General features: G+C 43.9%; 1 protein-coding gene across 1 annotated transcript; it reads right to left on the minus strand.

The window, feature by feature from the left end:
- Positions 1 to 8,228: 8,228 nt before the first annotated feature.
- On the minus strand, positions 8,229 to 44,560 carry LOC136620082 (calpain-8-like). Its single transcript, XM_066594810.1, has 20 exons — positions 44,324 to 44,560; positions 41,793 to 41,862; positions 39,840 to 39,958; positions 37,016 to 37,149; positions 36,385 to 36,553; positions 30,062 to 30,142; positions 28,652 to 28,737; positions 27,770 to 27,844; positions 22,253 to 22,413; positions 19,948 to 20,117; positions 19,490 to 19,501; positions 17,711 to 17,919; positions 16,178 to 16,214; positions 15,730 to 15,795; positions 15,429 to 15,486; positions 15,234 to 15,298; positions 11,534 to 11,602; positions 10,188 to 10,266; positions 9,746 to 9,862; positions 8,229 to 8,320 (listed from the first exon to the last, which is right to left on the minus strand). The coding sequence occupies exons 1-20, from the start codon at positions 44,558 to 44,560 to the stop codon at positions 8,229 to 8,231; spliced, it is 2,106 nt and encodes a 701-aa protein (XP_066450907.1).
- Between the last annotated feature and the right edge of the window lie 14,330 nt (positions 44,561 to 58,890).

Genomic DNA, 58,890 nt, shown 5'->3' on the forward strand with positions numbered 1-58,890 from the left:
TGTCCAGCTTTCCCACAATAGAGGCAGAGGCGATGAGTCATCCGGAATCGTCGCTGTTCCTCGGGACTTAGGTGATCCACTTCCATAGGCTCGGCACCAGAAGTTGGCATTGCAGAAGTGGGGGGGACCCCAGCATGTCTGGGGGGGACCCCAAATTAGGACATAATCAATCTCACTTTGTGGGATTCTGAGCCGGAGGAACGGGGCTGCATCCGAAAAAACAATCAACATGCCTGCTGAAAAACAAAAAACTTGCTCCTCTCCCCTGAAAATGCCTCAGGATGCGGTCACTTTGGCTCAGGAATAGAAGGGGTGGTTGAAACATGCACATACTCCCGCTGCTCCTGGGCCACCATACGACCGGATAGGTCTTGGATCACAACCACTAAATCCTGCAACTGACTTGCAAGGGTACTCATGGCCTCCATTGGAGACCAATTTTAAGGGCCATTTATTATGTTGCAGTATACTACCCTTGATATGCCAGCCCAGGGCCCTGGCAGATAATAGCAAGTTAAAGCAGACAAGATAACAGAAGCAGGAGACCAACCGAGGCAGACTAGCTAACACACTGAGGGAAACCAATAACTGGCAGTGAATGCCAGTCTCTGCCCGACCTTTAAACAAAAGCCTCCGCCTAGGGGCGGAGAGAGGGAGGCAGCCAACTCCCAACAGAACATACTAAAAGGGAGCTTGTGCAAGGCAGCTGCACTCACAGGTGTGCGCGCGTACAGCGCCGTGCGCCACCAGCATCGCCGCATGGTAACAGCATGTGAACAGCGAGAATCAAAGGGGTGGAGCTAGATGATGTAATAGTACATAATGGGTCATTCCTCTCTTGTTCACAAAGGAGGGGGGTTAAGAATCTTGGGCAGTAAGGAAAAGTTTCCTTTTTTTCTAAAATTTGATGAGACATTGCAGGCAGGATCAGATTAATAACGAATTTGCCTAAAGGATATCACATTTCAAATGTGGATAGATGTTTGTGGATTATTCTGCCCTGTTGTAACTCGTGTCTCTGTTATTGGCACTGACATCTTACAAGCCTTATCTGCATCCATCAAATTCTCATTGGATGGACTGGTATGGGTTGAGACCTCAGGTGCCAGTTCAGAAGAATTTTGCAAACTAACTGCTCTCTTGGTGGATCGGGCTCATGTGTTTCTCCTGACAGCTGTTGCAGAAACTTAGCTTTCCACGGGTCCTGACAAATGGTGGTCCACCTACAAGACCGGCATAGGGAAATTGGATGTACCCCTATGATGGTATATCTGAAACCAGGACACACACACCCTAGGTCAGCCGGACACCAATCACATGGTCCATGACCCCCGCAAGGGAAAAAAAGGTTACGGCTCTGGACTACCCCCTAGTAGTCCTCACCCCTCATACTCACGCAAGTGCAACCCAAGCACTTATCTCTGGCTTGTCAGATCCGGCTACAATGTGCCCTTCTCATGCCTTGTAGCATCTCTTTTCAGCGTTGTACTACCTTGAACCCAGCTACTCTTCTTCCAATTCAGTATTCCAGTTCAAATTGGGAGAGGGAGGCATAGGTGTAGGTGATCTAGGTATTGCAGATCAGCTATTTTAAAATTTTTTGCAACAAGATTCTGATCTATTTGTAATAGAATATCAGCATGATTGTCTAGCATTGATGCAGCAAGGAAATTCAGGTTTTAAAAAACAGTTACTGGAACCCCTGTTAACAATGCATATTTTGAGCTTTTTGTAGATGGTACCAGGGTGAGGATTGACAACTCCACACCGGGTATGCAGTGGTCCCACAACAAGATGTCCTAAAAGCAGAAGCTCTGCCTCCGCATGTCTCAGCACATGAAGCAGAACTGAAGGCCCTCACTGAGGTATGTAGAGTGTCGAAAGATAAGACGGCAAACATTTACACTGATTCCCGGTATGCATTTGGCATAGCTCATGATTATGGCCCAATATGGAAGGCCAGACAGTTTCTTACCTCAGCAGGACAGCCAATTAAGAATGGTGCAGCGGTGCAGACTCTCATGGAGGCCCTACTTCTACCTAACAAAGTGGCGGTCCTCAAGGAGAAAGCTCACAGCAAAGCCTACACTGGAGAAGCAAGAGGCAATGCCCTCGCAGAAAGCACAGCAAAGGCAGCGGCCCTCAAGCTGTGGAAGAAAGAAGAAAAGAAGATACTGACAGCTCAAGTCAGAGACGAAAATTTGGACATTGACAAAAACTTGGACATTGATAAAAATTTGGACATTGATATGCTAAGGACTTTACAGTTACAAGCCAGCAAGGAAGAAAAGGTAAAATGGACTAAATATGAGAGCAGCAGGACAGGATGGTGTATGGTGAACAGTCCACAGAACTTGCCTACTACGGTCCCTGTAACTCATGATGGCCCAGCTGATGCACGGAAAGACAGCATCAAAAGCAGCAATGATGTCGACGCTTGAATGAGGATGGGTGGCTCCTGGGTTCTCTGTAGCTGCTGCATCATTTGTCCAGTTTTGCATGATCTATGCAATAGGCAACCTGGTACAGAAGGTAAGGAAGCCACAAAAACACTTGCCTAGACCACTCTACCCATTTTACAGATTGCAAATTGACTACATTTAGCTCCCACCTGTTGGGAAGTATGAATATGTGCTTGTTGTTGTTGATGTCTTTTCAGGTTAGAGGCCCACCCTGTTACCAAGGTAAACGAGCAGGTAACCGCAAAGAAGCTCATGAATGAGGTAATCTGCAGATACGGGGTACCGGAAGTGATTGAGTCAGACAGAGGTACACACTCCACAGGTGAAATAATGCAACACATCATGTCTGCGCTGGGTGTATCCCAGGCCTTTTACACACCCTACCATCCACAGAGTAGTGGGAAAGTAGAAAGGATCACCGGTACTCTGAAATTAAAAATACAAAAGCCAATGGAGGGAACAGGCAAACCTTGGACTGAGTGCCTTCCATTAGCCCTTTTCTCAATTAGGTACATACCTAATAGAAAGATAGGATTGTCTCCCTATGAAATTTTGTTTGGCAGTGTTCTAAGACTGGGCCTGTACTTTCCTCAACCACTGCGGGCACAGTTTGGGAAACTGACTATGTACAGTAAACGTCTGAAAGTAACACACGATGAAGTGTTCTCTTCTATCCCAGATCTTAATTCTTTTGAAAATACACATGACCTGCAGCCTGGAGATTGGGTTGTCATCCGGAGACATGTGAGGAGAATGCTGGAACCCAGATTTGATGGTCCCTACCTGGTTCTGTTGACTACCAGCATTTTAGTCAAATTGGAGGGAAAACAAAATTGGATCCACGCCTCACACTACAAAAAGACAACTAAACCCCTGGGGCAATGAGGCCTGTATCCCTCACGGCCTGCGGTATAACTGTCATGGTCTTTGAATTCTTCCTCTATGGTTTCCCACCAGCTAGGGGACCAGAGCAGCTAAGGCATAGAAGGGAATGGATGCAATGGGCATAAGGGCATGCCAATATGTGGGAATACTTGGCCTGGAGTGTATTAAATATTACTAATATGTGTATGGTAAATCTTAAGAGCAGTGAGGACATACTGCATACCTGCCTGTTGGCAGTACCTACCTCAACTTCAGGACTGAAAATTGTATTTTCAATGATTCATAATGAAACCAAGGTAGAGGAAAATAATATGCAGAATTTTGTAAATATCTAACACTACTGTCCAGGGTGCCCACAAGTAGAACACAGGTTGCAGTGGCTATATGAAACATTTTGACGGCCGACCAACAGGAAGTATTCTGCTGAGACAAGTCCAGAGATTCTTTGGCTGCTGGTGACTCCACCCCTAGGGGGGGGGCTTGCGATTAGCGCGAGACCGTCTAAGTAGGGGTGGTTCTCCCCCGTACTTTGAGAACAGCCATAGTAGGGACTTCCTGGTGTGAATTTTCTGGTGGCAGGGTTTTGGCGGGAACTTCTTGGAGAGATAGAGAAGAAGGTGTGGCGGCTGGGCGTCATCTCGAACAGAAATGACGGGAAAATTTGCCTCGAAAGTCTCTTTTTCTCCAGACTTCACCACAATTTTTTTTGTTTTTCTTTCTTGAGTACCTCTGCGGTAACACAGGCAAATAGAGGCAGCACAGAGGAGTTCATTCTGTTCGTGACACCAAAAGGAAGTAGGTTGCTGTGGTGTCCCAAAGGACCACTCAGGACATGAGGCCCACGCTGAGGAGCTGGGAGGGTAGAGTGGTCACTTGTCATGGTGGCACTTACCAGTCCCCTCCTCAAAAAGACGCACGCGTCTTCGGCCCAAATACCACTAGGCCTCCACTGGACACCACTGGAACAGGGATGGCCTATAAACGTGTAGTGAATTTTGGGATTGTCACGTGACACCACCGTTCGCGACTCACAAGAATAAAGGAAATCCACACACAGTTAACGTTGTAGTACCTCAGTCCCTGGGAACAGTTAGGGCTGGCAAAACTTTACTTGTAGCTTTAGTAGTACACAGCATAAAAACACAGCAGTGCAGGAAGGACAGGAAACTTGGTCAGGGAGATAACTCAGGATGATATTGGTCCTGCAATGCAAGTTATCTGTCAGGTACTGCTCCTGGAAGGGTTACTTTCCAGAGGAGGATGGGGGTAGCGACGCTCCACAGACACTCACTTGTTAAGAACTTGAATCTCTGCACGGCGTACGCTTCACTTCACTCTCTCTCTCTTTTTCTCTCTCTAATGGTTCTTGGATTTAGGGACCTCAGGTAACCTCTCTTTCTCTTCCATCACTCTTTACAACTTGAGGGTTGAAGGTACCCCCATGTGGCCAGCACTCCACTCCTCTCCTAACGGTTGAAGATTCTGGAAGACTCCTGTGATGGACTCTCTGCTGCTGATTGCTGACCCACTACCACACCCAAATCACTCACATTTATAATGTCTAGCACACCACGTGACAGGAGAGAAATTGATACTTTTGCAGACATATACCAGCCACACGCAGACATTAACTCTTCATTTGCTGCAGCTGTGCAATACACATAACAAGAGACTAGACAGTTTGTACAGTGCATCTACACAGAAGACATGACATGTATGACAATTATGGAGGGGCTAGAAATAGGTATTTCGGGCCACTACAGTACCCCACTAGTAACAGTGACCCCTCCAATACTGCCCCCATGGTGCCCTACTAATGACCCTTCCAATACTGCCCCCTGTGGTACCCCACTAGTAACCGTGACCCAATCAGAGTATGTACCATTTATGACCCCCTCTGCTTTCTAAATTGCGCATGTAAACAGGCCCAATTAAAACAATGAGGTTTATTTCAGAGCAAGGTTTGTGCGTCTTGCAACTGGCTCATATGAATATACCCCAAATGTGATGTTATACCACTGTGTGACAGATCTGAGGGTGCAGCAAGCACCTGATGTAGCAAGATGAAGTGTGATGTATCGGGGATAGACCTAGGTAAATTTGTAACACGGAGTTTACAATGTCTGGCACCTTCTGCGTAAAGAAGCGCCAACAATAGGGTGCTGAAGTTTTAGGCTACAGATAGTGAGGATGGTGTCAGACATGTGAAGCAAGTGTCCGTGGTTTGTCAAGTGACTTGTTGCGGCCCAGTTCTGGAGAATATGTTGTAAAGTAGATGTACCTGAGTTTGAGTCGCAATATTATGCCATGTGATGTAACGCAATTTTCACCTACACCAGAGGCGTAACTTTAAACTCCTGGGCCCCAATGCAAAACCTGTAACAGGGCCCCCAACTATAATGCTTTATTCATAGTACTGGGCTTCCTCTATAGAGAAGAGAGGCCTTATGGGCCCCCCAAGGCTCCTGGGCCCCGGGTGCAACCGCATCCCCTGCATCCTCTATAGTTACGCCCCTGACCTACACTAACTCTTCTATGGCACAAAACTGTGCATCAAGTTACTTTTGTTCTGTAAAGTTTATTTTTTAATAAATAATTGCTGCTTCTGCCTCCGTCTGTCACCACCGCGCCATCACGTACCATCCACCTGCTTTAAAGGGGCAAGGCTTTTCACAAGGGTGCGGAGCTTGCATTTAGTATCAGCACTGTAATAGGAGAACCTCTCGTGTCTCTTCCATGGCAGAGCTCTTCCACCACCTTACTGATCCATAATATGGTGCTCATAGGCTTCTATAGACCTCTACTGTGCCAATTTTATATGGAGGCTCTTTTCCAACATCTAATCTTTCATTTTATGTTGTGTTGTTTTAGGGGAGAATGTGGCACCCTATGTTGGTACTTACAGTGCCTCCTCTGCCATGGTACTGACCTGGAGAGTGGGCAGCTGTACAGACTCTTTGCTCATGCATATTTTATGCTTGTTGTTACGCTTTTTTGTGAGATTATTTTAGTATATTTCTCTTCTTGATTTCATAAAACTTTAGTTTCCCTGCAGCGCCACCGCTGGGAAAGTCAAGCATTATACTGTGCTCATTGACATCAATGAATTGTCCTTGTAATGCAAATGCAGTGACACAGCTTTATTCCCTTTTATGGCTAAGATAGGCGCCGGGCAAGTCACAGAGGGTGGGGATTAGGTGGGACCTACCCCTTTACACTTTCTTACATTGGAGCTGAGTCTTCTTGGCAGTGACATACTAGTGATGCAGGCAGTGATGTGGCTATGTGGGCGGAATCCAACGCTCTGCATCTTCCCCCCTCCCCAACTGTGGCACTGGCCGGGAGAGGGGAACTGCTGTACAGGACTAGAGCGCTGTCCACACTGGTTCTAGCGAGCGCTAGTCTCCTGTCTCCCCTTCCCAGTTGGGTCCTGGACTTCAACATAGGGCTCCTGAGATGCAGTCAGATCAGCCTGACTATTCCAATTCAGCATGAGGGTGCAGAGCACCACTGATCCCCCTTTAGACATGGCCAAGTCGGGTCCTCCAGAGTGAGTGACACTCTTTTTAGCCATTCTCCTCTCTAGCTAACAGGTGAAGGGCCTGAATGGTTGACCCCAGACTATTGACTACAGATTTTAAGATTTCATAGTTGCCTCATGGGGGTCATGTCCTTAACAACGTGAGAAACCTCCCCAAAGCTTTCATAATCAGCTTAAACATATTATCCTATTACCCCATTATGGTAGAGTAGATGGAAATGAAGTTTGCTTCCCAGAATTAAAAAGGTTTGTTCCATAAGGAGAACGCCTGTCCATATGCCCAGTTAGGGTCTATTGAGGGGGTTCCTTGTTCAGACCCTCCACTCTATTGGCCAAAGCAGAAGGCAGCTTTGAAGAGTAGCTCTGAAGGACTCCAATGGATGCCATATAATGCCACATTACTCCTGGAGCTTTTATCACCAGGGGTTCCAGGAGATGCACCTGTTGACAAGACCTTATATAGAGAAGATGGTTTCCACATAAGACAACCCCTTTAAAAACATGACAAAGAAACACAAAGAAGGATAAACATCTCCATAAATACACACAGGACGCATTGACGGAAAATAAAACTACTCGCCTCGGCCACCATTGACGCTGTTTATTTGTTATATTCTATTGTATAAACAGGGGTAGAGTTACTAAGTGTCTTACATGCTTAATATCACATTTGTTAGAGTGCGATGTAGGCCAGCGGAAAACTGCAACCTGCGATTTTACTGCGTGTGCGTTTTTTGGGGAAAAAAACACATGATTTGCATCAGATATACCGCCCTTTTTCACGTGCAGAAGGAAAAAAAATCATGTTGTTCCACTAGTAAAATACTTGAAAAACTCACTTGCATGAAAATGGCATGGCATACAAGTGTGATGCATTTTCTTTCATGTTCCCATAGAAAATAATGCGATTCTTGCAGCAGAATTACAGAAAAATAGGGCATGCTACGATTTTCTGATCTCGGACTATTGGTCTGCGAGAATACTGTCTATTAACCCATTGAAATCATTGGCTTCTTTTCCCATGCAGGTCTGTCAATCTAACAATCAGCATGGGAAAATCAGCCTTGTAAATTCACTCTTAGTCCAAGACTGAAAAATCACAGCATGCCGTATTTTTCTGGGATTTTGCTGCAAAAATCACCCATTTTTTTGTTAAATTGTGCAGATTAAAAAAAATTTCTACTTCTCCCATCATTCTGCACTCAATACCCCATAACAACAACGTGACAACAGCATTTTAGATAATTCATAAATCCATGCAAACATTTATAAAATCATCAAAGCCCTCCTAAGGGCTTGGCATCCACTTAGTACCTAGCACTGCAATCACAGCAAAAACATCAATACAATAACTTAAAGTATCTGGAACAACTCTGTGACGAGTCTTTGGAGTTGGCGACATCGTCTTCTAGGCCAGTGTAGCGGACAGCCACTGAAAAGAATAAAACAATCAAAATCAGTACAAGATAAAGTCACAGTATAGGGAACCCAAATAGGCATATCTATCAAACTTTATACTGGAATACAAAAGTTGCAGTTTAGGTTCAGGCATCAAAATTGCAACTTTTATTTTTTTATGCCAATCCTGATACTTTTTTTTAAAGGGGGCATGGCATAGAATCAGGGGGCATAGCCATGTGTGGCCTGCATGTAGCATACATTATAGCAGAAACCGATGCCAGCTACTAGCTAGAGTAAGTTAAAGTCTGGAACTCAAAGGTGCCATCAGACTCGACAAATGTATTGAGGCTTACGCGTCTTCTTACATTTGTCAACACTGCCACCAGCTTACATTTTACTTAGACCAGTGTGTAAAATGCCAGTCTAAGTAAATCTGCCCCAATGTCTCTTAAAGAATTTTCCCACAAATAACATTATCTCTCTACATGATAGTTGCTAAATTGTGATCACTGGAGACCCCACCGATGGGACTTCACCAATCACTCGAATGAAGATGCCAGTTAGAGTTTAAACAGCGCATTAACATGCCTGACCACCACTCAATCGGGCTGACAGTAATAGCCAAGTACTCTACTCAACGGTCTTCGTCAGTCTCATAGACTATGAATGGCAGTGGACAAGCATTCTAGTGACGGGGGATGTCGAAGCGGTTGTACCCAAAGTGATTATACATTTATCACCTGTTCTGTGAATGGTTGATAAATGTTTTTGGGGAGAAAACTCCTTTGTGGTTCTGGGAATTATGGAAATGACCTCCTTAGTGTTTTAATTGAGAAAACAAATCATCGATGTACCTCTGTTAAGTTGAGTGTGATCGTTCCACTGTTTTTCTTGTCCAAAAGAGTAAACATTTCTGTTAAGAAAAATAAAATGTCAGAATTGACAGAGCTAACGGCCGCGATCAGGGTTATCACCATGACTGATGTAGACTGGTGTCAACTCTCAAAGATGGCTGACAGACACTCCTTACAACGACACCTGATTGTTCATATACGGTGCACATCAGCAAGGGGTTAATTACAGGTGAAGATTTCCAAATTATCCTCATCATCCACCTTCAAGACAAGCAGATTTTTAGCCAACTTAAACCATTAAATAGTTGTGCCACGGTACATATAACACCTCTGAGAATGTAGGGCTCGGGGTGATCAGCTAATTGCTCCAGGTCCTGCTATCAAGACCCCTGAAAATACCCTAGTATTTTCCCTAGTAGTAGACCCTAATTTGTGATGTCATATGCCCACCTGCATCTTGGCACAAGCCGTTTAAGGTGTGGCCTACTGGATGGGTGGAGTCTAAGGTGCAAGACAATTTGTATCTATAGGCTCCTGAAATGTAAATTCGATACCAAGTCCTGAGGATTTCCATCGAGCATGAGCAGTAAAAGTACACTTACTCATTAAGGTGTCCAGACGTATCAGGGAAGAAATGAAAGAGTCAAAATCGAGAATCATGTCATTTTCGGAATAGCGCTGAAGAATAGCCTGCTGGACTTTGGTAGCCACAGTGAAGCCTAGGAAGATAAGGATAAGGTGAAGAGCTCATCCCATAGACTGAATGGTTATAATGAAAGGGTTGAGTTATCAACTATTTGCCAGGAGAAAATTCCAATGGCTGCTCATTTTTCCTACAGTGACCACTACAGGATAAAAGTAGAATTACACACAGCTATTTAAATGACTGGGTCTGCCACGATTACTGCTATTCATTGGTCATATAGGGGAGTTCCAAATGGGGTCATATAACCGGTCATCTAAGGTCATGTAGCCGGTCATCTTCTGGTTGTGAGATGCCAGATTAAGATAATTATTTTATTATATAAGTTGAAAAACAATCACCTGCGTCCCTCAAGGCAAATCTTATTTCAAAAGCATGTACATGTCCTGATTTATCGTCATCATTTTTCATGAAGCTGTTCTATTGGATGTAAACAGTGAAAGCTGGTTAAAATTCAGTAATACCCATAAAACATGGAGATGCTCATTTGCATAAGCCCAACCCTTTTGCATATATTTAATGGGAATGTTGAGAGGTTTGTGACAAGAAAAGAATTGGAGCCATTATGTGAATTAAAGGGCTTATCTCACCATGACAACCCAATTACTATGTTGAAGCTAGCCCATAAATCAGCTTATCAGTATGGGTCTGGCTTCAGAGACCTCTGGTGATAATAGCTGGAAACTCTGGAGACCCAAATATAGGGCTATTCAAATAAATGGATGAAAATAAATATAGTACATTAATGGGGCCAGGTTCATCAAAGTGACTCCTTTTTAGTCTCCCCCCACTCTTGCTTATAGTTAGTCTTAAAAGGGTTGTATGAGAAAAAAAAAAGATTTTAATGGCAAGTGATGAAATATAAACAGAGCCCATACTCACCTCCGGGATCCAGCTGACTGACTGCGCTACCCCTTCCCTGTCCTCTGCCCCAGACAGCCGCCAGAAGTCGGGTGACCACTGTGGCCAATCAGAGGCTGCAACATCACACTGCAAACTCCTGGCTTCAACACTCACATCCCGAGCGTCATGATGCCAGAAGTTCACAGAGACCTTTGATCACCTGACTTCTGACAGCAGAGGATGGAGACGGAGCAGCAGGTGCTGGTCAGTTGGTTTCTGGGGGGTGTGGAGGGTTCAAATACAGTTGGGCATGTGCTCTTTTTTTTATTACCTGCCCAATCATTAAAAAATAGTTTTTCTTTTTTTCACACACATAACCTTTAAGTGGTGGGATTCCCATCTATCATGTCCATATGCCTTTTAAGGGCATAAGGATGGGGTTCTCTTCATGTGACATTCCCTTTAAATTAGGGTCTTTAACCTGGAACATATCGGCCCACAGCCTGTACATGTAGTCTATGAGTCACATGATATAGTCACATTTCTGCATCATCCAGTGACTCTGATGCTGGGTGACTCATCAGCGCGCCTATATATTTTCCATCGGGCTGATGTTGTGTGGAAACGGCAGATAAGACAAAAAATTTCAGAAACACTCAAAGGAAAGTAGATTTTTTTTGAACATGTGACAGATTACATTCTGTAACCCTTGACAACCCTTTAAGTGATGTTTATTACAGCTATCCAGCTTCTATGACAAATCAAATGACTCCCCCCCCCCCCAATCCCACCCCCCATTATATATAATGCACGGATGAGAGAAGCTTCTGAGGATTGGCCATACTATGTATTTCTGCAGCTTCAGCCATAGGATTTTGAATTCTGTAAGACTCAGAGTCTTGGTTCCATCCATCTGGTTGGGTTTTAGTTAAGGTGAATTGGTTGACGATTCGTTTTTTAACTCATTAATGATGCAGTCCATTTTTTTCATTTTTGGATTTTCCTCCCCACCTTCAAAAAAATTATAACTTTTATTTTACCATGGATGCAGCTATCCAAGGACTTGGTTTTTGCGGGACGAGTTGTATTTTTCAATGGTACTTCTCAACATACGATATAATGTACTGAAAAAACTTTCAAAAAAATTTAAAGTGAAGTGAAATAGAAAAAAACCCCGCAATTCCACTATCTTTGGGAAGTCTTGTTTTAATGGCGTAGAAACCGCAGCAAAAAAACCCCATGATAACCGTATTCTGTGGGTCAGTGCGATTACGCTGATACCAAAGTTACATCGTTTTTTGTTGCACTAGTATTAAAAACTAAAATATCTTGGGAAAAATAAAATAATGTTCTGCTGCCATCTCCCGTCAATGACGTTGTGTGAGGGCTGTTTTTTTGCAGGACTTCCTGTAGTTTACATTTTTTTAAACTTGCGATCATTCATAGAGTATAATGCAATACCATAGAATTGCATTCTACTGCATTCTGACAGGCAGTCTATCAAGAACGACAACTGACAGGCACCTCACAATATCGCCATGGAGAGGCCAGTCCAGATCTCAGAATACCGATCGGGGCATTAAAATGCCTCTTTCAGAATTGACAGTGGCATTTAAAGGGTTAACAGCTGCTATCATTGTTCATGCTGATCGCGGCTGTTGTGGTTGGGTGTCAGATATCAAAGATGGCTGATACCCGCTTGTATGGAATAGGATCGGCTCCCGATTCCACTCCACGCAAACTGTTTGCAACCAGGAGATTACTGAACACCTTAGGGCAGAGATGGCGAACCTTTTAGAGACCGAGTGCCCAAACAGCAACCTAAAACCCACTGATTTATCGCAAAGTGTCAACACATCAGGGGGCGGGGCTTATCACGACGTATGATTTTACCCCTGTTGTTCTAAAAAGGACAGGGCGGCTTCAAAATAGACAGCGTGCAGATTCTGACTGCTTTTTGGATGCGGAAATACTGCAGAACGTCCTCAGCGGAAATTTCTGTGGTAAATTTTGCAGCATTTCCGCATCCAAAAAGTAGTCAAAATCTGCACCCTGTCTATTTTGAAACAGCCCTGCCCATTTCCGCCACCTGTAAACATACCCCAGCAGTAATAGTGACACCCCTTAGCAGCCCCAGCAGTAATAGTGACCCCCACATCACAGCGGCCCCAGTGGTAATTGTGACCCCCCACAGCGATAATAGTGACCCCCACCACACAGCAGCCCCAGTGGTAATAGTGACCCCCCAGCGGTAATAGTGACACCCCCCAGCAGCCTCAGCGATAAAAGTGACCCCCACCCAGCAGTAATAGCGACCCCCACCCCCAGCGATAATAGTGATCCCCACATCACAGCAGCCCCAGCGGTAATAGTGACCCCCACAGCGGCTCCAGTGGTGATAGTGACTCCCACCCCACAGCGGCCCCAGCGGTAATAGTGACTCCCCCACCCCACAGTGGCCCCAGCGGTAATAGTGACCCCCCCCCACCCCACAGCGGCCCCCAGTGCATTAGGGACACCCCCCATCGGCCCCCAGTGCAGTAGTGACACCCTCCAGCGGCCCCCAGTGCAGCAGTGACACCCCTCAGCGGCCCCCAGTGCAGTAGTGACACCCCACAGTGCCCCTCCTGAGACCCACATACTTACCTCCTCCTGGAAGCTCAGCTCCTCTTCTGGTCAGCAATGGTCCCGGCATGCATATTAACTTTTTCTTACCCACTTCTGCCTCAATAGGTAATTCCCAGCAACCTGATTGGTTGTTTGGTGAATCAGCCAACCCAAACAACCAATCAGGTTGCTGGGAATTGCTGATTACGGCAGAAGTGGGGAAGAAAGAGTTAATATGCTCCCAGCACACACTCTGACTTCAGTGTGCTGCCAGACGCCTCCCCCCTCCTGGCGGAACCAAGTAGTAGGAGACGTCGGGGCAGGGGGGAGGGGGATTCCAGCTGCACACTGAAGTCAGTGTGTGCCGGGATCAGCGCGGCTAGCAGTGCCGTTTGTGAATGCCGGCAGGGAAGCCGCGGCCCCTGCTGCTATTCACAAGTGGTGAGCGGCCGATGGGGCGCGTACTAGTAGGGAGGGCTCTGCGTGCCGCCTCTGGCACGCGTGCCATAGGTTCGCCACCACTGCCCTAGGGTATAAAGGGATTAAAAGGCATGTGCGCCCCAAAAAGTATATTTGTCCTCTCGAAAAGTATGTGCCCACCTGAAAAGTAAACCATGGGCAACATACAAAAAGAGGTCCACATCTCGTGCTTTGGGAGGATCATCATCCTGCAAACACTTCTGCATTTTGGGGCTTATTGAATTAGATCAGCATTTCATACACCGGTTAAAGTAAGCTAAGCGCCAACGTAACTCTGTAAGCAGGTGTAGGCTCCAGCTATAATTTATGGCAGTTTCTGCAGTAAATCACAGTAAATCTCATGGCCGTGTGCAATCACATCACCTGCTGCTAAGCCCGTCCACTTTTTTTAAAAAGCAGTGGGGCCCAGCTTTAAGGAGTTTTCCAGTTAAATACTACTGATGACCTATAATCAGGATAGGTCATCAATAGTTGATTGGCCGGGGTCCGCCATGCCTGCAGTTACAAACACCGGCCACTACACAGAGGTCGGCAAGGAGGCTTCCGCTCCGACCTCTGTGTTATTGCGGCACTGACAACATTCGCCTGTACAGCTGATCCGTCGGGATCCTGAGCGACGGACCCCGGCTGATCAACTATTGATGACCTGTCCTGATTATATCATCAATAGTATTTAACTAGAAAACCCCTTTAACCCCCCCCCCCCCAAAAAAAAAGTCACAATTTTGGAACTTGTTACAAAATTATGACTTTTGTACGCCACTATTCTGGCACATATGCCCCGTTGTGTCTCTGTCTTGACATCTTAAGGGCCTGCACATATTTGCAAGCATATTTATTGCTTAAATGCATTAAAAATATTTAAAGGGGTGTTTCAGGACTGTTTTACATTTTCTAATGATAACTGACGTGTCATCAACAGATGATCATCAAGGTCTCACTACTCGGATCCCTGCTAATAGACTGCTTCTCAGGGCCGCTGTCACTGGCCCCCAGGATCAGCTGATCAGTGAGGATCAGAGAGGTGGGTCCCTGTTGACCATCTACAGTCGGTCATCAATAGAAACTGTAAAACAGTCCCGGAATACCCCTTTAACCTTTATAGTCTTAATTAAGAGTCCACTACTGTTTTGTGTATGCAGCACCCATGCACACTTATGTTTCTCCAAGCTTACAGACTACACTGTTGTATATGTAGTCTCTTCCCATAGCTCTTCTATCTGTTACCTCTATTTTGTGTCTGGAGGGGCCAGAGGAGGTAGAGCAATATACAATTGTAGAATCAGACTACACAGAGTTTGTTTGTGGTCTGTAACCACGGAAACGCATAGGTTTGCATAAGATCTGCAGAAACATAACAGTAGGAGATTGTTTATTGGGAAGTTTATTTTTATCTTTATGATAACTTTCTCTTGTAGTCCCAGCATGCTCTGCATTAGCTGTCATTTAAAGGATACATCCATGAGGGAAACCATTTCTCTGCATGTATCCAGGGTAAGGCCATTTGATTTCAAGTCTGGATCTAAAAAAAATAGAAAACCATAGACATTAATGAAAAAAACTTAAAGAAAACACCCCCTTAATGCAAATTTATATAAACCCACCCTTTTCAGCTTCTGGCTCTGATTTTTAGTGATGAAAGCATTACTTACTCTTTGACAAATGTTCGTTCAGGATAGTCTGAATATCCTTCGCTGTGACTTCATCTTTCTGCAAAGAGAATTTGAGAACTTTGCATTAGACACTGTATACTCTTAAAGGGCCAGTATGCCTATTAATGGCAGCCTATGCAGGAGTGCTGTAAGAGGAGTGTTTGAACATATTACTAGAGGGTTCCATTACTAGAGCTAAAGTAGTGGTCAGGGATTTTTATGGATTTCCCTAGGCACACATAGTGGGACACGTGTAACATTTCACTGCCGATTATTATAGAAATGATGGGAATTTTCATACATCTCCCGCAACTTTTTGGAACACGTCTTTGATTTGCTTGGTCATGGCCAACTCTGAGTCTTGAGGCTGAGAACAGAATAAAACTTTATTAGCCACTTCATACTATGAGAAAAAAACTGTTCATTAAAACCGCTATATTGTCAAAGCCTTTACATAAGAGGTCTGTATGGCGGCACACGGATAGCCTACAGCTCTGTATTATAGTCCTATGGGCACTCTACATGCCCCTGTACAGCACCATATTGTTCACTAGAAGCTATGCAAATGCCTATTGGGTGGAGAGACCATTTAAAGGCAAAGTCTGGCTCAAAGAAAAACCCCTCATATATACCCATATTGAAAAAATGGGAGGGGATCCCAATCAGAAACCTCGACACCTTGTTATTGATTTAAATGCATTGCTTACTGCTTATGCCTTGATAAACTATGAATAAACACCATATATTACCTCAAAGGGATCAACCTTCACCGCGTTGCCAACTTCCCTAGTAGACAAAAAAAGTTACAAAAGTTTATCCAATACTGCGATGTACCAAGCACCAGTTCTTAAACGGGCGTGTAGCTCGCATAAACCACCATTTATTAATTAGTTGAGGTACAACTACCCGAGTCCCCATCGATCCTCAAAGTGAATGATGAAGAATAGAGATGAGCGAACGTGCTCGGCCACGCCCCTTTTTCGCCCGAATACCGCGAATTCCGAGTACTTCTGTACTCGGGCGAAAAAATTCGGGGGGCGCCGTGGCGGCACGGGGGGTAGCAGTGGGGAGTGGGGGGGAGAGGGAGAGAGAGAGGGCTCCCCCCTGTTCCCCGCTGCTACCCCCCGCACCGCAACGCCTCTCCCCGCCCCCCGGCGCCCCCCGAATCTTTGCGCGCGAGTACTGAAGTACTCGAAAATGGCGGTACTCGGGTGCGTAAGTACTCGTAACGAGTACGTTCGCTCATTTCTAATGAAGAACCATCTGTCCCTCTAGTTTAGAGTTCAGCGGGAGTCCCAGAGGTCTGAGCCCCACAGATCAGAAGGGCACACCGACCGCGGAAGGCTGAGTCAACCTTCAGCTGGCCACTTGAGCCACGCAGGGATTGAACTTGCAATCTTCAGGTCATGAGCGAGAGCTTAGGACCGCATTTCTGCTGCCTTAGCATTCTGTGCCCCACACATTAAACAGCATTACTCATCCTTCTACTGTGCCTCTGATCCAGGGCCACCAACCTGGTTCCCTCTGCTCTGGTCTCTTCTAAAACAGGAAGCAATGACATCACATTCATTGTTCACGTAACTGCTGCAGCCAAGACTGGATTATGTGTTTAACCATGTGCATCCCGTAGAATGGTGGGCAGATCGAACACATCATATAAAGCACTTTCTGGAACTTTGCCCTCACTTAAGTACTAAACAAGTAAAGTCTGGGTAAAACTGACACTTCCAGTGTGTTTCTAGCCAAGACTGATAAATCACATGACACCCTCCCCATTTGGTAAACCTGAGCTGAATTCAATATGGCAGAGTTCAAAAATGTATCCAACTTCACCTTCAAGAGTCTTTCCTTCATAGTTGCCCCAAGATACGGGTCGGTAACGTCTTTTAGAATCCCTCTCCCTCCCTGAGAAGACCCCGTCCAGTTACTATAGATATGCACAGCAGGCATCTTTATGGGCATGAAGGAAGAGATATCTCTCTAATGCAAAAACATGGCTGCATCCTTCCAGAAATAGCGCCATACCTATGCACAGGTTGCTTGCAGCATTGCAGCTCAGCAATGAAGCCGAGCAGCAGTACCAGACACAACCTATGGATAGATGTGGCGCTGTTTGTGGACGAAAAGAATCTTTTTTTAAATTCCCAGACAGCCCCTATAAGAGTCTAGTTATACAAACAATATTCATAAAGTGTGCAGAAACAAATAGAAGAACCAATAATGAGTTTTTCGTCAGGCCTTTTCCGTCATGCATGACGTATGTGCGCAGTCCTCTTACGTACAGCGTCACCGCAGATTGCTCTGAGAAGATTCGAAGGAGGAAATCTCCGGGTTTAAGTGGCTCAAGGGTGGAGGGTACAATCAGATAGTCTCCGACCGGTAACGTCATCCGTTTGGATGCTTCCCGCATGTTGGTGAATCTGCTGGAGTGAGGCTGCAATCCAGTCATCTGGAAGTCTTTACTGAGATGGATGTCAGTTTTGTTCTGCATCTATACAGGGAAAGACAAAAAGCATTCATCTATGATTTACCACAGGATGTGCCCACCTCAGGGACCCCGCCTAACAGGAGACAGGGGGTCTTAGCAAGCTAAGGTGGCTAGTAAACCAAATGGAGAGGTGGCCAAACCTATGCTATCTCCACTGAAATCTATAGGAGTTACGGCAGAACAAGCCCCGGAGTTTTATGAGATTGGAGATTTGTTTTGTGCAGACATGGCCCAGCTCTTGGCCAAAAGCAGTGTATGGTATGGCAGATTGGCCTTAATTAAGTGAATGCAATACCATACACCGTCTATGGAGGACAGAGGCGCTATTTTGGGGAAAAAGCAGATCTTGTGTGCATGCTCTGTGATCAGTGCAGGGAGCGAAAGGAGGTGAGCTGTAATTATGCAGCATAAATGACACAATACATTTGTTTTCTGCGGGCCGGTACGATTACAACGATACTAAAATTCTTATATTTTTTTGAGGTTTTTCCTCTTTTCTGCAATAAAAACCCTTTTTTTTGGAATTTTTTTTCTTAATCTTAATTTTTCGATAATTGTTACAGCGATCACAGGCAGCAGGAATACAGGACGCCAGTATCTGGTGTCCTGTTGCCATGGCAACCAGCCGGTTGAAGTCACTGATGGAGCGCGCTCCCTCTGTGAACCCTTTCCCTGCCGTGATCTACTTACATTGCGGCAGCGAAGGGGTTAACAGCGGGGGGGGGGGGGGGGGGGCGCATCTCCAATGCACCCCCGCTGTTGCCGCTGAGGCCGGCTATCAGTGACAGCTGGCTCCCATTGCCGGATAGCGCATGATCTGTCATGATCTCGCGCTATCCCTATGACGTAAGGGTACGTCATTTTGCGGGAAGTACCCAGCTCCCATGACATACCTTTACGTCATGGGGAGGGAAGGGGTTAAGCCTAGTGGTCAGTGGGAGAACTGTAGGGCATTAAAATAAAAAAAAAATCACCAAAAGTTCTTTAAAAAAAATCTGTTTAACATAAAAAGTACATTTCTGCAAGAGGTCGTTTTCTGATTACAAAATCCCCGTTAATATAGTTAGTGTGTTAAAGGGAAAGTGCAATTTAGAAAATTCATTTGCATATTCCCTGCTAGGAAATTCTAGGGTAAGACAGGGGTCTTCTGATCAGGGTCCTCATGCCTTGGAGCCACAGTAGAGAGTGATTACTAAGACCATCTCTCTCTCTCGAGGACCTTTCCTGTCCAGCATTAGACTGACATCACATTGATGTGAATAGACACCGTGCAATGCTTCTTTTCTCCTGCGGTGGCACTGCAGGGAAACTGAACGCTTATTGCCAGGGTTCCCCAGAAACTACAGCTAATTACTTAGGGTCCCAGCAGGAAAACCCTTTATGACCCATTCATTTTTAAAGGACTCTTCGAACAAGAAGGGATTATGCAAAGCGAAGACCCCTTTTATTAACTCACATACCAAATCCAACATTGCTCATCCATTAAAACAGTGATGCAGTGAAACAATAATTCTAGGACCAGTAAATTTATCAGAAAATCAGTGTGAAGACGGAGTACTGAAAATCATTGTACCTCTTCGGGAACCTGTGAAACAGAAACAGAATTTTTAGAACCTTCATATCACATTTATTAACATGTACAATATTTTTGTGAAATTAAAGCTTCCATGTCTGGAGTAAGAGGGACCAAAACACCCAGAATGGAATAAACTAATAGGCGCTTACAGCTCCCACTATACAGTTCTCAAAACCATAGTCTGTGGGGGTGTATACTGTGACTTGTATCCAGCTGAAAAGGACACTTGAGCTGTTGTCTGTGTGTCAAATACTCTCAGCCAATGACCAATGGGGAGTGCATATCAGCTGATGCTGATTGGATAAAGAACTGGGCCAACAGACACAATGCTCCTCCCACAAGTCCTTTTCAGTTGAATATTAGGAACAGTATACAACCACTAAATAAGAGATCTTAGCGCCCAGTAGTGCACCCATTTATGGATAAAGGTATTTTATGCGCCAGCATCTACCTACCCGGAACACAGCGTAGCCGATAGTAGACGTGTTATCTCTTGATCTTTTCTGTGCAAACTTCTGCATTAGTCCCACAATAACCGTACAGCAAGGGTCATCTGTAGGTCCATCATGGTCATGATCGGGATCGGTCAGCCTCATCCAGAACTGGGGATTTTCCCAAAATGTTTCTGCATGTGAAGAAAGTATGAATTGTAAGATAAGATTACTTTTGTCATGTAATTAAAATAAAAAATAGGTTTGCTGTTCAAATACATGTAGAAATATATAAAATATGAAACATTAAATTAAAGGTTATGTCCTGTTATGTATAGAGTTAATACCATATACATTAACAACTCTACATTACTTATCCTGTACCGATCCTCAGTTACATCCACTCACTATTCTGCTGGTGGAGTCACTGTATACATACATTACGTATCCTGTACTGCTCCTGAGTTACATCCTGTATTATACCCCAGAGCTGCACTCACTATTCTGCTGGTGGAGTCACTGTGTACATACATTACTTATCCTGTACTGATCCTCAGTTATATCCTGTATTATACTTCAGAGCTGCACTCACTATTCTGCTGGTGGAGTCACTGTGTACATACATTACTTATCCTGTACTGATCCTGAGTTACATCCTGTATTATACTCCAGAGCTGCACTCACTATTCTGCTGGTGGAATCACTGTGTACATACATTACTTATCCTGTACTGATCCTGAGTTACATCCTGTATTATACTTCAGAGCTGCACTCACTATTCTGCTGGTGGAGTCACTGTGTACATACATTACTTATCCTCTACTGATCCTGAGTTACATCCTGTATTATTCTGCTGGTGGAGTCACTGTGTACATACATTATGTATTTTGTATTCTGTACTGATCCTGAGTTACATCCTGTATTATACTCAAGAGCTGCACTTACTATTCTGCTGGTAGAATCACTGGTTGCACATCTATTACATTTTTAATGCCAGTTTTGTGACATAAAAAAGTCGTAATTGTTGCATACACGCCCAAATGGTGGGTGGCTCTTAGGACTTTTACACTGGGCCTTGCCACTTTGTCAAAAAGTGGGCATGGACTAGATTTTGGCGGCATGGCTATACGTGGCCCATCACATTTACTACAACATATGCCAGAAATTGGCATACATGGTAGCAGAATCCAACACCAGCTCAAAGCTGGCCTAGGTTTCACTCTGGCACATAGGGGTGCCAACTATGCAAAGTTTAATTAGATTGAAGTACATATGCATTACTTATTGGGTATTAGTGTACCTTGAGGCCACCAGAAGCTGACAGGAGGAACGTCACTGTCACACCCACAGCTCCCGATAGGGTGAAGGTACAAAGGCCCTACCAGGAAGTGGAAATATTTCTGCCGACTTACGATGACGGTTGCAACAGTTGGTAGCCTTACATTATTACCTGTAAATGCTGGCAGTAAGATGGCAGCATTTACATGGAAATTATGTAAGGTTAAGAGCATTATCCGTCTCGCTAAACCTCCACGGCCAGCAGAAATGTCAGCACTGACTGCAGCGTCTGAGCTCAGTAATGGCAGGCATTTTTCTTGCCACCCACTGCCTCACCGCTACGTCGCTGCCTCACGGCTCTGTCCCAAGTGCAGTCAGACAGCTTTGTGGCGCCGGCCGCCCGCATTTATGCTCTGTTACCGGTGCTCTACTGCTGCCACCTGGCCACCGCCTCACCGCTCTGTCGCTACCGCCACGCATGTCTGCTCCGCTACCAGCACTTCCCTGCTGACACCTGCCAATGCAAAGGTTTGCCCTCCCTGCTGGCCAGTGTGGTGCGCCACCGGGGAAGCGACTTTCAGGGGTGGATGCGCGGCTGCACCGCCGGCGGATGCTGTATGTCTTTGTAGCAGTCTTCAGTGTCCTTCCAGGACCTGCTGCCGGAGAACCACTGCAGCCAATCGGGTACAGGGGGCGTCACCTCCCTCTCATTCTTGACACAACCAGGAACCCCTGGTGGCGTCAAGATACACTAATACCTACTTATTGGGTACTGTACTGCAGAGCTGCACTCACTATTCTGTTACTGGCTTTTAAACTGTAAGCAAGTTTGTCATGAAACACCCCTGTAACAGCTTGGAGGGAGGCCGTAACTTTTACCTATACTGGATGACTATACAATGCACTGTATAAAGACGTCACTTCCTACAATGCAAATTACCAGCAAAGGATTTTGGTAGATTTCGGCTCTGAAGCCTGCAGAGGTATGAATGCAGCTTTGAATGCATTTTTACATTGACAATGTGTACTGACACCGCAATAGGCATATCACCTGGGTAGTCCAGAGACCCTCCTGCTGTAGATCCCCGGATCCAGTTGCCATTGAACATAGTTGTACTCCACTTGTGCTGCTCGTTACTGGTCAGGCTGTCAGGGTGTAAGTTGCAGATGTCCAGCTGAGTGAACTCCTTTACCCAGTCTGAATACTCCATCCTGCAACCATGACAATACAGAATCACACAGAGATATGCAGGATATCCCATCCAGCAAGCAGTATCCTTCTACTGTGTCATCCATGCTTGCTGTCAGTGAATGGAACACGTCTTTGTTAAATCCAGAGGTTAAAAATGTGTATGGACCTAATACTTCTCACAGCTAAGGGTTTGTTTAAATTGTCAGCAGAACAAATCTGACTCCTGGCTTCATTGTTGTTACATTTACTTGCACTGATACATTGTATCAGTCTGGAGTTCACTACAGCGTATGGCTCCTTCTTCTTCCATGACAAAACAATCCCAGGGATTACGTACCTGGACGCTACAGATATGGCTTCTGCCGCAGCTGGAACAACGAACCCCAGGTTTCATCTTCCAACAGGACGGGGCGCCCCCCAATCCTCCTATTTTCACAATGTAGTCAGAAGTCAGCTCAATAGGCGACTTTCAAACAGATGGATTGCAGATGGTGACCTTCTTCCTTGTCCTCCATGTTCCCCGAACCTTACACCTTGTGATTAGAGTCTACATACCCCCTTACCGCCCATGATGACTTGCGACATCCTAGAAGCCATTGCATTAGTCAGTCGTGATCCGCTACAACCTGTACGGCAGGAACGGGACTCCAGGCTCCATGTGTCCAATGACAAAAGGCGCCGCACTGACACCGCGGTGGAAGGAAACATTTTTGATGTTGTGTAACAAAACCTTTTTGAGTTTTTGTCTCCATCTATATCAAATTTACGTATCTGAGTGTTATTAAAGGGATTTTCCAGGCACAAATACTATTGATGACCTGTCCTCAGGATACGTCATCAATAGTTGATTGGCTGGTGTCCGCTACTCAAGAACCCAGCAGATCAGCTCATCGGGTGCCTGCTGTCAGTTTGAGCGCAAGCCATTGTCCGATTACTGGATTGTGGCTGGCACTTGTAACTGCAGGCTGAAGTCTCATTGAAAGAAGCGGGAGCTGCACCTGCAATCACTACACAGGGGGTCGTAGCAGCAGCTTCTGTTTCGACTCCCATGTATAGCAGCGCTGACAGTGGGTATCCGATCAACTGATCTGCTGAGTTCCCGAGTAGCGGACCCCGGCCGATTAACTATTGAGAATCTATCGTGAGGACAGGTCATGAATAGCACATGTGATTGGAAAGCCCCTTTAACCCCTTCCAGTCCAATTTCCCTGCCAACCGCACGCTCCGCAGTGCTTATTTATTTTGGGTGGGAAAGCGCTTTGTGGATTCCTTGTAATTACATAAAAAAAACACATAAGATTGAACTGTTGTGGTGAATTTATTAGCAATTTTTTAAAATTTAAAAGTGCGTTAATTCATATACTACACTATACATATTAGGGTGCTTCATTTTTCCAAAGATGTGATTTTCATATGACTTTGCTTACACCCTGAGTCTCAGTGATGTAAAAGATATATATGCCAAATTTCAAGAAAATTGGGTAATATTTAGGGCTTGCACACATTGATCACCTTCATATCAAGCTAGTAAAATTTCTAATATTGAAGTGCTTTGTACTAATGGGCTTCTCATGTATTTCTCGATTTCACAAACAAGTACTTCATTTATAGCAACTGCAAAGAGCCTTGCCCATGATGTTTCAAAAATTTCCGTATCTCCAAATCGACCTCTTTTGGTCTTGCATTGGAATAGTAAACTGTTGCTCTCAGTTGCCCATGGGAGTGTCAAAACTTTGGAAGACAGAGTTGCAGTTCTAGTGACTGGCAAAGATTTTGAGCATTTGCTTGGCGTACCTGTTGCCCTGAAAGGCACTGGTGAGCAGATGGCTGAAGTAGTTATTCGGGAAGTGGACCGATTTGGGCTACGTGACAATATCATCAGTATGTCTTTTGATAGTACAGCATCTAATACAGGACTGATCCAAGGGGCATGTATCAGAATTGAAGGGGAATTCGGACGAACATTGTTGTGGTTGGCTTGGCGTCATCACACCCATGAACTAATATTGAAAGGAGTGTTTGAGGAGTGTTGTGGCATACCCATCAAATAGTCCTGACAGCCAGATTTTTTGGAAGTTCCAAAGTCTGTGGGCTTCACTTGATAAGAAGTCATATATGACAATGCTGGATGAAGAAAGTCCCGTTCAAGGCTTTCTAGCAGAACAACAAGTGAAAATGGTTAACTACATCCAAAATGTCCTAAAAGATGAAAGTCATCCAAGAGAAGACTACAAAGAGTTATTACAACTCTCACTCCTGTACCTAGGAGGTTGGTCTCAAAACGACTTTAGTTTTAGGATCCCAAGGGGCTCTGCATCAAGCAAGGTGGATGGCAAAGGCAATGTATGCACTTAAAATTGTTCTCTTCACTAAACAGTTGAATATTCCTCAATGAGAATTGAATGAAATGAAACGGGTTGCACATTTTGTCAGCTTCATATATGTTCGCTTTTTTAAGTCGATGGGCTCCAAAGAATGATTTGGATATGCTACAGCTTCTGAGCACTTACCCAGATGCAGATGTCCAAAAAAAAGGGCTTTCACAATTGCTAAGAGACACCTTTGGTATTTGTCAGAAAAAAAACGTCGGTTTGGCTTTTTTGGACGAACGTATTACTAAGGCTGATAAGGAAAATATGACTAAAAATTTAGAAACCTGGGAAGAAAAAGGAAATGAAACGATTAGAGGGTAAAAACCTCGTTTTGATGAAAAAGACCTGAGCCATTTCCTTACTAATAAAGCAAAGACGTTCTTTGAATTGTTTGGGATCCACAACGTGACAGAATACTGCAGTGATTCTCTAAGAAGCCATGTGAACGCTCTTAAGGTGGTCAATGATACCGCAGAAAGAGGAATTGCTCTGATAAAAAAGATTAACGAATCGGTCAGGGATGAACAGTGAAAACAATTCTTGTTGAGGGTCGTCGAGCATCGCAGAAAAGTCGTCACCAAGCGAACAAAAGAAGGGATTGCATTGTTCAAAGTTGATTAATATAACACATGTTTTGCCTATCGTACTACCTATTCATCTGAGTGTCTAGTTTTAGTATTATTCTAATGTTGTGATTTCTAGTTTTCCCAATAAAAGTAATTACAATTAAAAAATCATTTTTTTTGCCTACTTTTACAAAACTGATCGAAGTGTGTAACCTCTAAATATTATCCAATCTTCTTGAAATTTGGGATATATATCATTTACATCACTGAGACCCGGGGCGTAAGCAAAGTCTGCAAAAAGTTTTCATTTTATTGTTTGCTTTACAAAATGAAACAGCCTAATATATGTGTGTGTGTGTGTGTGTGCGTATATATATATATATAAATTATTATATCTGTACAATATACACATGTGTATTATGTATGTATATTGCGTAGGACCTCTGTCCTGCATACTGTAATATACATATGCAGAAGAGATCTCTGATGACGGACCCCTCTTCTGCATGGCTGTTAGAAACATGTGTCAGACCTCACCCGACATGGGAGCTATGCATGGAAATCTCAATGTCAGACAAGGTCAGACACTGGATTGAAAGGGTTAAGCGTGAGTTACGAGTGTTTCAAATTGAAAAGATCATTTGTAGTAACTCTGTATTCCTCTATTTTTTGTTATACTGGATATCATTGTAGCAGACCCTCAGCTGTGAAGATAACTAGTTTAGTACAAGTTTTCAGGATGTGAACACAAATGTCCCTATTCACTTAAGGACTTATTCACATGGGCGTATATTGGCCGGGTTTTCGTGCCCGGCCGATATACGCTGCCCCTCGGATGCATTGGCTTACAATGCATCAGTGCACAGGGGTGCTTTTATGCTGCCTGGAGCAGCTACATAGATTCCTATGGGAGCCTATGCTAGCTTCCAGAGAAGGGAGGTGGGAGGGAGTTTAGCAGCGTGACTGCTAAACTCCCTCCCCCTTCTCTTGTCCTATCCGCCCCCTGTTGCTGTTTGCAATGGGAGGGCCAGGACATGGCGGAGCTAAGCTCCGTCTGCTTTGCCCACTTCCATTGCTGGCTGCGGACAAGGGGATGGGGTGTGAGCTTAGCTCCACCCCCTCCCATTGCAAACAACCGGAGGGGAGGAGAGAGGAGGTAAGCCGGTGAGGGGGGGGGGGGGAGTCTCCCCAGGGCCCATAGCATTGCGGCCTTGGCGTATTTGCGCCGGGCTCTTTGCCGTTCAGCTGTTTTTATGGCGCCGGCAGGTGCACGTTAAATGCCTACAGCCGTGTAAACAGGCCCTAAAAGAAACAGAGATATTAAAAGTAGGAAAGGGAATACTAAGTCTATTACAAAGTTGAAGAACTTTCTGTTATAATACGATGAAGCTTCTTATCTAAATTATGGATCTTCTGGTCATGAGTCGGACTACCAGATATTCGAAATACTGGTCCATGTCAACTGCTCATGTTCAGCCTCCAGTTCCCCCCAAGTGCAGATTGCATTATGCATGTCTACCAACCGTCCTGGATTCAGTGGGACGGTCGTAGATTCTGGGGGCTTTCCCAGGAGGTAGGAGACATTCCCCACAGGGGCAGACAGAACTAGAGTAAAATAAGAAACAGCCTCTACTCCTCTCACAACTCCCTTCACATGTGCTCGTTGCCTGGGAGGCCTCTTTCACACGGGCTACAAAATCAGAGCCCTAAACACTTCAGCCAATTACTAGCTTCAGCCATACCAATGATGAGGCTGGGGGTTGGCTACAGCGATCACATGATCGTGCTACCCAGAAATGAGTGGTAGACCTGAGTGCAACAAAGCTGCATGGGGGTTCAAAAGAGGTGAGCATAGGCTGTTTTTTATTTTACTTCATAAAAGGGGACATTATTACTGAAAACGGGCATGTGGAGGCATTTGTACTAAGGAAGGGACACTAAGGGATACTATAACTGTAAAGGGGCACTATTAGTGGGATGTGATCACTAGAGGCATTATGGTGAGAGGGTCACTAAGAGGCACTAATACTGTGAGGGGGTCATTGAGGGGCACTATTACTGTGAGATGATCACTAAGGAGCGCTATTACTATGAGAGGTCACTAAGGGGCAGTATTACTGTGAGGGAGTCACTGCTGTAAGGTGATCACTAAGTAGCACTATTACTGTGAGAGGGTCACCATAACTGTGAGTGGATAGTACCGGGCACTATGGTTGTGAGGGGTCACTGTGAGAGGGTCACTGAGGAGCACTATTACTGTGAGGGGTCACTGAAGGGTACTATTACTGTGAGGTGACACAAAGAGCGTGGCCTCATGTAAAAGGGCATGGCCTAATGTGAAAAAGAACATTAGCTGTGCTACGTATGCCACAGAAATGGGCCCTTTTTTCATTGTTTAAAGCTTGGGAGATAAGCATGTGGATGATCGGCGCTCTCACCAGAATTCTCCATCATCGGCCTTGTGGTTCAGAGCTTCTCTTACTTTTGGATCTACATCATTCCACTCTGAGGATCTAGAATGGAGAAAAGCAGAAATCACTGGATGTCCAGAATGTTCTCCTACGTATCGATCCATATTCCTGTAGACTGTGGCCGACATTGCACTATTCTACTTATAGATGCTGCCACGTGGTACTTGCTTAACAGCATTCTTTTCCTCTCTGTCCATTGATATACACCTGTGTGATAGGCTAAGTCAAGTGAAGAATACTGTTTCTCCTTGTAGAGAGCACATAGTAGATGTAAGAAGACTTATACACCATGCAACGCTCTCCTGAGAAATTTAGCATGCATATGAATGATGGTATAATGCCTCTGCAGTGCCACCTACTGGAAGGTAGCTTCCATTTCAGGCAGTGTCTGACCTTCTAAGGCTGCCTGTCCATGGGCGAGTTTGAATTGCGTTCCCCATGACGATAATCCGGCTGTGGGGAATGCAGTGAAAGCTCTCCATAGCGTTGCTATGGAGAGCACTTCCCCCCTGTCCACAAGCGGAGAATCATTACAATTATCCGCTCGCGGCCGTCAATTTGCAGCATGCTGCGATTGGCCGCGATACTCCATGGTCAGCCTATCTGTCAGATAGGTTGACAGCGGAGATCCGTCTGCCGGCTCCTGCTCCATACCACAACGCCCGTGGACAGGCAGCCTAAGAAGCCCTGCAATATGACTAAGAATCATATCATATCACAAGGCCTGTTAGAAGGTCGGAAAGTGACTTATAGGTGAGCTACCTTCCAGTAGGGGGCACAGCAGAGACATTGCATGATCTCATATTTGCATAATATGAGATATAAAGAGTATGTGAATTCCATATTTACTCATCACTCCAGGGTCCATTCCATTCAGAATCTCCCCAGGGATTCCTCATTCTAACCAGCTGCACATTCTTTCCTTTGTAGGGAACCTGGAGGTGAGAAGGCGAGATAAATGTCATATATAATCATTCCCTACAATCATGGAGCTAAAGGCTATAGAAACCTTTGTGCATGAAAAATCAGTACACGCATATCTTAAGTCTCTGCAAAAAGAGAAATTATGCACTTATCTGCTTTCTGCTTTGAGTTTTCATTCTGATGCACATAGAAAACATAATACTTGCTTTGCCCCAAGTCCTCCATTGAGATTTCTGGCTGGGGGCATTCCCAGCACTGACTAGCACCAGCTCACCTTTCCCTCTCCTCTCCTCTGCCATAGGCTGTGTAGCCATGCCCCCTCAATACTGCACATTGCTATCTCTCAGTTTACTATCTCCTAGTGGAGGCTACATTGGTGGTGGTGGAGGAGATAAGCACTGTGTAGTTGACTACAACACAATGCTATCCCCAGATCAAATGACAAGGTGGTCAGAGATGAGCTCCACTAAAAAATGGAGCATAATTTTACGGTACTGTTGTATCTTGACGCCATGTGGTGGGTTTAGTCAAGTATGAGGCTATTTGACAGTCAGGTGACGTCCCCCGTGCCCGATTGGCTGCAAATGTCCTGATTGCCTGAGCGTTCAAGGAGTTTGTGCTGTTATGGAGGGTTATGGTTAGGGGTAGTTTAACAGTTAAGCTTACACCTTTATCTGTAAATGCTTCAATGTTCATGCGGGAAGCATTTACAGCAAATTATGTATGTCTAACTGCTAACCTAACCCTAACCCTCCATCCCAGCACAAAGTGCTTCCTTGCTCCTAGCAACTTAGCCGTCAGTGGCTGAACCCCCCTCCCCCCGCCGCTGCCGGTAGCACCTGGGGGCGTCACCTACCTGTCAAGCAGCCTCACACTTGGCTACACACACCACTTTTAGTGACGTCAAGGTGTAGTAGTACCTAATTTACTATGGGTAGGTAGGGAAGAGGATGATGTAGATGGAGAGTGTTAGGACCAGCGGGTGTGAACCCACTGTGCCAACTTACCGGTTAGACTTTTGGGCTAAACCTGACGGCGCTATCCTAATGGTTCCCCAGTATTAACCATTAAGCCTTGTACAGGGATCTGGCCTTCGCTGCGGGGAACCGAACAGGCCGCTACTCCTGAAATAGTCCCGTTGTAGTTTACAGCTAACCTACGGGGGTCAGCAACACTGAGACAGGCCGAAGCGCACAGTCATGTAGTGTTTTAGACTACTGATGCATACTTTGTATAGTAAATATTGAGTAGTCAGAGAAGTAATCCTCTGCCCGCTAGAAGAAGATTTCTGTTTCTTTTGGGTACCCCCTCGAATATGTTACGGGTTCGCTTTACCTGTTCAGCACCAGTAATGGAATATGCATGGTCTTTCGCCAGCCCCTGGCTTGTGGTGTCACTTTCATTAGGATTTGTTTTCTGTTTGAAGGAAAATGTGAAAATTTCAAGAAAACAACTAACAAAAAGCATTGCCTGCTAATTATACTTTTTCCACTAGGGGGAGCCAGAGTAACAATTATATCATATCTGCAATCTATAGTTTGTTCACAAGACCACCGAAGATAATGCATGTCTCTTGGGGATGAACAGCAACAAAAGTACTTAGAAGGATATCCTGATCCCCCTTGGGCTATTTGGGTGGAAACTCAATACCAGCTAAACAAAACTTTAAAAGAGGTCTCTAACATTAACCCTTTCCAATCTACTGTCTGACATTCTGATTGAAGGCTGTACTGCTCCGATGTTGGAAGACTTCCGGCAGTGTATTCTTACTGTATATTACTGGCCGCTCTGTTGTCGGGGGCCTCTCCAGCATGTCGCATACTGCGGTACTGGCTCTAGCCAGCAGATAGCGCTATTGTAGAATGGCAGAAAGAGACCCCCCCCCCCCCCAGGAAACCCTGAATCCAAAATTGGATTGCAAAGGGTTAATATGTTGCAAGCACTTTTATTAGTCAATTCCCAAATCTGAGACCAGCCTTCATCAGTAAGACTGTTTCCCATATCTGTCTCCCATCCAGAGACATACGTGAATTGTGCACGATAGGAAGAGTGGACCAGTCTGGAATATGTTTGTGAGATGAGGCCCCTAGTATGCAGGTATTTAACCCCTTATTGCCCCAGGACGTAAGTTTACATCATGCCTGCAGGGTACTTAATGCAACAGGACGTAAATTAACATCTTTTGATGGCGCAGGTTCAGAAGCTGAGCCTGCGCCATTCCGCAGTGTGAGTCGGCTGTTACCAATAGCCGGCCTCCAGCTGCAACAGTGGAAAAACATAAGAGCATTGATCCATGCCGTTAACCCTCTACATGCCGAAACCTATCTAGATAGCAGCATGTAAAGGGTTTACAGAGATAGTGCGCTCCTTCTGTGATGTCATCAGACCCCTGCAATGTAATGGTGGAGGGACAATGGCATGCCAAGGCAACAGGACACAAGATACTGGTGATACTTGCCATTGCCTATGATCGCTATTGTAAGTGATAAGGCATTGCAGTACAGAAGTCCTGCAATGCATTATCAGAGCTGTTAGGGTTCAAGTCCCCTACAGGGATGTAAAAATTGCAAAAAATGAAATAAAATTAATGTAAAAAAAAAACATAGAAGATAAAACAAAAATTTCATTTTTCCCTATTTGTATTAAAAAAACAAAAAACAATTTGGTATCATTGTGTCCATAGTGACCTGTAAAATAAATTGAACACACTATGTATCCTGCACGGTAAACCCCAAAAAACTGAAAATGCCTATTTAGTTTGTTTTGCCTCCCAAAAAATGCAATTAAAGCACACAAAAATCAAGCCCTCCCAAAACTCTGATCATGGAGAAATAAAGGAGTTATGGGACCTTGAATGCAGCGATGTAAAAATAAGAATTTCCAAAAAAATGGGTTTTATTGTGCAGAAGGGGAAAGATCTAAAAAGTCTAATAATTTTAGTATCGTAATCGTACCGACCTGCAGAGAAAATGTATCACGCCATTTAGGCTGCGCGATTAATGCTGTAAAAGAACTATATATAACAATGGCAGAATTGATACGTTTTCTCTTCTTGCTCTCAAGAAAAACATTAATAAAAGTTTTACAATAAATTATTAGATGCACCCAAAAATGGTACCAATAAAAACTACAGTTTGTAATGCAGAAAAACAAGTCCTCATACGGCCGTGCCGATGGAAAAATAGAAATGGCTTATGGCTTTTGAAAAGTGGAGATGGAAATCCCCCAAAAATCATTGCATTCTCAAGGCCAAAATAGACCAGGTCGTTAACGGGTTAGGGTAGAAAGTCTTAAAGGGCGTTAGAGTCAGTGGGGGGGTCTTATTCTTAGGCTGCTCTCACACAGGCGTTAGCAAAACCGCGTTCAATGATGAAGTGCTAAAACGCACGAAAATAAAGCTGACATCCTCAGACGTCTTCAGGCAAGATGGCGCCTGCCTGTCTCCTCATCCACGTGCCGTCTGGAAGCAGGACCCGTCCTGTTAAGTCCTCTCAGTGCCGGTGAGTCCCCAGCGAAGGCAAAGAGGCCCTCACCAACCGGGTTGTACTCACCCAGTAACTTGGGGGAAGCACAGGCTGCGCTGGCAGCGGACGGGCTCCGGGGTCCCAGCTCTGATGTTCGGGATTCAGAGGCTTGCCTCTGACCAACCGCAGTGTGGTTCAGCGGAGAGTGGCAGTTGTTCCTCCCACTGAAAGGTGTAACGTACTCCTCTGGGTACAGGGAGAACCGCGGAGGCCACCATGGGTCCTCACACTACTGATGCCGGGCCAGATATTTGTCTTCATATTGATTCAGAGCAGGATCTCTGCCGCCATGTATCCATCCTTGCTGATGTTTAAGATATACCCTCATGTATGTAATTATTATTATATTGCGGCTGCTTTAACCATAAAAGGAAGACAATGACCCATCCAAATGTTTTATGGACCTATATGATGGATGCCGTGTATAGTTTGTCCACTTGAGTGAGCCAATGCTCCATGTCTATAATTATTATTATATTGTTCCTACATTTTATAATTTGACCACATGAGGGAGACAATGAACCATCCAAATGCCTTTATTGGCTTATTGGATGGCTGCAGTATACACTTTGTCCACTTTTAGATTATAACTGCAGTTTATGCTTTTACCACACATTTGAATATCTATAAACTGGATATTGTTGTTGTGCCACATTATGGGGACAGTGAACCACATTTTTAATGTCTATATACCCAATTCCAGCAGTGCTCCAGATTCCTGAATTTTGCCATCACTCCTCTACCTCCTGCTGCAGAAGAGTGAGGTATAGGAGGTGAGCCTAAGCCTGGTACTGTGTGTTTGTTCTCAGAGCGAGAAACCACGTAATCTTGTAGATATGATACCTTTTAATGGATAACAAAAATGCATGATGTTACAGCAACCAAGCTTTCGGGGATACCTCATCCCCCTCGTCAGGCTATTGAATGAAACTAGTTTGGATGGCACATAATTATAACATACAGATGCAGAGGGGAGGGGGGACACACTCCTCTTGATCTAAATAAATGTTCACACACAGAAATTTGGGACTGTTTTGCACTCAAAACTTAAAACAACAAACAAACGGAGTGGAGACAAATTGTAAATCAGTCCACTGAGCTAAGGACAGTTTTATGATGTCTTATCTCTCCTTCAACCTGCACATGGAAGGAGATGCAGCACCACCTAGTGGATGGCAACATTATTACAAGTCAAGACAATTAATTTTTGTGATGTTTTAAAGCAAAATGAGAAAAAAAAATATTCGGAGGAGGACATCCCTCTTGACTTCCTTCAGACCTTTCATATTTTCCATTTATGCAAGAATCCTGGGCTGAGGTTCAATCCATTCTTAAGGGTGTCAAACATGACCATAAATTTGTACTCCCAAATTCTTCTGTGATGCTGCGGCTTGAAATTGCCCTTCAGTATGATAACTCTCATCTGCTCTATGCTGTGTCCCTGACCACAAAAATGTTTTGCCACAGGTAGTTCAGTCTTTCCCTCTGTAATAGAGTGCCGATGAGATATCATCCTGGCTCTCAGTTTTTGTCCTGTTTCCTGTCCGCAGTCAGTATATGTGAGTAGGTCTTGCAGCTCCTTACATTACAGAATTGTAGGTCACTACTAGAGGTATACGTCCATTTTTTTCTTTCTCCTTGTATTGGAGTAGCTGATTCCTGGGTATCCTGGTAGCTCTGGTGATTTGGTCATCAATTGAGGTGGGATGGTGGGATTTAAAAATGTCTTTTTGAGATTGTTCCTCTCTGTCTGTTGGGTTGGAGCAGATACGGTTGTATCTGATGACCTGGCTGTAGACTATGGACTTTTTGATGTGTTTAGGATGGGAACTGTCCCATCTGAGGTATGTAGGCCGATCAATCGGTTTCCGGTATAGGGATGTCTATATTGAGTTGTTCGAGATTTTTATGGTGGTGTCCAAAAAGTTGATTTCTGTGTACGAGTAGCTTAATGTCAGGTTTATGGTGGGGTGGAATGCATTGAATCCCTCATGAAATTTTATTAGTTCTTGTTCGGTGTTGGTCCAGATGATTATGATGTCATCAATGTCGTGGAAGTAGGCCAATGGTTTGCTGGGGCAGGAGGCCAAAAAGTCACTCTGCAGTTTTGCCATGAAAAGGTTGGCATATTGCTGTGCCATTTTACTGCCCATGGCAGTCCTGGTAAGTTGCAGGAACATCTCTTTGTCAAAGGAGAAATAATCGTGTGTGATGATAAATTTTGTGAATTGTAACATAGATTCGGAGGCAACTCCATTGGCCTCAAGGTGCACCTGGCAGGCGGTCAGTCCATCTTCATGTGGGATGTTGGAGTATAAAGACTCCACATCCATGGTGGCCAGGATTGTGCCATCAGGGAGGGGACCTATGGTTGACAGTTTGTTCAGTAGGTCAGTGGTGTCCTGCAAGTAGCTGGTTGTGTTCCTCACCCATGGTTTGAGGACACCTTCTACCCATCCTGAGATTTATTCAGTGAGGGTTCCCACAACAGAGATAATTGGCTTCCCTGGGTTGCCAGCTTTGTGTAGTTTGGGGAGTATCAAGTCCAGAAGATTTGTGGAGCCCACAGTCAGACTTCTGATGACCCTTCTCAATCCCCTCATATTTTTCTGAGTCAGGTCCTGATCCAGTTTGGTGTAGTATCTGGTGTCCATCAGCTGTTTTACTGCTTCTTTCTTGTAGTCTGATGTATTCATGAGGACTATAGCACCACCCTTATCCGCAGGCTTAATGGTGATCTCCTTGTTGTTTTTGAGTGCATAGATGACCCTTCTTTCCTGCTTATTGATATTAAATGCTTGCCTTCTCTGCTTGTCCAGTATAGTAGATTGCACCTCATGTCTAAAGGAGTCTATATATTTATCCAAGGTGGGATTGCGGCCAGGAGGGGGTGTTCAATCAGACTGAAACCCATATTCCCGGACCCTCCCCTTCTGTGTTACAGGCATCCTTCAAATTTGAGGAACTGTATAATCAGGAGTGCATTGCCCTCTGACACACAAAAAGGAACTTATCCCTGTAATGTAAGGAGCTGCAAGGCCTGCTCACATATACTGACTGTGAACAGGATACAGATCCCCAACACACAGCAGGGGACTATAAGATCTCAGGGACATTCACATGTTCCAAATCCAATGTTGTGTACCTGATCCTGTGTAGTAAATGTCCTGTTGGGGGGCTTTATATCGGGGAAACCGGACAAAAACTGAGAGCCAGGATGAGATCGTATCGCCACTCTATTACAGAGGGAAAGACTAAACTACCTGTGGCAAAATATTTTTGTGGTCAGGGACACAGCATAGAGCAGATGAGAGTTATCATATTAAAGGACAATTTCAAGTCGCAGCATCACAAAAGAATTTGAGAGTACAAATGTATGGTCATGGTTGTCACCCTTAAGAATGGATTGAACCTCAGCCCGGGATTCTTGCATAAATGGAAAATATGAAAATAAGGAGGTCAAGAGGGATGTCCTCCTCCGAATATTTTTTTTTCATTTTGCTTTAAAACTTCACAAAAATTCAGAACTTGACTTGTAATAATGTTGCCATCCACTAGGTGGTGCTGCATATCCTTCCATGTGCAGGTTGAAGGAGAGATGAGACACATCATAAAACTGTCCTGTGTTCAGTGGACTGATTTACAATGTATGTCTCCACTCCGTTTGTTTGTTGTTTTAAGTTTTGAGTGCAAAACAGTCCCAAATTTCTGTGTGTGAACATTTATTTAGATCAAGAGGAGTGTGTTCCCCTCCCCTCTGCATCTGTATGTTATAATTATGTGCCATCCAAATTAGTTTCATTCAAAAGCCTGACGAAGGGGGCGAGATATCCCCAAAAGCTTGGTTGCTGTAACATCATGCATTTTTATTAGCCATTAAAAGGTATCATATCTACAATGTTACGTGGTTTCTCGCTCTAAGAACAATCACACATTGCTCTACTGGCTAACACGGTACAAAACCTTTTTTTTTTCTTTTTAAGCCTGGTACTGTTACTGAGCTTGTGATTGGCATTGTATATGGGCTGCCTATGCTGCACTTGTAGTTGGGAGTTGTTTTGCAGTATACCTTGGGGAGATTAATATATTAAGGATGTCTTCCATTATACTGTATATTATATAATTCCTTCTTACATTAATTGAGCATCCGAGCAAGGACTCTGCCTTCGTAGCTTTCAGCATAATCTGGTACAGATCATCCGGTGCGTTCTTCAGGTCATAAATCTCGGAGATTCCTCCAGTGAAGTCTTCCATAGCCTCATTAAGGGTTCCTCCTGTCAGAGCTTCATAGGATCCATTCAGTCTGCCAGCACAACAGATGAACAGGGTTAATGAAGGAGCAATATTTTGTTCTTTAACCCTCATGCTATGATTTATCTACATTGTGCCCTACATTCAATTCTCCACTAGATAGAGCCATTGAGTTAAATTATGAATTACTGGTTGCCTGCAGCCACCACTAGGGGGAGCTGACTGCATATGGAAATACACAGAACTCACCAGTACATCCATATTCATTGTATACCCCCTAGTGGTGGTCTCCACTTCATGTAACTCTGTGGTTGTTCATTTGGATCTCTCTAAAAAATGGAGCTCTGACCTTCATAAAGACACATGAGATTAATCAGAACTGAATCTTAGACCTAACACAGTGTTCACATCTGACACGTGTTATAGTAGCTGTTCAGCGATGTATATATAGGGGGTATGTCTACTCGTCAAATACATGTCCTGCACCCACACTGGTTGGAGGTTGTGGACTTACTTGGCATAGGCCTTCTCCAGCAGAGCACTCCAGAACTCATTCCCCACGTCTGAATAGAGAAACTCCAGATATTCACCTTTGGTGGGTAGCAGATCATCCACGACGACTTCCACCCACTCACCATATTGCCAGAACTAGAATATGGAAGGACATTGCAGTAAAATGAACAGAATCCTAAATCTTCACTATGTGAGTAATGATGCTCAGACTTTGCTTTATTTATGTGCATCTTGATGAATTCACCTTCCTTGGCACAGGTCCAGAAAAATTACATCCTAAGATACTAAACGAAGTAGCAGAGGTAATTGCTGAACCACTCGCTATAATATTTGAAGATTCCTGGAGAACAGGAGAAGTTCCAGAAGATTGGAAAAGGGCAAATGTCCCTATCTTCAAAAAAGGGAAGAAGGTGGATCCAGGAAGCTACAGGCCTGTGAGCCTGATTTCTATACCGGCAAAGTATCTCATACCATACTTATTAAAAAAATGACCAAATATGGTATTGATAAGGCAACTGCTTGGTGGGTTCACAACTGGCTGAGTGATCGTACTCAGAGTGGTAAGAAATGGCTGCACATCCAATTAGAAGAGTATGTCAAATGGGAAGCCACAAGGACTGTCCTAAGCCCAGTGTTGTTCAACATTTTTCTAAATGATCTGGAGGAGGAAATTGAGGGGGAAAGGATCAAATTTATCGATGACACAAGGCTAGGGGGGGATAGCTAACAGATAGAGAGAGTATTCAAAAAGATCTAGAAAAGCTTGAACAGTGGGCGGCGTCTAACAGAATGGTATTTAACAAGGAGAAATTCAAAGTCCTACATCTGGGCAAGAAAAATGAAAAAAGCATACAGAATGGGAGGAATTTGGTTCAGCAGCAGCACATGTGAAAAAGACTTGGGTATACTAATAGATCATAGACTGAACATGAGTCAACAATGTGATGCAGCAGCCAAAAAGGCAAACACAATTTTGGGATGTATTAAGAGAAACATAGAGTCTGGATCACGTGAGGTAATTATCCCCCTCTACTCCCCCTCTACTCTTCCTTAGTCAGACCTCATCTGGAATACTGTGTCCAGTTCCTGGGCGCCCCAATTTAAAAAAAGACAGACAAAGTAGCGCAAGAGTTACCAAGATGGTGAGCGGTCTGCAAATCATGTCCTATAAGCAATGGTTAAGGGATCTAGGAATGTTTAGCTTGCAAAAAAAAAAGAAGGCTGAGAGGAGACTTAATAGCAGTCTGCAAATATCTGAAGGGCTGTCACAGTGCAGAGAGATCAGCCCTATTCTCATCTGCACAAGGAAAGACTAGAAGCAATGGGATGAAACTGAAAGGGAGGAGACACAGATTAGATATTAGACAGTGAGGGGGAACAGGTCGCCACGGGAGGTGGTGAGTTCTCCTTCAATGGAAGTGTTCAAACAAAGGCTGGACAGACATCTGTCTGGGATGATTTAGTGAATCCTGCACTGAGCAGGGGGTTGGACCTGATGACCATGGAGATCCCTTCCAACCATTCTATGATTCTATGTCTTATACTCCATTCAACTTCACTGCTGCATTCAAGACTCTGCTAGTCTGAGGGGAGATTTCTGGCTGCAGGATACCCCAGATTTGTGCAACCCTCCCCCTGTTCCCCCCGGTCTGCTCATACACACTACTTGTATTATGTGCTGCTACTATTCCTTCACACAGCTTGCGATATGTTCAAGTGCATCTTGATGACTCCTCCTGCCCTGGCACCGGTCTCAGCCCACGTCTCAGAACATCAGAGGGGAGGAGGATTCATCAAGATACACATGAAGATGTCACACGCTGCACTGTGGAAGTTTAGCAGTGCATAAAACAAGTAACTGTGTGGTCTCCTGCACACGGGTGGATTTGTATTGCGAAATCCGTAGAGGGATTCCGCCACTGGATTCTGCAGCAAATCCAGCACATAGCATGCTATGAGAATCCGCGATTTTCTGCCAACGAGCAGCAATCGATTGCAGATTTTTGCTTGCGCGTGAGAAATCGCAGTGAGCACTGCGGAAGTATCGTAGAACACGCGTCATCGCAGAGCGCCAGTGGCTACTACGCATGTACAACGGAGTGCTGGCCAGCACAGCTGTAGCGCTGAACAGAAGACACCAGACAGGTACGCAGGAGTCACCAGCCAGGCACCAAGACAAACTCTGCTGTGGGAATCCTGCATGTGGGGCCTGAGCCGCCCGTGTGCAGGAGGCCTTAAAGAGAAGTTGTTGAGGTACTGAGTTCCTGACGTGGTTCCACCCATCTTAGGTAGGTCCAATGGCGGTCAAAGGGTGACTAAACCTCCAAGTTCTTGCAGCATCCAAAGAAGCAATATAACCTAATGCAGCCACAAAGTGGGCACTATTACCCAGTGGAAATACGAAGAGGCGCTAGTACCTAATGAGGGCACTATTAGCTCATTGGTACAAAGGGCACTATTACCTTATGGGCACAAAACAGCACTATGACCTTATAGGAGCACAAAAGAGGCACTGATATGTATGGGAACGCAAAGTAGGCACTATTACATTGCAGTGCACAAAGAGGGCACTATATCTATGGAGGCAAAAAGGCAGCACTAGGAACTATTACCCTATGAGGCACACAAAGGGGACACTGTTACCCTGTGGGTTAGTTAAACTTTGTGACAGTAAGGGGAATTATTACCTTGTGAGGGGCACTGAAGGATCATTCTTTTACTGTGTAGGAGGTGTGGTCTGTGGAAAGCGGTGTGCTCTACAAATTTTTAAAAATTGCTCTCTCTAATGCTACTGTATTAGCGGGGCCCAAACACGATCCTGTTACCTTGAAGTGGAAGATTCCGGCGTAGTCTTTTTCAAAACTCTGCTTCTTTGGAACAACACGAGCCAAGAGTTCCGGTTTCAGAGTGAGAGACGCAAAAGGAGCCAAAAACCAGCAGTTCCCTGTATGGAGTGGACATTAGATTCACTGAATGACCTGCAGCCACATCACAATGCCAGGCAGCTGCACAAAGCTGCAAACCCTTTTGAAAGAACATTCCATTCTAGTTTCCACTCCATAAACTAAAGGATTGTGGCCCTATTAAAATGTAAAAAGTAATAGGTGGTAAATTCACATGCCATACTCCTTAGGCCGCTTTCACACGACCGTGAAAATGGTGTGTCCAGTCTCACCTACCTGACTCTATTCATTGATATGAATAAGCTGTACTGTATCTCCACATGTTTGCCTTTTTAATTCGCCCCTTCGGGTTGTATAGCTCCTCCCCTTCCTCCTGCTGGGGAGTTTTCCTGTCTATAGCCCACGTGTTAGGTCTCTACTCTGTGCTTTGGCTCATCATTATTCTTTTTACCTACTGCTGAAAGTCCATTCTACAAGATTTCTACATGAATAAACCCTGGAATCTTTTCACATGGCTCTGCGGTCGAGTTGATACTTTCTGACAACATATACCTGGTGTGAGTACTGGTACATAACAACAAGAGCAGTTTCCTCAGCCAATACGCTTGCAGCCATGTTATTGAGTCAGAATAGTGTGTTGCAAGACGAACAAATCTCGCATGGGGTCATATACATGAGCAATTTTTTCCAGCATCGCGGAAAAAAATTGCAGCATGTCCTATTTTTGGCCACTCTCCCAGAATGCATCGCCCAATGTTTTCAATTGGGCCATAAAACACATCACACGGTGGGAGATGCAAGATTTTCCATTGAAAACAACAGGAAACACTTGCCGATCCTAAAACGCGGCTGTAAGCCCGTGCAAAAAAGCACTCTCGTGAGCGCAATATTGGTGAGGCTTCAAGGCCTATATGTAGGAAGCCTATGTATTAATTTTCTAGCACAGTCTATGCGTCCCTGTGTCACTGATCATCAGGTATTACCCAGCAGCTAATTTCCTAAATATACACCTTTATGAACCCTTCATTATAGCCAACACCCGGCGGCAACAGCTCCAATCAGGCGCGCAGCTGTTTGGGGCAGTTAACACTTTAAATGCCACTGTCAATTCTGACAGCGGCATTTAAATCCCCTGAAAGATGCTCAGGGTCCCTTATGGCCCCCCGCCATGAGATCACAGGGAGCTGTGTGGGTGTCATGGCAGCCGGGGGCCTTCTGAAAGGCCCCAGGGCTGACTTGGCAGACTGCCTATCAAACCATTCCTGTGGGGTGGCTTGATAAAATGTCTTTCAGATTGCAGCTATAGCATTACATCATATTATAGGAGCAATCAAAGTATCACAAGTTGTTGTCCCCTCTGGGGACTAAAAAGAAAAGTAAACATAAGAACAATAAAGTTTTACTAATTATAGAAAAAAAGTACTAAAAGTAAAAAGAAAAACTTTTGCCATATTTGTGATAAGAGAATCTAAATAATGAAACAAAAATTCATATTTTTTAAGTCATCAGAAAAAAAAATAACGCCAGTAGTGCACTTTTTTGGTCACCCTGTCTCCAAGAAAAACTGCAAAAAAAAGCGATGAAAAAGCCCTATGTATTCCAAAATGATACCACACAAACTACAGGACTTCCCACAAAAAATGAGCCCTCGCACAAGTATATCAATGGAAAAATAAAAAGGTTATTGCTCAGTAGTGGATAAGAAGTCAGTTCCGAGGGGGTGGAGCCTGAGTCAGGGATTCTCTCTTTGGTCATCTTTGTATCTCCATCCTCCACCCCCTAGGGGCGTAAAGTTTTGCCACAAATGCTCTTACACTTGATTTACAATTATTTCAACAATATCTACAACATCACACCCGCAATCTTCTCACTCACCCAGTTGCCCTTGGCGGATGTCTGCATATGTTGCTCCATCGATAATGAATTGCGGTTCTTCCCATATTTCCTAGGAAATGATGAAGTTAATGGCCAGTTAGTATAAAGATGTAACAACCACTGCACAAAATATAGTAGAAAACCCCGTAGCTACGGGATCTGGGGAGCAAATATCTAACGTCTATGGGCAGCTGAAATGGGAGGTAGCGATGATCACTACTTCCTTACTGCAAAACACCATTCATATCAATGTGCTATATAGGAGTTATACTGGATGATCCATAGGGTTGCTGTGTATAGTCTATAGGGTGTCCCTTCAGCTCCTTTACCACTAAGTCAATTTTCCACTGTTGACCCGCCGTTGGCTGGATAACTTTGGGATGCTGGACATTGGCAGTTTAGTCTCTGGCTATATATAAGGGGAATGTCTACGGAACCCTCCTGAGGTGGTATGCCAGGTGGTATGCCATGACAGCGCACCTGCCCACACTCAGCATCGTAGCACATCCGCATGCAAAATCTGCAGCATTTACAATGCGTTGACATACGTTGCAGTTTTAAGATCCACAGCATGCCAGTTGTTTACTGCAGATGTGTGCAAATTTACCCGTATGTAATGCAGATCCCGCATTCTGTGTAGACTGCAATAACCCCGTTAGTGTGCATTAACACGTGGCGGAAAGCAGAAACTTCAGCAGCATTTCCTTTTTAGAAACTCAATGAAAATCCGCCATGCTTTCCACCATGTGAACATACCCTCAGCTCTTTTTAGTTTCCACATCAAGAAGTGTCATGTCACTTTTTGACACTGAAAATTGCAGAGACCTGATTTTCTGTGTCAGTGTTCTGTCCATTGACTGGGAAAATTCCGATTGCAGATCTATATCTGTGCCAAAAACCACAGCAAAAAGCCGCTGATTTTGACACGGTTTTTGAAGCAGAAATCACTGTGGAAATTTCTATGGATTTTCAAAATCTTGTCCACATGATGGGGCCATTACAGTAGTTTGGAATACGCCAAGCCCTTGTCATGGCCAGCGACTGGTAGAATAGCCATGTCATGTTAGGTCTTGCGGTAGTAATGTAGGTGCTAGGTGATAACATGTTACATAGAGTGGGAGCGCGTTCACTGAAGCCCAGGACATGGTTTGGCTGGTGAGACCCCTGGACTGTTATATTGATAGGTGACACTATGGAGGCATCATACTTAATAGTTGTAGTCCAGGGATTGCTATCTTCTCTGTTGGCAGCCCTTAACTCATCCTGAACTACTTCTCCTAAAACCTGACAGACTAAATTCTTCTATTTCCACACCATCAATCGCTTTCTGCGCTGCCGGACTCATCAAATAGCAGTTAGCTGCCTAGACATCTTAGGATTTTTGTCACAGGGGAAGCACGCCATTTACATTGTCGTCTTTAGTGGTTACTATTAGTTTTTTTAGATTTTAAAGGCTTTCTCCCACCGTAGACATATACAGTCAATCCAGGGGAACGGTGGGCATCAAGAGAGCAGAGTTTCCCCAGGACCCCCAATTCACCCAGGAGTCAATATATATTTTTAGACAGCTTCCATAGGAGTGTGGTGCTGGGCTACTTTTTCGTGGCCCATACTATAGATGCTATGGTGATGATGTGAGGCATAATGTGTAGTTGTACATAATCTAATATATATATACATCAACAATTTACACACATGAGTTCCGTCTGATTGCGATATGGACAGAACTCACACAGGAAAATAACCCATTCATCTCAATAAGTTAATTTACATGAGCAATTTTTCAATTGCACCGATAGTGGAAGATCGAAAAATCACTGAATGTTCTATTTTTGGAGTTTCATTCCCCATTTACCATTTTCTTACTATTGGAACATCAGATTTCCAGTCAGTGGCCCCAATAGTAATACCGCCCCTCTCAGTGGCCCAAGTATTAATACTGCCCTCTCTCAGTGGCCCCAGTGGTCATAATATGCCCCTTTAGTGGCTTAAATAGTAGTGCACCCCTTTAGTGGCCCCGATGGTAATAGTTCCCCCAATAGTAGCCCCAATAAAAATTGTTTACCCCCAATATTGGCCACAACAGTAATGGTGCACCCCCTTAGTGGCCCCAAAAGTCATACTGTTCCAGTAGTGGCCCCAATAGTAATAGTGCACCCTTAGTGGCCTTAAAAGTGCAACCAATAGTGAAGCCAAAGGCAATAGTGGCGACAAAAATAATAGTGCATCCCCAATAGTGGCCACAATAGTGGCCATTGATATGGCCGGTAAAAAAAAAAAAAACGGCATCGGCCTAGGAACTTACTTACTAGTCGGGTGACAGCACTAGGTCTACACTGTACAATAAACTTCATGCCTCACATCATCTGCATTCACCCAAGCAGTGTAAAGCTAGCTCTCTCAATCAAATATTCAAGCCCACATCCTAAAATGTACTCTTCTTCATCACACTGAATACTTTTCCTGAGCATGGATATTTGTATATATAGATTGCAGTCGCCAATATACATAATTAGTGCACTGTTTCTCACCGAGGGTCTCTTCCACTCAATTCCTTCATATTGATGAGAGTTTGGTGCTAAGTTCTTGAATCCCAGGGAAGAGTCATCTGCAGGAAACTTGTCATCTCTGAAGAGCGTCTTGGATGCCAGGCACTTTGCCCGCAGTTCTTCGTAGTCCTGACCTAAAAACTTCACTGGGTTCTCGTTAGTACCAAGACCCTCAGCTATAGCCCTGTCTTTGGCAACTTTAGCTGCAACCGCTGCCATGATACCAGCACTGAGTGTCAGTTTTAGTGAATGTGACTACTGATGAACCGGCAGCCCAAGGTATAAATAAGGGACCGGGCGGGACGGCTCTGTAGTACTAGGTGGAGACAGCAAATCTGGGAGCTTAATTACAATAGTGTAAATATGTACACAAGACAGTCAGGTTGGAAAGAAAGTTACTATCACATATGACATAATATAATGTAGTTAACTGTTTAGACTCCACACTACCTGAGAATAAATGCAATTAGCCCATATGATTATAAACAGTAACACAGTTCAGGTCTTATGGGGGTATGGTTATGGCGGCATCATCAGTTAGTCCCTAGCAACCACCCATTCTCGTTTACCCAAGGAGGCAATCTGATGACGTCATCGCCAGCTTGTGTAGTCTGCTAAAACTGCTTGATTCTCATTGAGAATTGTGCAGTTCTTGTGCATTAGTCGTTCCTATGTGAAACACGATCAGTCTTTAAATGGCACAATAAGTGACCGAGACGGCGCTGGTTTTTATGCCGGCTGAAACCAAACGACAAGCGAGAACCCCACAATTCTTGCTCGTCGTTCAGTTGTTACCTGCATTTAAATTTATCGTTCAGTTTCGCTCGTATGAACGATTTTCTGAACAATAATCTAAACTAGGTATTATGCATACAAAAAAACTAAAGTCAGCACTTCGAACAAAACATTAAATGTCAGTGTGCGCCATGTAAGCCATGGCTGCAATAAATAAAGTATAAGAAACACACACCTCAACACTCATACATATTAAATATCTGAATAAAATTGGACAACTCTTGTCCATACCAACCACATAACAATACAAGGTTCTTAGCACATATTTTGATCAAAGTATGTGGGCCCATCTGCCACATCCAGGCGAATCTTATTGGAGTTTGAGCCTATATACTTTGATCAAAATATATGCTAAGAACTTTACATTTTATGCAGTTAATATAAAGAACAAGTTGTGTAATTTTATTCAGATTATGAAATATGAGTTTATAAGAATACTTGTATTTAGTAATGCTGAGGCGTGTGTTTTTGCTACTATGATACAACTAATATCCCTAGAAAGAATCCTCCTTCACAGGGTAAAGCAGAGAGCAGCAATTGAGTTGGAGGCTCACACAGGATGTATCGCATACAAATACTATAGCTCATGCTTTGGTTTGCCAACCATATTGGCTGCTGGCAGTTTTTGCATATTTTTGCACTTTTTTTGGTTGTGATGCACGGAACCTCTTACTAGCAATAAGTGTACAATAGCTTTGCACACAATAAATCATTATACACATAGAATTGACATGAATGTTAATCTTCTCGACCTTGGTCAAGACGTGTTACCTTGCTAGAGGTTGTCGATAACCAAAAGTATATTTCAAGTTGAAGAAAGCTCACGTCAGGTGATGTATCATATATCTGTTCAAATGCTGCTTTTTATAATGTTTGCACTCTCACAGTTATGATGAACATAGAGATGGTAAATTGATTATCGTCCATTAATCAATCACATTACTTGTGTTAATGGCTAATAAAAGACAAGTAGCTTTTCGCCAAAATGATCTTTTCTGGTGGTAGCTGACCGCAACCTAAAATTATGATACAAATATGGACAATTAATGACTAAATGGATCAAACAAAACCAGATATGGTGATGGCCTAAGACCAAAACCAGAATATGGTGAAAAACTCAGTAATGGACTTAAAACCAAAACTAGAACATGATTTAGAACTCTAAACCAACCAACACTTGGTGATGGACTTAGGATCAAAACAAAGCGCTGGACCTAAAACCAAAACCAGAAAATAGTAATGGACCCAAAAACAAAACATGGTGGTAGAATTAGAATTAAAACCAAAGCATGATGATGGACCAAAGACCAAAACTACTACATGGTGAAGAATGCAAAACCAAAACATGGTGATGGTTTTCAAAAACAAAATATGGTGATGGATTCTTAACTAAAACTAAGGCCACCTGCAGATGGGCAGAAATTCTGCGGCGGGATTACCCGCAGAATTTCCGCCCGTGGAAGCTGCCATAGGATTGCGTTAACAAATGCAATCCTAGATAGACGGCCGCGATTTGTCCGCGTGAAATGTCGCGCGGCAAACAAATCGCGGCATGCTCTATTTCTGTGCGGGGCTCGCACAGCAATGTATGTATATTTCTTTAAATGCTTTATTTGTTTGATATTCACATTTGCCCCTGCAAGCTAATCCTGTACACCCTACTGATTGTTCACCCTAGTATGTTTACTAGTCTATCAATCACCCAGCCCCAGCCCAGGTATTTCCTAGCTAGACAGTAAGATGTTAGTAGACCTGTGGTTGGTGGATAAGCTCTCCGCATGGGTTGGTTTGGGTAAAGCAGATAGAACAGAGAGGGGGTGGTCTTGTGTGAAGTAATCTATAGAAACATTTAGACAAAAGAGACAGAAGCAAGAGAAAAGGAGAAAAGAGAGTGCGGTGAGAAGGAGAAAAGTGTGAGTACAGCAAAGAGTATTGAATTAAGTAGAAAAAGACAGTTTATGGAAAGATTGAGGAAGAAAACATCAACTAGAGAAATATTAACTAAAGAGAAGAGAAAATTCTTGTTTAAAGAAATAGTAACTAAAGGAAGAAAGAGAAACAAAAGGGCAAAGCATTGCGTATAGAAAAGATTCCCATGCTGATTTCACTATTATAGAGCCAAGTGTACCAAATGACTACTGTACGTGAATGCCTGCATGTTAATAGATATGTGTATCTACCTCAAGTAACGAAATAACGATAAATGTATGAAGCCTACTGAAAACCCTTCTCTCCAGCATAGTCAGGGTGAAGCCAGTGGTAGGTACATGGGTAGTATTGGTTGCAGTACAATAGGAGCAGACAAATAGCATAATCAGGGTGAAACTAGTGGTCGGTACACAGATAGTATCGGTTATAGTACAATAGGAGCAGGCAAGTAGCGCAGTCAGGTTGAAACCAGTGGTTGGTACACAAGTCTATCCACTTGCAGTGTGAGGAGCGGTCAGTTACGGGAGCCCTACTACAGGCTTGGAGCACAATAATCTCCTGACTTGGGCCAGGTATTCAAAAAAGGCCATATCTAGTTCTAAAAGCGGTCTTCCATTCATTCCCTAGGCGGATCCATATGAGTTTGTAGGCCCCTCTTAGATTGAGTTTGGTAAAGATCTTGGCAGAAATGAGAATTTCCAGCAATTCCGGTATTAAGGGGGGAGGGTAACGATTTTTTACAGTAACGTCATTTACTTCCCTATAATCAATGCATGGCCACTAGGTCAAGCCTTGTTTTTCTACAAAGAACTAAGGTGCCCCAGCTGGTGATGAAGAAGGTCAATTGAACCCTTCCTTTAAATTTTCGTCCAGGTATTCTCTGAGTACCTTTAATTCTGGTTCGGAAGGATTGTAAATTTGCCCGAAATGAATGGGAGCAATTTTATTGGTCAATCATATGGCCGATGAGGGGGTAGTTGATCGGATTTTTTCTTACTGCAGACATCATTAAATTGCTGGTACTGAGGTGGAAACTTATCAGGATACCCAAACCTCTGACAATCCTCAGGGGTTTGGGTATGTTTGAGGGCAGGTAGTGACATCTGACATTTTTCTTTACAGTACTCAGAGGGGAAGGTAATGGTCCTTAAGTCCCAGTTGATGGAAGGATTGAAAACCAAAGGTTTCATAGAATAACTGGAAACTTGGGAGAAGGGATAAGATGGAAACTAATCAATTCATGGTGATCAGGTTCAATAATGATTTCAAGTGTCTCATGAGTTGCAGGCCCTGAAGACAATCATGGCGAAGGACTAAAACAAATTCATAGTGATAAACTTAGGACCAAAACATGGTGATAGGCTGACTAAAAAACAAAACATAGTGATAATTTCAGAGCGAAAACCAAATTATGCTAAAGGACTCATCACCAGTCTGCCGGATCCTCTTCTTCCTGGGACGTTACGTCCATTAATACGTAGTCACCTTTCTGCGGTTCAGGGAACTATACGTCACTAGTGACGATTATGGGCACTTGTTAAATGAATGGACAAGGTCTCCTTTACTTGGCATAAACCGCTCTCCCTGCTGTTTTCAAAGTCCTGGTCACACGGCCTATGCTGTCTGTAAAACGTTAAGTAGAGAGACCATATTAGACCTGCTGGCCTCAGCCCTGATGGAGGAGACCTTTCTGTAAGCCTTACCTGATGTTGGGAGAGGGAGGGGCCTTGTGATCTACCCCTCAGCAGGGCCTGTATTATCCAGAACTTTAGAGGGTCCCCACTCCATCTTGGGGAATCCTCCTCATTGGAAGCTGTTACTGGACTATGGTCCCACCCAACATAAACACAGGTCGACCAGGAGTACAGGAGGAACTGTCAGTGGAACAGTGGTTGAATGGAGAAGTATGTGCGTTTTTCTTGTTTTTTTATATGATTCCTCCTCACTACCATCAGTGTTGAAGATGTCGGAAAACCCCTTTAATGTCACATTCCAGGTTTGTAAAGAGGTACTTTTGGTCTCTGTTTTAGAGTTTAGAATTAGGAGGAAGTCTGGTTTTGGTTTTGCAAACAGGGTGATTTTGACGTCTGTTAAAACTTACATGAGGAGTGTATATGAATTCAGTCACTTGCTATGGGAACTTGTGATATTTATGTGTGCCACTAGATACAGCTCAAAAATTAATAATTTTTAAAAATTCGGATTTCAACAGAACATGTGTAGTGACCTGGACTGGCACAACAGAATAGAAGTACTTTACCTGCAAGTTAAGAGCAACTGTATTAACTACCAGTTCGTTTAATAAAGGGTAGTTATGCTGGAGCTCATTTAATAAGAAGAGGGAGGAACTAAGTAGTTTAGGTTGTTTAGGCACCATCGTAAATCATGTAGCTGCTGAGCTGTGACAAGCTCCCACTCCAGAGTGATGAAGAAAGGAGAGGGTTTGTGTCTCATTTCATATTGCGCAGTTAGAAATTATAAGTCTTGGGAGACAGAAGTCAAGGGGGAGTTCGGAGGGAATCTGTAAGGAGGTCAATTAGAGTAGAGAGAGATAGAGAGTGAGAAGCAGGGGGGAGGAATGGCCGCAGCAAGGCTTCCTTCTCCTCTGTCCTGCTGTAATTAGAGATGCATTATGTAAATGTTCAAGAAATCCTGTGTGTAGCAGCTAATATATCATCCCGACGCTGAGAGAAACTGTTTTGTTTTTCCAAACCTGATGTCCGTTCAAGCCAACTCTGCTTTCTACCAGACAGCAACACAGACACAAGCTTCAGACAAGCAGTAGAGAATCTTCATTGGATTTTTGTGAGTACTAGAGTAATATTAGACAATAGAGGCAGGAAATTTATAAAAATGAGATTTGCTATAGGAGCGCTATATCCCCAAGCATGGAATATTATCTCGTTGCCAAAGGAAGGGAAATTCAAGCTGGAAAGATTTTTTAATTTCTTCTATAATATTAATGCGAAAAATTAATGATTTATTAATTATTAAGTTTATAATAGGAGATTTGACTAAAGTAAGGCCGGGATCACATGACCGGGTCGGATTCCGCATGCAGGAGACCCGCAGTGGATTACGGCTGTGAACCCGGCCTTACTTGCACAATTGTATTGTGTATGACCACAGAGGCATGCAGACGGTCATGTGCAGTGCAGGTCTTTTTTCTTTGTTTGTATTTCCCACTCCACTTAGTGATGACGCAGGTTTGTTAGTTGTGAATGGGCCCCGGGTCGCACGCATCCAATGACATCAATCGAGGCCGTCCATGTTGAATCCGTGGTGAAATAGAGCATGATATGATTTTTCCGCAATTCAGGTGTGAAGGGAAATTCAAAATTACCGGTATGTGCATTTCATTGCCCGTGTTTTACCATGGATCGTCAACTCAGATAGCAATTGCGGAATCCACAATTCAAATCCGGTCTTGTGAGACCGGCCTAAAACAGAGAGTTATATGCTTCTCTTAAAGAGGGAAGGGGATCTGAAAGAATCAGTAGCACATAATCTGCGAAAAGGCTTATTTTATGCTGCCTAAGACCGGCCACAATCCCTTTCATGTTGGAGCTTGACCTGGTCATTTCTGCAAGAGGATTTATGATTAAGGAGAATAATAGAGGAGACGGGTCATCCTTGCCGTGTACTATCAGTGATTTGGAAGGATTTGGAAAAATCCCAATCACCCGCACCCTGCCTGAGGCGGCACTGTATAAGGCCTGGAGGGCCTTAAAAATATTACTGTAAAAGCCAAATTTATGGAAAGTGACAAAAGCGAAGCCCCAATGGATTCTGTCAACTGCCTTCTCTGTGTCTAAGGCCAGAAGCAGGGCAGGCAAGGGAGAGCGAGGGGCCTCTGAAATTAAATTTGTCATTCTCCTGGTGGCATCTGGGGCCCTAAAACAACAGCTGATTTGCAAATGTGTGCTTTTATGAGGGATTCAGTGCAGGGGATTGAATAATCATGAGTCTGCAGAAGTCATTGAAGGTGGCATTTTATGTTGAATGCTGAGGAATCACTTGTTTTGTTAGTTGTGTTCAGCTATTTACATTGCTCTTTTATTGCTTTTTTGCTAACGGCTGAACATTTGTATGTTTGGCAAATAAACCTAATTCACTGTGGAGCTGAATAATTTGTATTGCAACTGTAAAATCCTAATTCAAATAGACTTCATCTTCCCATCTCATGATGTATGACATAATCCTTCAGGGCAGCCGGGGACATATGAATATTTTACTTTCCCAGGACAGAAGGACTAGGTCACCTCTCTGGAGGATGAGGCTTTAGTAGACCATGACCTGACAAAGGACATCACTGTGCATACAAATTATTTGTTCCTCCTGATGCTAAAAACCTTTGGGATTGAAGGTGGTATTATGGGTAATCTACAGGAATTACACAACTGCAGATTATGTTTAGCTTGAGATGTCTCTGGCTACAGGAGACACGAGATTCTGAGTCACTATGGACACAAATTCCAATCTTTGGCCCATGGTCTTATACTGTCCACATGTAAATACTAATAAAAAGGGACAAAAACATGCGAACATTTAACATACACCCAAAAAATAAATAAAGGATCATCACTCAATAAACTTAGGAAGCACCACAGAGCCAAGAAAAAATCACAGTCAACAGGTAAAATGTTTTAGTTATAAATAGAGATGAGCGAGTATACTCACTAAGGCTAACTACTCGAGCGAGTAGTGCCTTAGCCGAGTATCCTCCCGCTCGTCTCTAAAGATTCGGCTGCCGGTGCAGATGACAGGTGAGTTGCGGCGGTGAGCAGGGGGAGTGGGGGGGAGAGACGGAGAGAGAGATCTGTCCTCCGTTCCTCCTCGCTCTCCCCCGCCGCTCCCCGCCCCCCGCTGGCCCCCGAATCTTTACAGACGAGCGGGAGGCTACTCGGCTAAGGCACTACTCGCTCATCTCTAGTTATAAAGTCAAAAGGTTTAGAAAGTCATACATTTAAAAAAAAGGTGAGAAAGTTAAAATCAAACTCAAAATGTTGGACAAAGTTATAATCATAAGGAAAAAAGGTTCCAATTTTGTGGAATGAAGGGAAGTAAAAACTTGCGGACTGGAGGCGCAACACTTATAAAACAGAGAGAATGTTGAGTTATTAACCCAGTTTTTTAATTAGATAAATAAAAACAGCCAATATTAACGCATTGTGTGGACACATCCCCTTCTTCAGAAAAGGCTGTGAGAAAGTGTGAAGTCTGTAAGGAGGGAAGTTTCCTGCCACACTGAAGAACAGCGGTTCTTCTCTTTAGCGCGTCAGGAAACCTCTCTTCTTACAGACTCCACACTTTTTATCAGAGCTGTTTCTGAAGGGGCTGTGTCCTTGGAAATGTTAATACAGGCTGTTCTTAATCATCTAATAAAAAAGAACCGGCGCTATAGTCCAAGACTTCTTCTTCCCCTCGTTCCAGATGCTACACCCTGTTTCACATGATTAGCAGTCAATGGACAGGCAGCACCTCATCTTGTCTTTGCACAGTAGATTTCTTCCTCTACCCCCCCCCCCCCTCCCCCCCCGCCATAGCAGAGGTTGCTCCATTCCACTCCTTCTATTTTTTATAATTTTGTGGAAAGAATCAATATTTTGAAAAAATAATTATGGCAATAAGGGTAACAATTTAGAAGAAAACAAAAAAATTATTACTCCAATAAAATCTAAACATTTTTTTTTTTTAAATCAAACTTCAAATAAATCAATATTTTGAGTGAAAAAAACCTTGGAATTTTGAGATACCAACATAATTGCATGAAAAAGTTAAAAGATCAAAAGTTAAGAGGAAAAAGGCAACATTTAGAAAAAAATTATTAGAGGAAAATGACAAACTGTGAGAATTAAAGTCACTACTTTGAGGAATAGAGTCATAATTGTTGCTTAATTCTGACCCCCCATAACCTTTTATTTTTTCCATCAATGGGACTGTGTGAGGACTTGTTTTTTGCAAGGCCAGCTATAGCTTGTGTTAGTACCATTATGGGGTACGTAAAACTTTTTGATCACTTTTTATTCAGGGGTGAACAAAAAAAATCTGCATTTCTGACAAGGCAGTTATTTTTTTTTTTTACAGAATTTACCATAATTAATAAATAAAGCGATATTTTTATATTTTGGAATTTTATAGTTATGACAATACTGGTTATGTTTATGAATGTTTTGATTTTACTTTTCTGTGAAGATTAGGAAAAAAGGTTTTTTTCAAACTTCATATTTTTTTTTGTAATGCTTAAAACTTTTTTTTCATTTAACAGATTTTTACATTTTTCTTCTCATAGGGTACTTGAACTTACAACCATTTGATTGCTTGGACGACACACTGCAATACTTCAGTATTGTAGTATATTTTATGCCTGATGTTTGTTTATTAAGCCCTGCTGAAGTGTTACTGCAGCAGGGCTTAAAAAGTATGCATCCATTGCAGGCTTGATATGGAAACCCAAAAGAAAGATAATTTCAGGAGCAAACATAGTTTGGCTAGTGAAGCTTCTTGAAAAGTTTAAACCCTGATCTAGAGCACAACAGAGGTCAGCGATACATCTCAGAATCTATAAAATGGAGATAATCATCATGGCTTCCACTTTCGCTTGTAGTGCCAACTTTGCCTTGGTATGGAGCAAAGGCGTAACTTGAAGCTTCTGGGCCCTAATGCAAAACCTGTAATGGGGCCCCCAACTATAATGCTTTATTCATAGTACTAGGCTTACTGTATGGAGAAGATGGGCCTTATGGGCCCCTTAAGAGACCTGGGCCCGGGAGCAATCGCATCCCCTCTCGTTACGCCTCTGGTGTGGAGGGTGTAGGTAAACTATATGTTTTTTTCAAAAACAGAGCTCCTCTTGTCATTGAGCGGGGTCTGGTAGAGCAGCTCAGTAACCTCCACTGGAATGCTATAATAACAGACCCCGCCCATGAACCAGACAGGCGGTATTTCTGGAGGAAAAAATAGACCTTTTTATCTAAACTGTCACTGCACGGTTCCACTGCGGCTCACCTGTCATTGGAGATGCGGTGGGATGCCAATGTTTTTTGCAGCCTGCACGCTCCATGGTTTGGTGTCTCTGCCTTTTCCCTGCATTCAGCCTATAGGGCTCACGCGCACTCCTGTCCAACCACTTAAAAGGCCAATGCATGCATTCCCATCTGGTCCCCCACCAATCACCCCCTGCTATTTCAGGCATGGAAGGTGCCTAAACAATTAGTCATTTGTAGCCATTGTGACATTTGAGTATTCTGGTATTTGACTTCTGCCTGATCCTTGACTATTCTGACTTCTGTGCTTCATGATCTTGGTTCTGATTATTTAACTATGCTATTGCTGCCCCGACCATCTGCCTTGACTTTTTCTCTGCATCTGCGCCGGTCAACTATCTACGCTCCAGTTTACTCCATCAGGTCCCGCGCTTTGGCCCTGTGCAGCGTCGGCAGCCACACCACTGGCACTATCTGTGTGAGTAATGGCTTGGAGACCACACAGAAAATACCGTATCCCGCTGGAGGGTTCCTCTATTGCTGCCTCCACAGATAGCCCTAAGCCGAATCGGGTTGTGGCAAGATGGGTTCGCATCCCCCTGCCTCACATAGACTCAGACAAAACAACTTTTTATTAATCACCGGGTTGCTCCATATAGCTGATCCTCAGTACCCAGTAACGTTATGCAGATGATACTTATTGCATGCGGCTCTATCTGCTTTTGAATCTTTCTTTTGTGCCATAAACTGTATATTGTACTATATCATTTATGCAACGTCCCATAGGGACACCCCGGACACTTGACAAATGTGAGGTGCTGGGAGGGTTAAGTGTTGGCTTGTCACAATGGCACTTACTAGGCTCCTTTTCCCAGAGAGATGACACGTAGCCAAGGTCAAAGCGGGATTGCAGGCCACCGTCGTCACCCCTAGGATAGGGAATGCCAATAAACAGGATGAGGGGGGTTGTAGTTGTCACGGGTGACGCCACTGTTCCTACATGCCGATATATCACATGGCGGAGAATAAACACAGACACTTGTGTGTAGTACCTCGGGTCCCAAGGAATGGTTAGAGCCCGGTATAAACTTTACTTGGAATAACTTTGGTAAACAATTATTCACAACAGTTCAGGTACAATTCTTCACAGTGCAGGTAAGAAAAGAAAGTTCTGAGGTCAGGGAGGATGCACAGGATGAAACTGGTCCTACAGTCTGCGTTATCTGTACGGTACCGCTCCTGGACTAGGAGCACTCCAGAGGAGGAAGGTGGTAGGGGTCACTCCACAGACAGTCTGGCAGCAATTATTTACTGTTAGGATTTGCACCCCGCACTAGAGATGCGTGGGTGTGATTTAGTACTTCTGCACTGGGTCTTGACAGGAAAAGTGATTACTTACAAAGCTCTCTCTTAGACTTGGGGCTCACTCCACTCTCATTCAAAATACAGTCGCTACGAGAAGTTTCTCTTTCTCCTCCATCTTCACAACAAGGAAGTTGATGGTACTTCCATGTGGCTCTGTGCTAGCGCTCTCTCTGAAGATGGACACCTCTGAACACAGATTGAAGACGACCACCTCTTCCCGCTCTCAGGCACTCCTATTTATACCTTCACTCACACCACATGACATGACTGACTGATACAGTTACAGGCAGATTATGATTTTATTAGAGTTAACCTCTCAAGTGCTGCAGCTGTGCAACACACATACTGGAAATGACAGGACAGGCTTGAACAGTGCATCTACATGGGGCAAACATGTATGACATTTATGGAGGGGACCAGGATGATATTCTAGGGGTATTATTGTATCTTGACACCACCGGAAGCTCGGGGTTTGACAGGGGTTTGGCAGCAGTAATGCCCCTGTCACACCCTAGCTTCCGATTGGCTACCTTCATGTAGGTCCTAGCAGCAGCGTGTGGATTTCACTGTGCCTTGCCTTGGATTCCTGTTGCCAGGGAACATACACTTCCTGTGGCACTGCTGGCAAACTGCTTGGCTGCTTAAATGCGTCCCCCTGCTGCTCTCCATTGCTGCCCACTCCTGCACGGCCACTGCTGTCATGTGCCAAACAGCTTTGGTGCTACCACTGTAGCTCCCCGCCGCTCTGCAGTGCTGACAGCTCCTGCACAGGCACAAACTGCTGTGCTTATGACACTTTGCCCCCCATCGCTCACCGCTCCTGCATGGCCAGCGCTTCCATGTGGCGCTGCAATGCTCACACTCCCGACCCCCGTCTCTCACCTCACTGCCGCCGAATGCACCTGTGAGCCTGAGGATGGGGGAGAAAGCTGGAGAACCCTCAGCTTCTTCAGCGCTGCTGGGAGGCCGAGGATGGGAGAGACTGCCGAAGACGCCTCAGCTTCTTCAGCACTGCTGGGAGGACCCGTGAGGCCGAAGACGGGGCAGACAGTCAGAGAGCCAATCATGAACAGGGGGCGTGAATCCATTGTCAAACAGCCTGTATCTTGTCTCCACCACTACTTCCAGTGGCGTCAAGATACAATAATACCTATTCTGGGATATTACATTTATATGCTGTCCTTTTTGCATTATATCTACTGTATTTCATACATTTATACTGTATGTCACTGTACACACAATTACATCTATTCTATGACTTTAAAGTTCCAGGTCTCATTATCAGATATTAATCAATCAAGGAATTCTTCCCATTTAGTCAGTACACTGCAAAATGAATCTTTCACAAGGAAAAAAAACAACTTGTGACGAGGATGGGATTCGAACCCATGTGTGCAGAGCACAATAGATTAGCAGTCCATCACCTTAACCACGCCTCCCCTTGTAGTCTGCTCATGGAGACTACACAAGCGTCATAGGTTCTAACAGAAAAAGCTATCTCTCTCTCTCTCTCATATCCATCTATTTATCTCATATCTATCTATCTATCTATCTATCTATCTATCTATCCCATATCTATCTATCCCATATCTATCTATCTATCTATCTATCTATCCCATATCTATCTCATTATCTATCTATCTATCCCATATCTATCTATCTCATTATCTATCTATCTCATTATCTATCTATCTATCTATCTATCTATCTCACATCTATCTATCTCACATCTATCTATCTATCTATCTATCTATCTATCTATCTATCTATCTATCTATCTATCTATCTATCTATCTATCTATCTATCTATCTATCTATCTATCCCATATCTATCTATCTATCTATCTATCTCATATCTATCTAATATCTATCTGTCTGTATCATATCTATCTATCTCATATCTATCTAGATATCTATATTTTAATATGGCTTTAATGGTAATCACTGCATTTTGTTCCACTAGGTGGCAGTATAAGTAAAAAATGCAATGCATATCTTCCCACTTTGAAAAATCTGGTAACAGAAATACAGAAGTGCAGTGCCACAGAGAACTTATATAAGTCCTAGTGATTTCTCATTTGTTTACTTATGTAATTTTTACATGTTTTTTTTTTTCTACCAGAACGCATACATCAGACTCGCACCTCACTTGCTAATGTTAGTTTTCCTCGTAATTTTCTTTCAAAATATTTTATTGGGCGATTCGCCTATTAGTACACTGAAAATCTTAAAAATTCCCCCACATCGGGGGTACCTTAAAAAATGTTGAAAAAATAACAAAACATTTGATGTCCACACATAAGGACATATAATACTGTGTTATCCTGTCAGTTTTATCTTTTCTTCCTTTCCCTCTCCCAGAAAATATTAGATACATAATATTTACTATTTTTATTATTTCTTCCCCTTCTCTCTTCTTCCCACCCGCTTGGCTTCCATTATATGTTGTGCCTCTGGGAACTTCTACTTTCAATGCTCGAGTCCAATCTAACTTTCTCAGGTGCTAAGTCATCGATTTAGACCAGGTATTTCCAGGAAAGAAGTCCATGGTTGCCAGGTTTTGAGGAAAAGATACAGCTTTTTGTATAGCCATGACTTGACAAAGACCCAATTGGGTTGAAACGTTGTCATTTGTCTGCATGGAGCCAATAAAGAATCAGTGATTTTACACTGCACCATATATGCTGCTGTGAAGGCTGCAGGCCTAAAAGGTGGCCTAAAGACTCCATGATGTCTCTTTTGCTTGTCTGTTATAATACTTAGCTACACACACACACACATTATATATATATATTTGTATGGTTTTCAACTTTCACCTAGAAATTTGTTAGATTTCACTTTGAATAATCCATCTGGAAATATTAATTGGATCACCACAAGGTTTCTGTCCTGTTTTTATCTTAAGATATTTCTTGCCAAAACTTACTAATGAGCTTACAGGAATGGACCTTAAAGGGGTTGTCTCGCGAAAGCAAGTGGGGTTATGCACTTCTGTATGGCCATATTAATGCACTTTGTAATATACATCGTGCATTAAATATGAGCCATACAGAAGTTATTCACTTACCTGCTCCGTTGCTGGCATCCCCGTCTCCATGGCTCCGTCTAATTTCGGGGTCTTCTTGCTTTTTTAGACGCGCTTGCGCAGAAGGGTCTTCTCCTTCTGGTCGGTCCGGGCACGAGCGGTGTTCTGGCTCCGCCCCTTCTACACGTCATCGCGTAGCTCCGCCCCTTCACGTGTGCCGATTCCAGCCAATCAGGAGGCTGGAATCGGCAATGGACCGCACAGAGCCCACGGTGCACCATGGGAGAAGACCCGCGGTGCATCGTGGGTGAAGATCCCGGCGGCCATCTTGGAGAAGGAAGAAGTAGGAAGAAGGAAGAAGTTGCAGAGCGGGGATTCGGGTAATATTTTTTTTTTATTTTAACACATCCCTTGGGTTTGTCCTGCGCCGAACGGGGGGCCTATGCAAA

Source organism: Eleutherodactylus coqui, chromosome 3 (assembly GCF_035609145.1).
Source record: "Eleutherodactylus coqui strain aEleCoq1 chromosome 3, aEleCoq1.hap1, whole genome shotgun sequence".
In the NCBI taxonomy this organism is placed as follows: Eukaryota; Metazoa; Chordata; class Amphibia; order Anura; family Eleutherodactylidae; genus Eleutherodactylus; species Eleutherodactylus coqui.

Coding starts and splice junctions, on each gene's coding strand:
- LOC136620082 (XM_066594810.1), bottom strand. CDS start 44,560: ATGGCAGCGGTTGCAGCTAAAGTTGCCAAAGACAGGGCTATAGCTGAG. Junction 28,738..30,061: donor CCATTACTGGTGCTGAACAG/GTAAAGCGAACC, acceptor TCTCACCTCCAG/GTTCCCTACAAAGGAAAGAA. Junction 15,487..15,729: donor TCCAAAAAGTTGCGGGAGAT/GTATGAAAATTC, acceptor TTCTCTTTGCAG/AAAGATGAAGTCACAGCGAA.